The sequence below is a fragment of the Saccopteryx leptura genome, chromosome 6, assembly GCF_036850995.1.
Source record: "Saccopteryx leptura isolate mSacLep1 chromosome 6, mSacLep1_pri_phased_curated, whole genome shotgun sequence".
Classification (NCBI taxonomy): Eukaryota; Metazoa; Chordata; class Mammalia; order Chiroptera; family Emballonuridae; genus Saccopteryx; species Saccopteryx leptura.
In genome coordinates this window covers 63,972,360-64,033,307 of record NC_089508.1, presented here as the reverse complement: position 1 = coordinate 64,033,307, position 60,948 = coordinate 63,972,360, and the positions used below count along the sequence as shown (strand labels likewise).

General features: G+C 40.4%; 1 protein-coding gene across 1 annotated transcript; it reads right to left on the bottom strand.

The window, feature by feature from the left end:
* Window positions 1-933: 933 nt before the first annotated feature.
* Window positions 934-45,689, bottom strand: DNAAF4 (dynein axonemal assembly factor 4). The gene is made up of 9 exons (XM_066341603.1): window positions 45,529-45,689; window positions 45,007-45,151; window positions 38,712-38,845; window positions 27,100-27,331; window positions 20,218-20,363; window positions 17,555-17,664; window positions 6,443-6,596; window positions 5,247-5,352; window positions 934-2,991 (listed from the first exon to the last, which is right to left on the bottom strand). The coding sequence occupies exons 1-9, from the start codon at window positions 45,649-45,651 to the stop codon at window positions 2,879-2,881; spliced, it is 1,263 nt and encodes a 420-aa protein (XP_066197700.1). The 5' UTR covers window positions 45,652-45,689; the 3' UTR covers window positions 934-2,878.
* Window positions 45,690-60,948: the final 15,259 nt, after the last annotated feature.

Here is a 60,948-nt window from a genome sequence, read left to right as displayed (position 1 = left end):
TCCAGCTTCCTCCTCCCAATAGGTCACTCTCTCCTACCTTGCAATGCCCTTTCCAGTGTGCAAGCCAACCACAGGAATAAAGGGAAGGATTTTTTTTACACTCATTGTTGGTCATTTTTTCTGTTACTACACAGTACAGTAATTTATGCCCTTTTCCTTTTTCAGTGGCTTAGCTGTGTTTTTATGTTCTAGATTATGATTTTATAACTGTGTTAGGATAGGTAAGTGATTTAGGCTAGGGTGTGTTTTGACTTACACCAAAATTCAGGTTATGCCACTGTTGTAGGAACAGAACTGTAACATAACCCAAGGACTCCTGTATACCTCAACCCCCCTTTCTATATCTGAACCCCTCATGCATGTGGGGTCCTGACTCTCTTATGTATGAGGAATTCCCATACATATGTATGCATTAAATTTAGTTCTTTTCTCTTGCTGATCTGTCTCATATCTATTTGATTATTAGGCCAGCTAAAAGAACCATGAGGGTAGAATAAAGTTTCTTCTTTCCACACACTTGCTGGGGACAAGTGAACTTTCCTTCACCAAGCTCTAAACAAACTCCTTTGAGCTATCCACTACAACAGTAATCAAATTCTTCCTATTCCCTTAAAGCATCCATTGCAAAAACAAGCAAACTAGTGATCTTTCCTTTGCATGCAATATTTTTATATGGCTTTGGTATTTGTTCATAACCAAATTGATCACAAAGCTTTCTTTAATAAATGTGTACACCATGTACTTGTATATGGCTGTCACACAGTAGTGGGAGATTAAAAACCTTTCCAGATTACATTTATGTAAAAGATACATTTAGTTTATTATCCACTTGGTATTTTGAAGTTAATTTCAATTAAATAACTACACATGAAAAAAAAACCATAATAATTTTTTCTAATATTTTATTTATAGGCTTTAATGATAGTACTATTATTTGGGAGGAATGTTTTTAATCATAAAAGAAATGGAAATGTCTTTATCAATATTTTAGCTCTACCACATCCATGAAAGACAAAATTCCCTTGGAAACCATAGAAAACTGCTCAATAAAGGTCAGATATTTCAAGAGTACAAATGAGTAGCTGTTGCATTTAAATTAAGACTTTATTTAGAGTATAGGGTCAAATATATTAATAAATAACTATTGAAGACTTTCCCTTCTACCTCCTCCAAGCTAACAGGCAATCTTTTGTTTTCTAACTGGGATGATAATAGAAAAAGCCTAAGGAAACTAGGTTGGCTAACATGTTAACTGTCAAACTGATATTTGACACATAATACCTACTTTTATTTTTGCTTACATTTATTTTTAAAAATAAAACAAGCACACAAACAAACTGGGGTTGATTATAATAAAAAACAATCCTGCCACATCAGAAGTTCTGATAACTGAACAGGACAGCTATAGAAGTTAATTTAAAGATGCTTTATAGAAGTAAAAGTTTTGAGGCTGCTGAGCTAGAAAACTCTTTTTTTTTTATGAGCTAGGATACACATAAAAGTATTGCAGTAAAAAACAAACAAATAATGTCTGACCAGGCGGTGGTGCAGTGAATAGAGCATCAGACTGGGATGCATAGGACCCAGGTTCGAAACCCCAAGGTCGCCAACTTGAGCAGGGGCCCATCAGCTTGAGTGTGGGGTTGCTGGCTTGAGCTTGGGATCATAGACATGACCCCATGGTTGCTGGCTTGAGCCCAAAGGTCGCTGGCTTGAAGCCAAAGTTGCTGGCTTGAACCCAGGGTCACTGGCTTGAGCACTGGTCACTCGCTCTGCTGTAGCCCCCTGGTCAAGGCACACATGAGAAAGTAACCAATGAACAACTAAGGTGCTGCAACAAAGAATTTTGATGCTTCTTATCTCTCTTCTTCCTGTCTGTCTGTGCCCATTTGTCTCTGTCTCTCTCTTTCTCTCTCTCTCTCTCTCTGCCTCTCTTGCTAAAAAATAACTAACCAAATAAATAAAAATTAAAACTAAAAATAGAATAAGGCTGTTTTATAATTCATGTGATAATTTGACCACATGATCAAATACAGTAAAAACTTGCCCCAGTTTTGTTTTCCTAAATATCATCTAAATATGATCAGAGAATTGTGACAGCTACTATATGCAAAAGGGAAGCTGTACTGTTTTGCTCAATGCTTACATCATCACATTGATACAACACAAATGGTGGTGCAATCCATTGCCAATAGCATAACATTCTAAGTTAACATTTCACCTTTCACTGCCTTTGTTTTTTTCCTGGTATACTTGAAGGTATTAGAAAAGTTATCTTCACCAAACAGTGTTTAAGTTGAAAATAAGGTTTTCCAAATAGCTGTGTTACTAGGTTGAACTGATCTAATCTCAAACAACAGGTGGTGGATACATATTAAAGAACAAAATAAAGATCTGTGCCCTTGGAGACTACATGAAAATATCAGTACTGATTATACCAAGGTCAGCCATTCAGACAATTAAATAATATATTTAATTCAAACAAAAATACTTTCTAAACACAATCTTTTATTTTAAAATTCTACCTTGCTAGAAATGAATCAATAAGTGTCCTGGTAATCACCACACCAACAGATACTTTGTTAGTGATCAGGGCAAGCTGAATTCAGTAACAAAAATATATAATTATGAATTAATATAAAGAGGCAAAGAATTAAAATAGCTTATTCTTATTTTGATTTAATTATAAAACCATTCAACTCAAACATGTTATTTTCTATAGATTTACAATATTTTTCCCTCTACAGAACTGGGAAACTAAAATAAAGTGATTCTGCACAATCAGCCATAATATGTACAAAGATTCCCAATACCTCCATTCATTTTTTAAAAACTTTAAACAATACCCATTACAATACCTAGTTGCTTTTAGTAATCATTAAGATTTTTTAAGATCTGTTCCTTGAATTATATTCCGAATCTTCTCAGCATCACTTTGTACAATTTTGTTGGATGGATCAATCTTAAGTGCAGCTTCATAGTCCTGTAGGCCTATATTTATATAGCAATAATGAGCAATAAAATAATCCATAAATTCTTACTTGTGTTAGCTAGGAAATATTTTTTAAAAATAAAAATAACCACTAAGAACATGGATCAGGACCAGTACCAGGTTTTAAATCAGATTTCTATCTTCACAGAAGATAGTATCTCCAACAGACAGCAGAAATTTTTCAGTGGTTTTTGGAATAATTAATTATAATGCATTTATTAAGGATTTAGTAAGACACAGTTATTTTAAATTCAAAAATAAAAAACTAAGAGCTTAAACTCATTAAAGCATGAACAGAGTCAATAAAGCTCATATATCAATAACAAAAGGATATTTTTATCACCTCAATAAAAAAAATAAATGGCATCTTATTTAGAAATTCTAGATTTTTAAAAATAATTTTGGTAGACTCAATCCATACTTTATATAATGCATTAACTGTAGTTTGTGTGCTTGTGTGTGTGTGTATGGGGGGGGGTGTCTGTAGTTATTATATCTACAGAACTCCTTTAAAGAAAATTAGTTAAGAAGGAAAGCATTGTGGACATATTGGTAAAAATCTATAACTGAATCTAAATCTTTACCAATAAAGCAGTGGGAAGAATTTCTTTGGGAGGAAGGAAACTTGCCTTCTCAGTGCTACTGAGTTGCCATACCACTTCAGGATAATCACTTAACCTCTCCAACCCTTCATTTTATCATCTTTAGCTCAAAGGGTCTGATGCTATTATAATTTGTAAAGATAGTTTCACAGGGCGTCATTCCTATTTTGATATTTTTTGTCCTAATGTAGCTAGCTAGATAAAAACACTAAAAAAAAAATAAATAGGGCATACAAACCTAATTTTGATGCTTTGGTTAGAAAAGTCTCCTAAAAGTGGCAGAAACATGTTTACAAATAAAATCAGAAAGAATAAAACTTTTAAAGGCTAGCGCCCATTAGGCCTTGAATGAAGAGAAGCTAAATAGGCATCTGGGAGAGAGATGGGGGAAGAGGAATGTTGAAGATAAAACTCTGGCTACTACAAAATTTTGCTTTTGGGGCAACATAAGTAACTAACCACAATTAGTTCCTAAATGCATTAAAAATGTTAAACAATAACAAATAAGTGCTATGGCTTCTAAACAGTGAGGCTTACTTACAAATCTTAGTACAGTGTTACAAATATAAGCAACGATCATACATACATAGGTTACATCGGTTCTTTTTGAGCATGTGTTTGCGTGTGACCAAAGAAGCTCATTTTAAATTTTTAAATTTTCATTGGAGCTTTTTTTTTTTTTTGTATTTTTCCGAATTGAGAAGGGTGGGGAGGGCAGCAGACAGACAGACTCCCGCATGCGCCCGACTGGAATCCACCTGGCATGCCCACCAGGGGGTGATGCTCTGCCCATCTGAGGTGTTGCTCTGCTGCAATCAGAGCCATTCTAGTGCCTGAGGCAGAGGTCATGGAGCCATCCTCAGCACTTGGGCCAACTTTGCTCCAATGGAGCCTTGGCTACAGGAGGGGAAGAGAGTGATAGAGAGAAAAGAGAGGGGGAAGGGTGGAGAAACAGATGGGTGTTTCTCCTATGTGCCCTGGCCGGGAATTGAACCCAGGGCTTCTACACACTGGGCTGATGCTCTACCACTGAGCCAACTGGCCAGGGCTTCTCTTGTATCTTAAGTGATTCATTTATATCCTTTAGCACACATCTTCTCATGGAAAAGTTGATACACATCTTCTCATGGGAAAGTTGATACCACAGCACTGTCCTAGATCTAAACTTGTTCACATCTTGACCTAACCTCCTTCTACAATAACCAATTTTAACAATACTTCAAAATCTACTGGATGCCAAGTTTATATCTGTTTCTTCAGCTGTATCTTTTGATATTTAGAATTTTTCTTTTCCCATTTTATTGAATTTATTGGGGTTACACTGGTGTTTAGGATTTTAAATTTCTGTAACATGGACTTTGTAGAATGTAATACATTCACTGCCTTTGTGACATGGTACATAACTGTAAAATTTATATAAACTGAATGCCTGGGCTTTCAATACAGCATTTATATAAAGCAATAAATACTAATCTTATGAAAAATAAAATATTTCAAAATCATTGTTTGTCAGGTAAGTTACAAAGAATAAATTAAGTGCTAAAAATATAAAATAATGGAGTACTAAAATGTCATGGTCTTAGAAGACAATTCCAATGACATATTTTTCAGAGTATAATTTGGAACTTAAAACATTTCTATCAATTTCTTACCTTCGATATACAATTGTAGTTGACAAAAGGCTGTTCCACGTCGTACATGTGCCTTCATTCTTGCATTCGCATTGTCTGAAACAGGTGGTGTCAATAATTCTAAAGCCTTACAAAACAAAAATAAGGAAAAGACATAACTTTCAAATTTAAACTTGAACAAAAACATGGTGAACATCTTAACTTTAAAACAAGCCTCAAACCCTCACCCACATAGCTTTTGGCTTAGCCAGCACAGAAATTCATTAAATGCATATATTTGTGTTGAACAATTTCAGGAATTGTCCAGTTGTTCCTATATGAGATTTGTTCCCTCTCCCCTGAAGTTATGATTTGGTTTGTCATTTGAAACCTCTAAAGCTTTACTTTTATTAGAAGAATGATTAATAGTATTTGTGGGGTTTTATATATTCAAATTAGATGATTCAGTTTATTCACTTACTCATTAAATCTTTGTTATGCAGAAAATTGTAAAAGTAAAAGAAAATGAGATAAAAATATTGTCAGATATTCAGTGGTTTAATGAGATCAAAGTATAAGGACTTTGTTTTCACTATATTCTCAGCCTCAAGGAGCCACAGAAGGGATTTTGCATGTGATTTTCCTTTAAAACAAGTTACAGCACCTTGATATGAAAGGGGAAAAAAAAACTAGCAGTTGAAGATACTGACATATTACTAATGAAAATTAAGGTAAATTAAATTACTCTGAAAATGGGAAAACAACTATGAAGAAGACTTTTACTGCACGAGTGGTAGTGGTACCAAGTGTTCTTAGTTCTACTTTGCATTATATGTGCAGAATTTTAATAAGGATGAGCACAAAACTCACAACAATTTACTCATTTCTGTGTGAACTTGAACTGATATACCATAGCAATATAGTAGAAATTGATAGTGGATTCCTAATCTAACTTAAAGTCTCAAAAAACAATGTTGAAAGAAAGAAAGAAAGAAAGAAAGAAAGAAAGAAAGAAAGAAAGAAAGAAGAAAGAAAAACAGACACCATCCCTTGTCCATGCAAAAACAATCTTTTTTTTTTCAGAAAAAAAAATGTAATAAGCAAGATGATTCTGAAATTCTTCATTATTTAAATAATCCTCATTATTTAAATTTAACACACAAGGTAAGGTCATCATTTAAATAAATAGGAGGATAACAATCTTAAAGTATCACATATGAATAAATAGATATATATACCTTAGAAGAATCTTCGATGGCCTTGTGTAAGTTTTTTAATTTTAGGTGGCAAGCAGCCCGATTCAGATACAATAGTGGAATCTTATTATTTAGTCTTATGGCTAAATTGTAGGCATGAATAGCTGCCAGATAGTTTTCTGTTGCAAACAATTTGCTAACGGGACAAAAATAGGAAAAAACACAATATAACACTGAAACAAACACACAAATAATATCTAACATTATTTGGCAAAGGGGATAGCCTACCCCTTTTTTCTATTCCCTGTACAACAGAGAGTGTAGGCTGCATTGATTGACTCCACATACACCAGCATGTAATCAGCATGACCTCATCACTACTTTCAAGGGAACACATCCATAGTTTAAGCCCAATAGACACACTTCCAACCTCCTTGCTACAATGAGTGACCCAAGTATGGGCTTATGACTTAAACTGGTCTATTCAGAATGAAGCCTGTGACTTTGTTTCGAAAGTTAGAGGAAAAAAAAAATTTTTTAAAACTCCCCCTGCTGGATATTAATGAAGAAAGCACACAGCCCAGATTATTGCTGAGCATTATACACTATGGGAGGTGAAAGCTGATGCCATGGAATTATGAAAACAATAAAAAGGCAGAAGGAAACTGAGTCCTTGGTGATATGGTTAAGCTGTGGATCAAGCTTCACCTGAAATACAAGCCGCCTTTAGCATAAATTCCTTTTAATATAAATCCAGTTTTCATTGCGTTTTCTTGGTTACTTGTAAACAAAAGCATCCTAATAGACATACTCTTTCAATTCAAATCTTCTAAAATTTTCTTAAACCAGACATACATAATTAAAGATTTTATTTAAAATGTTAAGCTTTAGTTTTCAATGTATAATTCCCAGAATTTTGAAAAATGCATAAATACAAGAAAAATAGAAAACACTATGCCCAGTATAAAAGTATTATATAAATAACATTTTGAATTCATTTCTTGTCAATTATGCCACACTTTACAGTTTTAGAATATTACACATGATGACATCAAAAGCAGGCCCATAAAAGCAGCCAATAAATCCTGAGTAAAAGGTAAAATGACACCACTGTGATGTCTAACCTAAGCCTGACTCAAGTTTACATTAACTTGCACAAACTAAAAAAGCTAAGTGTGCGAGAACAGTGTACATTTCTGAAATGCCTCATATCAGCTAAGATGTTTTTGACCACAAGTAACATAACCCCAATTCAAACTGGCTTAGGCCAGTAAGGAAATAAATTATTTCACATTAAAAAAGTCCCGGCCCTGGCCGGTTGTCTCAGTGGTAGAGCGTCAGCCTGGCGTGCAGGAGTCACGGGTTCGATTCCCAGCCAGGGCACACAGGAGAAGCGCCCATCTGCTTGTCCACCCCTCCCCCTCTCCTTCCTCTCTGTCTCTCTCTTCCCCTCTTGCAGCTGAGGCTCCATTGGAGCAAAGATGGCCTGAGCACTGAGGATGGCTCCATGGCCTCTGCCTCAGGCGCTAGAATGGCTCTGGTTACAACAGAGCGATGCCCCAGATGGGCAGAACGTCGCCCCCTGGTGGGCATGCCGGGTGGATCCTGGTCGGGCACATGTGGGAGTCTGTCTGACAGCCTCCCCGTTTCCAGTTTCGGAAAAATGCAAAAAAAAAAAAAAAAAAAAAAAGTCCCGAGGGAAAGGCTCCATACTCAATATAACCAGCATGACAAGGAAGCTATCAAAGACCCAGGTTCCTTCCATTTCTCCATTCTACTGCACTATGCAACTACTTCATCTTAAGGCTGGTTTTCCTCATGGGTGCAAATGGCAGCATAATTCAAGGTGCCACATTCAGGCATAATATTCACTAAAGAAAATAAGGCAGTATCTTTTGGTATATGCTCCTTAAGAAAACCTTTCCCAGAAATCTCCCAGTTAACTTCTTTTCCCATCTTATTGACCACAAGTACCTACCCTTAAAAAAAGATTTCATCTTAAAAAACCTACCAGTTTCTCTCTTCAATCTCTCCCCACCTCAGTTGGTCTCCATCTCTTTCTCTATTTTCCCATTTTTACTCCTCAGTTCTATATGTTGCTGTCTTAGAACATATTTTTTAAATTTCAACAATGACTATCTTTCCATGTTAATAAATATAGGGATAGACTATCTTTTGCTGGTGAGTTGTAGAAGTTCTTTACATATATATATATATATATAAATATATTCTGGATATTTATCACCTATATGATTTGCAAATATTTTCCCTATTTCAGTTTTTTTTCTAATTATTGATTTTAGAGAGAGAAGAAGGGAGGGCGAGAGAGAGAGAGAGACAGGAACATTGATCTGTTCCCACATGTGCTCTGACCAGGAATCGAACCGGTAACCTCTGTGCTTTGGGGCAATGCTCTAACTAACCAAGCTATCCGGCCAGGGATCCAGGAGTTGTTTTTCACTCTGTTGATAGTGTCTTTGATGTACAAAAGTTTTTAATTTTTTTTTCCGAAATGAAAAGTGGTGGGGTCGGGGGAGCGTGAGGGGAGAGTCAGACAGACTCCTGCATGCACCTGAACCGGGATCCACCTGGCATGCCCACCAGGGGGTGATGATCAGCCCCTCTGAGGCATTGCTCCACTGCAATGGGAGCCATTCTAGTGCTTGAGATGGAGGCCATGGAGCCATCCTCAGTGCCCGGGCCTATTTTGCTCCAATGGAGCCTTGGCTGCAGGAGGGGAAGGGAGAGATAAAAAGAAAAGGAGGATGGGTGAAGAAGCAGATGGGCCCTGGCGGGGAATCAAACCCTGGACTTCCACACGCCAGGCTGATGCTCTACCGCTGAGCCAACTGGCCAAGGCCCAAAAGTTTTTAATTTTGATGTACTCCAACTTTGTTGCTGGTGCTTTTGATGTCACATCCAAGAAATATCACCAAATCCAATATCATAAAGCACCCTGTGTTTTCTTCTAAGAATTTTGTAGTTTTTAGCACTTATGTTTAGGTTTTTGACCCATTTTGAGTTAACTCCTGTGTATATATTAGTTAGGTAAGAATTGAACTTCATTCTTTTTACATGTGGATATCCAGTTTTTCTAACATCATTTGTTGAAAAAGCTGTCCCTTCTCCACTGAATAGTCTTAAAATGCTTTTTGAAAAGCATTTGACCATATACAGGGGTGGGATAAAATTTACAGTTGTCTGTAAAGTTTAATACAAATAACACAGATAAATAATACCATAACTTATAAACTATAATACAAGAATGAACTCTGTGTTTCGTATACTCACAACTATACACCTCCTTTTGCCAACCTCTGTATGTGAGTTACTTCTGGGTTATCTAGTCCATTGGTCGATATATCTGTACAGACCTTATATTAATATATGCACTTGGAAGACAGTTCCCTTTTCATCTTTAACATAAGTTTACAGTTTTATAATGCAACAGTATTATCAGAAAAATTCTCCCAGGTTCTAAAGGAAGAAGAGCTAAAATGAACAGCATTAAGAAAATCACTGTAGGATGCATAATAGCAAGAAATAAGAAATATTAAACTTTTTAAAATTTTATTGATTTGGGAGACAGAGAGAGAGAAAGAGAGATCAATTTGTTCTTCCACTTCTGTATGTATTCATTGGTTGACCTCTTGTATGTGCCCAGACCGAGGATCGAACCTGCACCCTTGGCATTTTGGAATGGTGCTCTAACCAACTGTGCTATCCAGGTGGGGATGAAGTATGGGGGTGTCCATGGGTTATTGTCTCAGCATATGATGTTTTGAGTTTACGATGCTCACTCCCATAAAAACTTCTAAAAATTGAGACGTGAGTGTTCGGCTCATGCCATTGGCGTTGTACTTACCGACGACGTGGGCGAACTAGATTGGTTGTGCGCGGTGGAAGAGTACATACACAGTAACGCGACACGCTTGTGTTTTTATGTTCTAGATTATGACTTTACAACTGTGTTAGGATAGGTAAGTGACGTAGGCGAGGGTGTGTTTCGACTTACACCAAAAATCGGGTGACCTCACTGTCGTAGGAATGGAAACGTGTGGTAATTGGAGGACCCCCTGTATTAAAATTTTAACGTTTATATATATATAGATATATAGATATAGATATTGATATATAGATAAAGATATAAATCCATGTGAACATTACATTCTTTTTTTCATTTTCTTTTTTTTAAGTGAGAGGAGGGGAGATAGAGAGACACACTCCTGCATGCACCGTGGGATCCACCATGGGGCCTGTCTGGAGACAATGCTTTAATCAGCCTAGCTGTTCTCAGCGCCCAGGGTGAATCAAGCCTCTGTGAGAGGGGAAGAGAGAGAAGAGGAGAGCAGGAGGGTAGAAGAAGCAGATGGTCGCTTCTCATGTGTGCCCTGACCGGGGATTGAATCCAGGACATTCACACGCCAGGCCAGTGCTCTACCCACTGAGCCAACTGGCCAGGGCCAACATTACATTATTTAAAGTTAAATACTACTACAAACAACCAAAAATGGTCTGAATTCAGAAATAGTCAAATTTCAAAAGAAAAATTAAAAAATTAAACCTCTGGCTAAAAGATAGTAATCTTTGAACACAAAATTTAAACAGAGAAGCTAATAACCATTAAGTCTACTCAGATGCTCCAACTAATGCATTGCTAGTGAAAAGAATTATGTAAAAGTACTCACTCATTTAACACATATTGAGTGCTTGTTGTACTTAAGAGACATGGACAATTGCAAACTCTTCTCATTTTTATGAGGACCGATTGCTTTGCCTTTGTAAAGGCAGAAACAGTCTTAACTGGCAATGGCCAAAGGGTCAAACATTTTGTATAAGAGCTGAGTGTGGGAGAAGCAACAAGAGGCAAGAAAGAGTAGTAAGAAGAAGCAAAGTTGAGAGAAGAAAAGAAAGGAGAAGAAAAAAGGAGAAATCAGAAGTACTGAGACTTAGAAACTGGAATGGGGTCATGGATAGCTCTATTTTGTGTCAGTAGGAACTGTACTACCCACCTGCCTCTTAAGAGATTTTGAAAGTCCTCGTTTCTCCCAGCATCCTGTCTGGGTATAAAACACTCTTAGGTATCTCTCAAGAGCTTCTAAAGCTGATATATGTGCTTTAGGCACATCAGCCACTACAATTTAGCGCTCATGATGGAAGGAGGAAAAGGATACTGCATATAAACAAAATGACAAGGCAGGCCATAATAGGTACACTGCAACAGAATATTATGGGCTATAATATGTGTACAAACAAGCAACTGCACAAAATTATAATTACATCAAAGAAGTCATAGAATGTGAAATCTAAACTTCCTTAAGTCGGGCAAAAGGTAGCAGCATTAAAAAACTGTCTCGTTTTCATAAACAGAGTTTTAAAAATACAGCAGCCCTCACTGCCAGGTACTCAGGAGCACTGTCCTGATATGCATAGGTTGTGGGTTCGATTCCCCAGTCAGGGCACACAAAAGAATCAACCAATGAATAAATAAGTGGAACAAAAAAAAATCTATTTTCCTCTCTCTCTCTCTCTCCTTCCCCCTTCCTCTCTCTAAATTAAAGAAGGGGAAAAAAATACAGCAGCCCTGGCTGTTTCTCTCTCTCAAATCAATCAATAAAAAAATAAAACAAAAATGCAGCAAAACAAGGTGGATTTGGCAGATCTGCACTAGGAGTGGTCAGGTACAAGGTGCTGCTGGGAGACAGTTCTCAGTGGGTCTCCTGCAAGTCTTATGTCAGATCCACTGACAGATTTTGTTTGGGACTATCTTTTCAAAGATGTTTGTATGGCACACAGTCATTATTTTTATTTATTCTTATATATTGATTTGAAAGAGAAAAGGAGAGAGACAGAGAAATACTGATTTGTTGTTTCACTTATTAATGCATTCTTGGTTGATTGTTGTATGTGCCCTGACAGGGGGTTAAACCTACAACTTTGGAGTATTGGGACAACACTCTAACCAACTGAGCTACCTGGCCAGGAATAGTACACAACTTGAAAGACAAAAATAGTGTTCCCACTGGTGCAAAGAGCAGATTTGTTTGCTGCTCAGTATAATAAAGACAATATCTCTCTGCAAGGCAAAGTTGGACAGGTTTGCTTGAAATCTTATAAAAAATTGTATTCCTTAAGGGTGGTCTTCTCAGCTATAGTGCAAACTTACTGTGTGCATAGCATCCATCTGGGCCCACCTCTGAATTGGCCATGTGAGACTTGAGGGGCAAAGGGAACCAACATGAATGAAGCTCACATTGCTTGCTCTGCCTTAAATAATAAAATCCTTTGTCTCTGACCCATGAGTCTCCTGTGTTCTGCCAGCATCCATTAAACTGTGGTAGTGAACCCATTATAGTTATTCCCAGGGCATGGACCCAAACCAAAGGATTACAGTGGTACCTTGAGATACAAACAGACCAACATATGAGTTTTTTAAGATATGAGCTGTGACTCGATCCATATTTTTGTTCAAGATCCAAGCAAAATTCCGAGATACAAGTCATGATTCGGGAAGCTGCCGCTAGTTGGCGCACAGGTCTAGTATCAGCAGTTTGATATATGAGTTGACTGACCTACGAGTTCGGTTACAGAACGAATTAAATTCGTATCTCAAGGTACCACTGTACAAAAATATTCAATTTGTCCCAGGCTGGGTAGCTCAGTTGGTTAGAGCATTGTCCCAATACACCAAGGTTGCAGTTTGATCCCCAGTTAGAGCACATGCAAGAATCAACCAATGCATACATAAATAAGTGGAAAAACAAATTAATGTTTCTCTCCCCCCCCCCCTTTTTCTCTCTAAAATCAATAAATAACATTTTTTAAATGCCAAAAGAAGCTCTGGCCACATAGCTCAGTTTGTTAGAGCATCATTTCGAAGCTCAGGGGTTTCTGGTTCAATCCCCAATCAGGGTCCATACAGGAACAACTCAATGTTCCTGTCTCACTCTCCCTTCCTCTCTCGCTGAAATCAATAAATAAAAAAATTTTAAAAATTAGCCCTGGTGGATGGCTCAGTGCTAGAGTGTTGGCTCAGCGTGTGGATGTCCTGGGTTCAATTCCCGGCCAGAGCACACAGAAGAAGTGCCCATCTGCTTCTCCACCCTTCCCCCTCTCCTTTCTCTCTATCTCTCTCTTCCCCTCCCGCAGCCAAGGCTCCACTGGAGCAAAGTTGGCCCAGGCGCTGAGGATGGCCTCTGGCTCAGGTGCTAGAATGGTTCCGGTTACAATGGAGCAACGCCCCAAATGGGGAGAGCATCGCCACTTAGTGGGCATGCCCGGGTGGATCCCAATCAGGTGTATATGGGAGTCTCTCTCTCTGTCTCACAGCTTCTCACTTAAAAAAAAATACAAGAAAAAATAAAAATAAAAACAAATTAAAAATTAAAAAATAGAAATTCAATTTGGCAAGTAGAATTGTATGCTGTATTGGGAGAAGATATTAACAGTTGGTCAACAATCAGCATCAGAAAGTCCAACATGAGAGAAACTAGACATGGATGGTAAGCAAGCAATAGAGTGTACAGATGTCAAATTATAATGTACACTTGAAAATTATATAATATTATTAATCAGTGTTACCCCAATAAATTTGGTTTTTAAAAAGTCCAACATGGCCCTGGCTGGTTAGCTCAGTTGGTTAAGAGTGTTGCCCCGAAATGACAAGGTTGTGGGTTCGATCCCCAGTCAGGGCACACATGGGAAGCAACCAATGAATGCAAGACTGAGTGAAACAACAAATGAATGCTTCCTTTCCCCCTTTCCTCTCTCTCCCTTATTCTCTCTGTCTCTAAAAAAGGAAAAAAAATTAAGCCCTAGACGGATAGCTCAGTTGGTTGAAGTGTTGTCCTAGAGTGTGGAGGTTGCTGGTTCAATTCCCCAGTTAGGGCACATACAATTACAGCCCCATGTTTCTGTCTCTCAAAAAAAAAAAAAAAAAAAAAAGAAAAGAAAAGAAAAGAAAAGTCTGACACAAAGTAAAAGGACATCCAGACAGGAAAACAGAATCCATCTAGAGAAAATTCAGAAACAGCAAGCATACGGATATTCAGACAAGCTGGCACTAGGTTAGTCTGTTAGCAAATGGCAGGGTGCTATACACAAAATTGGAGTTCAGAAGCAGAATTAACCTGAGGGGCAAGAGGAAAAGTAAAGCAGAGCCTCACTCTTAAAAGGACTGATGTATATGTCAGGTTATAAAATCTGGCACCTGGCCAAGAGAATAAAAAGAAAATTCAGACACTAGAACTAGGGTAGGTGATATTATGCAGCAACAGTACTACAGTGCTGGGTGCTACACTGTAGAGTTATGTACATCCTTAATTCCCTACCATCTAACATTAGAATTTGCTGTACAGGGTCAGGTATGCAGATGTGATTCTAGTGGTCCGAGTGTGAGGGAAGAAGGGACTTAAAGTCTGGGGTTAAGGTAGGGTTAGTTAAAAGAAATGCTAAAAATCTTGATTTTTTTGTCAGTGGGACAGAACAATGGTCCATCTACTTTATATGATTACAAGTGTCTGGAAGGGTAGCAATTAAAGTTATTTACAGATTCTGAGTCACATAAGGCTGTTAGATAACATCATACCCTGCACATGTCTAAATAAGAGCACCTAGACTCTGCTTTATGTGAGACGTTCTCAGTAAAAAGCTATCTGGTACATAGTGTCAATTGGAAAAGGTTAAATGCTTTTGTGAGCAAATAATATTTCTTAAGATTATGTATTTTCCCGCAAAGTAGATTTGACATTTAAAGCTTTTTCTAGGAGCTTCTTTTTGAATACATATAATCTTCTACATAATTTTTTCTGTGTCTACCTCCACCCTTTCCTGAAAGGGCAGCACAATGAGGACCACAGGACTGCTTTTCTTATGTAAATGTAGAAGGCTACCATAAAACAAAGCCTCTGGAGATTAAAGTATTTCATCCTCTGGCTTAAATGTAACACATTGCTCCTGTATCAGTTCTATTATATCTGTTTCTATCTTTTGTACTGCATTTCATTGCTAGAGAGGATACACTTCTCTCTAACAATTCTTACCTTACCTTTCATCTGTTTGTACTTGGCATTATGATTAACTGTACTTTACTCTGTTTTTCTGGGGGTCATTAGTTACTAAGTTTACTTCCATCTCTCCTCATTTTTAACTCTCTTATTTTGCTTCACTTTCTTTTTCTACCTAATTGAATACTGTAAGGCAAAATGGTACAAAAAGAAAAGACACTAAAGTAATTACAATGTACCAGTTATGGCTGCCTGCCACCAAGAACACTTTTGCAGTAGGCTGTACTTGGTTATTGTTTTCACTAGCAGTCAATTTTATATTTAGTCTCTCTCTCTCTCTCTCTCTCACACACACACACACACACACACACACACACACACACACACACACACACACACGTCTTTTGCTGTGCTTGTCAGTCAAAATTCCAACCTTGGCTCATTCATCTTATCTGTCTTTTTACTCTTAAATCCAAATCACATCACTAGTACATATTAGAAATAAGATCAGTCTGACACTGTAGAACCTTTTGCCAGTCCCAGCACCCTAACACCTTGCGCCAAAGAACTTTCTTACCATGTCCACAACGCTGTTGGCCACTGATCAAAAAACATGCTTCTCCTTTGTCCTCAACTTAAAGTCCCTATTTGCTGGCCTTTGCTACTCTCATCCCCTTCTCTTCCTTTCACTTTTTTTTCCTTTACACTTTCTTACTCCTGTTTCTGCTATATTGACTCCACCTTCCATCCCAAATCTTCCCTATACCCTCAAATTTTCCACCAAATGCTTTCTAAAACAAACCTGACTCTGCCTGGAGGGTGGAGCTATCTCTGTCACCCCCTCACCCAACACACACCTCCCTACATAAGGCACAAGGACCACAGGAACTGGCATTCTTCAGACTCATTTAGCAATAGCTCTCCCTATATGTAAAAATCATCATCCTCTGGGATTCCCGGTAAACCCGTCCGGTGCCGATGCTCAAATTAACCAAGCCATCCTCAGTGTCTGGGGCCAACACTTGAATCAATCAAGCCACAGGCTGCAGGCCGGCAGGGAAGAGAAAGATAAGAGGGAGCAGAAGGGGGAGAGAAGCAGATGGTCACTTCACTTCTCTTGTGTGCCCTGAGCAGAAATTGAACCCAGGAAGTCCATACAATGAGCTGACTCTATCCACGGAGCCAACCAGCCAGGGCCTTGCTGGCTTTTTCTTTCTTTCTTTTTTTTTTTCTTTTTGTATTTTTCTGAAGCTGGAAACAGGGAGGCAGTCAGACAGACTCCTGCATGCGCCCGACCGGGATCCACCCGGCACGCCCACCAGGGGGCGATGCTCTGCCCACCCGGGGGGTTGCTCTGTCGCGACTAGAGCCACTCTAGTGCCTGGGGCAGAGGCCAAGGAGCCATCCCCAGCGCCTGGGCCATCTTTGCTCCAATGGAGCCTCAGCTGCAGGAGAGGAAGAGAGAGACAGAGAGGAAGGAGAGGGGGAGGGGTGGAGAAGCAGATGGGTGCCTCTCCTGTGTGCCCTGGCCGGGAATCGAACCCGGGACTTCCACACGCCAGGCCGACGCTCTACCACTGAGCCAACTGGCCAAGGCCTTGCTGGCCTTTTAAAATCACTTTTTCTTTTTATTCATTGAGGGTTTTGAAACCTAGTTCCCAGGATTTGTCTCCATCCCAACTTCTGCCATAATTCCAGAAAATTCTAAGTTTTATCTATATAACACATTAATCAATTTAGTCTTGAAATACCTGGAACTCCTTCTTAACTCAACTCACCTTCCCTTCAACTTTACTTTCACTACCCACTCCCAGGGCCAAACCTTGGATTCTGTCATCACCTGAACTGTACTACCTCAGGACTATCAAATTCTGGAATCCCAGCTACTGACCAGAACTTTCTGTTCTGCCAACTTCCCCTCTATACTAAATCTTCAATCTTACATTGTCTTCTATTTTTAATTGCCATACTTACTTGCTATATGATCTAACTTTTTACTATAAAGGCCTTGTTACCTAATTTGCTTATTTGCATTACATCTCCCCTACAACCACACAAACATATATGTCAAAATATCTGGGAAATGTGAGAACACTAATGGATACATAAATTTATCATAAATCTCATGGACAGAGTTCAAACAACTTACTTCCCTTTATCCTTCAACCATTCTGGGTTTTTTTCTTCTTCCTTTAAATCATTAAGTTCAGGTATATCAGTATTCATGGCTCTTCTTGCCTCTGCTTGTTTGTGTAGCCACTGAAATGAGAATGAAGTCTAATGAAGGACACAAAGGTCCTACTGTATTGTAATTAAGTTACTTTTAGATTTTTCATCTTCCAATGTAAAACAGAATGCTAGTTTTTATGGACTGAATCTTTGTGTCTCCCAAAATTCATATGTTAAAGTCATAACCACCAATATGATGATATCTGGAGGTGGGGCCATTGGGAAACAATTAGATTCAGATGAGGTCATGAGGCTGCATGATAGCTGTCCTTATAAAAGGGGAAGAAACCAGAATGCATGTTCTTCCATCCACACCCCCACACCCAAGCACCCTGATCTTGGACTTTCCGCCTCCAGAACTGTGAAATAAATGTCTGCTGTTAAAGCCACCCAGTCTATGATATTTTATTATAGCAGCCTGAACAGACAAATATAGTACTTGAAGAAGTTGATTTTAGACCTCCAGTTTTTACTCATTAAAAAAAATTTTTTTGCACCGGCTGAGTAGTTCACTTGGTTAGAAAGTTATATCGTCCTGATACAACAAGGTTACAGGTTCAATCCCTGGTCAGGGCACATACAAAAATCAACCAATGAATGCAAAACAAAATTGATATTTCCCTCTCTCTCTGTTTCTCTCTCTCTCCCTTCCTTACTCTCTCTAAACTAAATAAATTAATTAAAGAAATGTTTTTTAACTTTACTATCTGCTTAAGATTAAATGTATAAAAATGTCTAGTCCAGGCCCTGGCCGGTTGGCTCAGCGGTAGAGCGTCGGCCTAGCGTGTGGAGGACCCAGGTTCAATTCCCGGCCAGGGCACAGAGGAGAAGCGCCCATTTGCTTCTCCACCCCTCCGCCGCGCTTTCCTCTCTGTCTCTCTCTTCCCCTCCCACAGCCAAGGCTCCATTGGAGCAAAGATGGCCCGGGCGCTGGGGATGGCTCTGTGGCCTCTGCCTCAGGCGCTAGAGTGGCTCTGGTCGCAACATGGCGACGCCCAGGATGGGCAGAGCATCGCCCCCTGGTGGGGAGAGTGTCACCCCTGGTGGGCGTGCCGGGTGGATCCCGGTCGGGCGTATGCGGGAGTCTGTCTGACTGTCTCTCCCTGTTTCCAGCTTCAGAAAAATGAAAAAAAAAAAAAAAAATGTCTAGTCCAGATTTTATCTAAATTTGGAAGTTCATGCATTTATTTTATTTTTATTGTTTATATTCTCCTATATTGAAATTTTTTTATAATTTTAATATTTTATAATATAAAATAAAATATTTAATAAAAAATTAATATTTATAAATTGTCTTACTGTAAAAAAATGTTTTTGTTAGTGCTTATATAACTAAAGCTATAATATTTAAAATCACAAAGCTCAGGAATTTATAAATGAATAAAATATATTAATTCCAAAGCATCAAACATTAGAATACCTGATATTAATAGTTAATTGTAATAATATGTTAATAATAAATTTCCAAATCTGTTCTTGTAACATAAACTGATTCAAAGTTTACAAATCTATTATATAAAATGATGTATTTGCCTGACCAGGCGGTGGGGCAGTGGATAGAGCATCAGACTGGGATGCTGAGGACCCAGGTTCGAGACCCTGAGGTCGCCAGCTTGAGCACGGGCTTATCTGGTTTGAGCAAAAGCTCACCAGCTTGGACCCAAGGTCACTGGCTAGAGCAAAGGGGTTACTCAGTCTGCTGAAGGCCCGTGGTCAAGGCACATTTGAGAAAGCAATCAATGAACAACTAAGGTGTCGCAATGTGCAACGAAAAACTAATGATCGATGCTTCTCATCTTTCCATTCCTGTCTGTCTGTCTATCCCTGTCTATCCCTCTCTCTGACTCTCTGTCTCTGGGGGAAAAATGATGTATTTGATGAAATAAATAGTAAATGAACAGTTTGTCTCCTGGAATAAGCAAGACTACCGCATATTAAATCAGTGTTCTCTCATCAGCATTCTGAAGTAAAAAACATAATCCTGCAGAATATATTTTTCTCATAAGAAAACACTAAAACACATTCATGAAGTAATACCTTTAGTTTAATAAACACTTAAAAACTCACATAACAGCCTGACCAGGCAGTGGTGCACTGGATAGAGGATTGGCCTGGGACACAGAAGGCCCAGGCTCGAAACCCCAAGGTCACCAGCTTGAACAGGGGCCCATCTGGCTTGAGCATGGGCTCACCAGCTTGAGCTCAGGGTCACTGGCTTGAGCGTGGGATTATAGACATGACCTCATTGTTGCTGGTTTAAGCCTATAGGTCACTGGCTTGAGCAAGGGGTCACTGGCTCTGCTGTAGCCTGCCCCCCCTCGGTCAAGGCACATATGAGAAAGCAATCATTGAACAACTAAGGTGCAGCAACAAAGAATGGATGGTTCTCATCTCTCTCCCTTCCTGTCTGTCTGTCCCTCTCTCTGTCTCTCTGGCTAAAAAACAACAATAATAACAAAAACAACTCACAAAACAACAACAAAAAACAAGGAAAAAAATTCAGACCCAGTATTTGTTTTCAATAGATGAAACAAAAAATATTTTCATTGTGGGCATTGTTGAACTAACAGCAAGTACACCTACCTCCTCTTCCTCTGCTACTAGTGACTCCCGGAGAGCAGTTGGGAATACTCGAGGTGTAAAGCTGATTTTAATACTGCCAACAGAGCGAGGAGCGGGAATGCTGTCTTCCTTTAACTTCTCAGAAAACATGTTTTCTGAGTTTCTCCCTTCAAAAACAATATGTTATTTATTTCTCATTTTCTAGTTAACAGTCAAACTGACTTTTTAAAAATTGATTGATTTTAGAGAGACAGAGGAAGGGAAAAGGCAGTGAGAAAGAGAGAAATGGACACATTCATTTGTTGATCCACTCAGCTGTGCATTCACTGAGCACTTCCTGTGTGTGCCTTGATGGAGGATCAAACCTGCAGTCTTGTCATTCTGGGACAATGCTCTAACTGAGCTAACCAGCCTGGGCCTCAAACTGACTTATTTTTATTGATTGATTTTTAAATGCTGGGGAAGGGGAGAAGTGGGAAGCATCTACTCCTAATAGTTGCTGCCTGTATGTGCCTCTTTGACTGGGCAAAGCCAGAGTTTCGAACTGACGACCTCAGCATTCCAGGTCAATGCTTTATCCACTGTGCCACCACAGGTCAGGCTTAAACTGACTTTTAAAGAAATTAGACATCAAAACTACTTCTATAATCCTACATAAATAAACCAATGATACTTTCTATAAGAAGGAATGTAAAATCCATCGCTGAAAATAAGGCAGCTAATTATCTGTTCTTTAATCAGTGACCCCAGCTACTTTTCTAGGGCTCTCTTTAATAAACCACACGATGTCTAATTTACATTCACTACAGGGCTAGGCACTCGAGGCAACTCTACATCAGCTCTAGAGAAAGGCACGTAGGCAAAGCTAATGAGAACATGCAAAGAGTAATACAGAAAAGCTATACATTTCTATAAAGGTAATGAGATATAATGACTGTTAAGCAGAGGTGATTAAGGTTCTCATTAGCTCTCTCTTGATGGCTGAAAGACTTTTATACCCTCCAATATTGCTATAGTTCAGGGGTTGGGAACCTATGGCTCGCGAGCCAGATGTGGCTCTTTTGATGGCTGCATCTGGCTCGCAGACAAATCTTTAATAAAAAAATAATAACGTTAAAAATATAAAACATTCTCATGTATTATAATCCATTCATTTCCTACCGCTCATGTACATGGTTGTGGGTGGCTGGAGCCAATCACAGCTGTCCTCTGGGACAACACCAAATTTTTATTGGATCATGCATAACGTACACAGGTTGTTGTATGGCTCTCACGGAATTACATTTTAAAATATGTGGTGTTCATGGCTCTCTCAGCCAAAAAAATTTCCGACCCCTGCTATAGTTTAAGGAAGTAGAGGTGGTGTGTTAGCTAATAGGACTGCTATCTTCCTAGCCATTCTTGCCTCTTTCTTTAAGTAACAGAATTTGAGTTCTGAGCTAGGCACATGACTATATTAAAGCTAGACTCTACATCATCCAGCCTCCCTTAAGATTACGTATGGTTATGTGTCAAACCTGAGACAAAAACGGGTTTGTTTTTTATTGCACATAAAGAGTTTATTTTCAATGTTTTAAGGATAGGAAAAAGTTACCATATTTCCCCATGTATAAGATGCACCCATTTTTGAAAAATTTGGGGACTATAAACTGGGTGTGTCTTATACAGTGGCTGTAGATTTTTTTACTTGCATTTCCCGCTTTTTCGCGCTTGTTTTTGAGCTTATTGTTGAAGAAAGTGATTTGTCATCACACAGATGAGGACAAGGTAATGGATGGGAGTTTTGACAGTGATGAGTTGTATGAATTTTTTTTCTTTAATTTTAATTTTTTTAATTTTATTTATTCATTTTAAATAGGAGAGAGAAAGGGAGAGAGAGAGAGACAGAGAGGGAGAGAGAGAGGAGAGAGAGACAGAGAAAGAGAAGGTGGGGAGGAGCTGGAAGCATTAACTCCCATATGTGCCTCTTGACCAGGCAAGCCCAGGGTTTCAAACCGGTGACCTCAGCATTTCCAGGTCGACGCTTTATCCACTGCGCCACCACAGGTCAGGCGAGTTGTATGAATGTATGTGTGTGTGTGTGTGTGTGTGTGTGTGTGAGAGAGAGAGAGACAGAGAGAGTCAGAGGGAGGGACAGATAGGGACAGATAGACAGGAAGGGAGAGAGATGAGAAACATCAATTCTTCATTGTGTCTCCTTAGTTGTTCATTGATTGATTTCTCATATGTGCCTTGACCAGGGGGCTACAGCAGACCAAGTTATCCCTTGCTCGAGCCAGCGACCTTGGGCTTAAGCTGGTGAGCGTTGCTCAAACCAGATGAGCCTGCACTCAAGCTGGCAACCTTGGGGTCTCGAACCTGGGTCCTCCACATCCCAGTCTGATGCTCTATCCACTGCGCCACCACCTGGTCAGGCGAGTTGTATGAATTTTATGATGAATAAAACTTGAGTTCAATAACTTTATGTAATACATTTTTTTCAAATTTTGAGCCCCCAAATTAAGGTGCATCTTACACATGGAAGCATCTTATATATGGGGAAATATGGTACATCATAATTATAAAAAATTATAAAATTGACAGTTATATTGTTTATACTTCTAAATGCAGAGAACAGGAAATTGTCTACACATTGTATAAAATAAAATAAAAATTAAATTCAAGCTTGCCTGGTCACTGGTGGCGCAGTGGATAGAGCATTGACCTGGGATACGCTGGTTCTAGATTCGAAACCCTTAGGTCGCCAGTTAGAGCATGGGCTCATTCAGCTTGAGCACAGACTCACCAACTTGAACATGGGGACACTGGCTTGAGGCCAAAGGTCACTGGCTTGAAGCCCAAGATCACTGTCATGAGCCCAAGATTGCTGGTGTGAGCCCAAGGTCGCTGGCTGAGCAAGGGGTCATTGGCTTAGCCTGAGCCCCCTGGTTAAGGCACATATGAGAAGCAATCAATGAACAACTAAGGTGCCACACTACAAGTTGATGATTCTCATCTCTCTCCTTTCCTGTCTGTCTCTCTCTCACTAAAATAAAATAAATTCCAGAAAGATGATCATTTGGATCATTATCTTACAGGTGAATCTAAAAAAAAAAAAAAAGCCAGATACAGCATTCATCTTGGACTCAAAGATGAAAACCAAATGAGTTTTAAAAAATAGTGAAGCCTGACCAGGCAGTGATGCAGTGGATAGAGCATCGGACTGGGATGTGGAAGACTCAGGTTTGAGACCCTGAGGACGCTAGCTTGAGCGTGGGCTCATCTGGTTTGAGCAAAGTTCACCAGCTTGGACTCAAGGTTGCTGGCTCGAGCAAGGGGTTGCTTGGTCTACTGAAGGCCTGTGGTCAAGGCACATATGAGAAAGCAATCAATGAACAACTAAGGTGTTGCAACGAAAAACTGATGATTGATGCTTCTCATCTCTCTCCATCCCTGTCTGTCTGTCCCTATCTATCCCTCTCTCTGACTCTCTCTCTGTCTCTGTAAAAAACAAAAACAAAAACCCCCAAAAAACCAGTAGTGAATGCACAAAGAAATGTTGCAAATAAGATTTTAAATGTTAATACAAGAGAAGGAAAATAAAATAAAATGTAAAAATTAAGTATATAACTTCAGACTACCATACTAATAATTCTATACATTAGGAAACTAAAAAAAAAAATTCTTTCAAATAATTCAAGGGCCAAAGAAAAAATCATAATGAGTTACAAAATATTTGCAACTAAATGACAACAAAACACAAGATTTCAAGACTTGGCGAATGTATTAACATAGTACCTAAGAGAAAAAATAACTTCATATGCATGTATTAAAAGATTAAGTAATTAATGAAAACAAGTTGAACAAAGAACAGAGAAAGCCCCAAAAGAAGAAGCAACATAAAATCAAAACCAGAAGTTAAGGGAATAGAAAAAAAGAAACAATAGAAAGGATCAATGAAACCAAAAACATTTTTTGAACAGACTAAGAAAATCTAAAAAATGTTATAATAGTTGGTCAAGGAAAAATAAAATAGCATTAGGGAAAAAGAAAAGATATAATTATAGAGACGAGATAAGGAAAAAAGAGAAACTTTACGCCAATAAATTTGAAAAGTGCCCTGGCCGGAGGCTCGGTTGTTTTGAGCTTCATCCCAAAGCGCAGAGGTTACCGGTTGATCTCCAATCAGGGCACACAGAGGAACAGATCTACTATATGTTCCTGTCTCTCCCCTCCTTCTTCTCTGTCTAAAATCAATCAATAAGAACATTAAAAAAAAAAAAACTTTGAAAAGCACAATTTCCTAAAAAACAAATGACCAAAATTGACTTGAAGAAATTGAAAATCTAAATAACCAGTAACTATTATAGAAACTAAATGTACTTCCATAAATAATCCATACCTAGACAGTGTTAGCAGTAGTTTTACTAAACCTTCAAGCAACAGGTATTGCATATAGTATAACCAAATTATTTCAAAGAACAGAAAAAGAAAGAAGCTTAATAATTTATAGGGTGTAATATGGTATCAAATCCAGATAAGGGTGGTATGAGGAAGGAAAAATGTAAGTGAATCTCAATATGAACATAAACATAAAAAATCATTTGTAAAATACTATTAAATTGGACTACGCTGTGTAAAAGTCAGCATGATCAAGATCTTGAGGATACTTCTTATCTATAAAAGTGGGTTTGGGTTCCAATAGTATTTGAAAACATTCAATTTGTTTAGCAGTATTTGAAATATGGAAGGAAATGTTTTCATATACTCTAGTTCAGTGATTTTCAACCTTTTCTTTTCATGGCACAAACACACACTAATTACTAAGGTCAGTGCCCCTGACTAAATACAACCATTTTCATCTCATGGCACAAATAAATTAGTTACTAAAGAAGAAGAGGTCAGGGCCCCTTTTTCTTTAGTAATTAGTTTATGAGTGCGTGAGAAACAAAGGTTGAAAATCACTGCTGGGGTATCAATATTTTGCTGAAATAATATTGAAGAAGGATGTATTATGGTAGTCAACTTGCATATCAATATTAAGTCACAATAAAATATATGGATTTAGGCCCTGGCCTGTTGGCTCAGTGGTAGAGCATCAACACAGTGGGTGGAAGTCCCAGGTTCAATTCCCAGTCAAGGCACACAGGAGAAGCAACCATCTACTTCTCCCCCCTTCTCTCTCTCTCTCCCCCTCCTGAAGCCATGGCTCAATTGATTCAAACACTTCGCCCCACGCACTGAGGATGGCTCTGTGGAGCTTCTGCCTCAGGTGCTAAAAATAGCTTGGTTGAGAGCATGGCCCAGGATGGGCAGAGCATCAGCCCCAGATGAGGTTGCCGGGTGGATCCTGGTTGGGGTGTATGTGGGAGTGTGTCTCTCTATCTTCCCTCTTCTGACTTAGAAAAATTTTACTGCTTAATATTCACTCTAAATGACTTTTCAATATACTAGACTTAACTGCTAAAGTAGTAATGACATGTAGCTGAGTAGAAAGAACATAGGTTTCAGATACAGAGAGATCTACATTCAAACCCCAAAGACTTAATTATTGGGTATTTGTCTAACATTTCTGAACAACTTTTTCCTTTAAAATAAAAATAGCAGATGCCTGACCAGATGGTGGCATAGTAGATAGAACATCAGCCTGGGATGCTGAGGACCCAGGGTCGAAACCCTGAGCTTGCTGGGTTCAGCACAGGCTCACCCAGCTTAAGTGCAGGGTCACTGGCTTGTGCATGGGACCAAAGACATGACCCCATGGTTGCTGGCTTGAAGCCTAAGGTCACTGGATTGAGCCCAAGACTGATGGCTCGAGCAAGGGGTCACTGGCTCATCTAGAGCCCCCTGGTCAAGGCACATATGAGAAAGCAATCAATGAACAACTAAGGTGGTGCAACTATGAGTTGATGCTTCTCATCTCTCTCCCTTCCTGTCCATCTGTCCCTGTCTGTCTCTCCCTCCCCATCTCTTTCACCAAAAAAAAAAAACCCACCTAAAATAAAACAAAACAAAAGAATAGCAGCACTTATCACAAAGTGTTGTGAAGATTGAGTGATCCAGTAATAGTCACCTGGCATAGAGTGATCACTAATAAATATTAATTATTATTACTATTACACAGTGTCTAGTAAAACATGTCCATTTGCTAAATATACACAAACCAAAGTTTCATAATCTAAGATGAGAAAAAATCAAATTCTTAGCTTTTAATAAAGAATTATGTTTTTGCCTTGGCTGGGTGGCTCAGTGGATAAAAGTGTTGACCCAGTACCCCAAGGTTGCGGGTTTGATCCCCAGTTAGGGCACATACAAGAAGCAACCAATGAGTGCACAGCTAAATGGAACAACTAAGTGGAACAATGAGTTGGTGCTTCTGCCTCTCTCTCTCACTTTCTCCCCTCCTCCCTTCCTCTCTCTCTCTCTTTCAGATCAATGAAAAACAAGTTAAATATGTTTTTTTAACTATTTTTGAACACATCAGGATCAAAGGCCAGAAGAACCCTTGTTTGCTTAAGACTGTTTGCTTAATAGTACTCATTTTCCTGAGTTGTGGGAGAAAAAAGTCCTTTAATAAAATTTCTAGTTTCGTATCATTAAAGAAATAAATGTGTGTTCCTGGCACTGGCAGTCCAAGTCTTTTGGGCATGAGTTAAATACATACTTAATAACACCCGCATAAATTTCCAAAGGAAGCATACAAGGAAAAACAACACTGAATACTTGCTCATTTTATTATAAAAGCACTTCTTCCTAAAGAAAAAAAAAATACGTCTTTCACCTTCGTCTTTCTATTGTAATATTAATACTTAATCTCAATATGCCAAAATAATGACCTAATACTGTAAACAGATGACAGTGACTACAACAAATGTGACCCATATACTTCACCACCAGGACTCAGTTTCCCAGGTATCATTATACCTTTTGTGGCAAGAATTCTAGATGTTGAATTTCTAGTAAGACTTTTATGTTTTAATTTTTTCCCCTCTTCTTCTATTTGCTTTTCTTGTTGATATAACTTCTCTTCTCTCTGAATTCTTTTTTGTTCTTCAGCTTTTTTTTGATGTTTTTTCCAGGCTTCTAATTCTTTAGTTGCTTTTATCCGTTCATTTTCTTTCATATTTTCTATTTTTTCCCTTTCTTCTTCTTCAATCTGTAAAAATTACAATTATCAAAACTTTAAAAATAGATAAAAAGTAACATTTTAAAAATAATAAGTTCATTATAATAACCTCTACACTCCTGTTATTGTATCTGCAGCAATAATTACTAGTGAATAAAGCATTAAATGGAATTGATAAATTTAGCAAAATGCCCAGTGATTTGGGTATCATGAAATACAGGTTTTAGTTCAGATTTACCATTAACTATTGATATACTCTTAGACAATCACTTTCTGTAGCCTCAGCTTAATCATATGTAAAATATGGGCAGGAATTCACATAGATCAGTGGTTTTCAACCTTTTTTACACTTGGGAACGATGAAAACAGAATTATTTCAGGGATTGCTAAGGTAGAAATCACCCTGAGCACAAGCAAATCTAAGATCATCAGGTCTGTAATCTTCATACAACATCAGGGTGGTTAACTCTTTCACAGAACAGCACAAAATTTCTGGTGGGTCATTCTATGGAAGGCAGCTGAAAAACACTGATTTAGATAATATCTAAGGTCTTGGTGAAAAAAAAAAATTTCCCAAAGTCAAGTCACTTTGCCCAAAACCTAAACACACACACACACACACATACACACACACACACACACACACACACACACACACACACAGAGATTTTCACCTTTTACTTGTGCCAGTCTTACCTTGTCTTTTTTTTTTTTCTTTTTTGAGAGAGAGAGAGAGAGAGAGAGAGAGAGAGAGAGAAACAGGAAGGGAGAGGGATGAGAAGCATCAACTCATAGTTGTGTCACTTTAGTTGTTCATTAATTGCTTCTCATACATGCCTTGACCTGGAGGCTCAAACCGAGCCAGTGACCCCTTGCTCAAGCCAGCAACCTTAGGCTCAATCCAGCCACCTTGGGCTTCAAGCCAGTGACCTTTGGGCTCAAGCCAGCGATCTTGGGATCATGTTGATAAGTCTATGCTCAAGCTGGCGACCTCAGGGTATTGAACCTGGGTCTGCAGCATCCCAGGTCAATGCTCTATCCACTGTATCATCACTGGTTAGGTAGTCTTACCTTGTCTTATGACTGAAATTGTGCCAACCTCACCTAAGGAATGAGGGAATATTAAGAAAATAGGGAGGACAAACTAAGGAATTTGTCTCTGGTAGGTGAAAATGTTTGAACTTTGAATCCCATTGCCAACTATGCTTGCCATAACTGTTACTTAAAACTTCCATGTGAAAAGCTAAACATTAGATAAGTTTGAAAGCAGTACATGGCCCTGGCCAGTGGGCTCAGCAGTAGAGTGTTGGCCCGGCGTGTGGAAGTCCCAAGTTCGATTGCCAGTCAGGGTGCACAGGAGAAGCGACCATCTGCTTCTCCACCCCTCTCCCTTCTCTCTCTCTCTCTCCTCTCTCTTCTCTCTCTCTTTCCTGCCTGTAGCCATGGCTCAAACAGTTTGGCCCCTGGGTGCTGAGAATGGCTCCGTGGCCTCACCTCAGGCACTAAAATAGCTTTATTGTAGAGCAACAAAGCAGGGGCCACAGATGGGCAGAGCATCACCTGGTAGGGGGCTTGCTGGCTGGATCCAGGTACGGGCACATGAGAGAATCTGTCTATGCCTCCCTGCCTCTTACTTAATAAAAGAAAAAAAATTAAAAGAGAGAAAGAAGTTTATGGCACAGGGTTATGCTAACTTTCTCCCTTTCACTAACTTCCTTCATATGGGCAAGAAATAAAACTAAGAAATAGAATAACTGGTTTGTGTATATGGTTGACTCTATGTATCTGACTTTCTTATGGTAATTAAAATATTCTCAGCTCTATCTTCTAGAGAACAAAAATTCTCACCTCTATCCTCTAGAGAAGCAGTATCTAATAAACTTTTATCTTTTTTTTATGAAATTACATTGCTTTAATGAAAAAATTTAAATAGCATTTTATACATGCCATGGTACCAATACACAAATTATCTCATTTCTTTTTATTTACTGATTTTGAGAGAGAGAATAAAAGAGAGAGAGAGACAGAGAAAGATGGGGAAGAAGCAGGACACATCAACTCAGAGCAGTTGCTTCCTGTATGTGCCTTTACCAGGCAAGCCCAGGGTTTCCTACCAGTGTCCTCAGCATTCCAGGTCGATGCTTTATCCGCTGTGCCATCACAGGCCTGACACAAATTATCTCACTTAATTATCATATCTACACTGAGAGAGATTATTAGACTCACTGATGATAAGGAATCTAAGGTACAGATATATAAAACAACTTGTCCAATGAAACTAGTTAAGTTATAGAATCAGGATGACTATGCAGCTTCTGTTTAAAACATTTTAAAAAAATGGCAGTTCCTCATACTTTTTTTTTTACCTGAGAGGAGAGAAGATAGAGACAGACTCTGGCATGTGCCCAGACCAGGATCCATCTAGCAACCCCCGTCTGGGGCTGATGCTCAGACCAACCAAGCCACTGGCTGCAAAGAGGGGAAAAGAAAGAGACAGGGGAGAGAGGAAAAGAGAAGATGGTGGCTTCTCATGTGGGCCCTGACCGGGGATCGAACCTGGGATGTTTGCACGTCAGGTCGATGCTCTATCCACTGACCAACCAAACAGGGCCTCACACATATTTTTGGAGCAAATATACAAGGAACTGGGAAATAAAAAGGACTGGTCTAAAGAAGTTAACTGGATTATTAAGAAAAATGCAATAATAGGCTGTGATTAAAAAACTCTTGGGTGTTTTCTGTGTTCTAGTGGTTGAGCTTTAGAAATTTGCTAATGTCACAGGTAGCTGAAAGTACATTTGCCATCTGCTGTAAGTGTCCATCTGGCTGTCATTTTTTTTATCAAGTAGAATCTGCAGGTTTCATTCTCAGTGATGTATGTTTAACAGAACTTTTTTCAATGATGGTAATGTTCTATATGCTATCCAAGTCGGTAGCTGCTACCACGTGTGGCTAATTAAGCACTTAAGATGTGGCTATTGTGACTGAGAAACTGATTTTTAATTTTACTTGTTTCATTAATTTAAATGTAAATTAATATACATTAAAATAATATATCTGACACAGCAATAGAATGACATGCTGGGACCAAGTTTCCTAGAGGCAGAATTTCTTTAGGATATATATAGAATTAACATTATCAGTATAAAAACTGTACTGAAGAAGTGCTCTGTAACAGCTGCATGATTCCTATTGAATTGCGTGTAAAAGAAATTTCACAGATTATTGAACAAGAGTTTCCTGTAGCCCCAGAATTATACCTAAGGCCTAAACTGTGCACAAAAGATGCTAATTACTACTATGTGTTCTAAGTTCAGAGAGCTGCCAATAGGCTGGGCCAGAAAGAATCTGCATGTAGCAGTGAGCCAGCTTTTAATGCCTGACAACAGGGCATGATGAAACAGTCAGTGTGAGCCAGAGGCAGCCACAACCTGAAAGGAGAAGACGACAACTTCACCCAGTTTAATCACAGGTTTGCCCCTTTTCCTTTCCTCCCTCTCTTTCCCAACACATGGAAGAAGTGAAAAGTATGCGAAAAGGCCCTGGCCGGTTGGCTCAGAGGTAGAGCATCGGCCTGGCGTGCGGGGGACCCGGGTTCGATTCCCGGCCAGGGCACATAGGAGAAGCGCCCATTTGTTTCTCCACCCCCCCTCCTTCCTCTCTGTCTCTCTCTTCCCCTCCCGCAGCCAAGGCTCCATTGGAGCAAAGATGGCCTCTGTCCCAGGCGCTAGAGGGGCTCTGGTCGCGGCAGAGCAACGCCCCGGAGGGGCAGAGCATCCCCTCCTGGTGGGCAGAGCATCGCCCCTGGTGGGCGTGCCGGGTGGATCCCGGTCGGGCGCATGCGGGAGTCTGTCTGACTGTCTCTCCCCATTTCCAGCTTCAGAAAAATACAAAAAAAAAAAAAACAACAAAAAAAGAAAAGTATGCGAAAAGTCAGACACCCCCACCCCGCATAATCCCTGCAAGGGGAATGAATTTTGTAAAGTTTTTAAAACTGCTAAGAGGCCCTGGCAGGTTGGCTCAGTGGTAGAGCTTCGGCCTGGTGTGCAGAAGTCCCGGGTTCGATTCCCGACCAGGGCACACAGGAGAAGCGCCCATCTGCTTCTCCACCCCTCCTCCCCTTCCCCTCTCCTTCCTCTCTGTCTCTCTCTTCCCCTCCCGCAGCCGAGGCTCCATTGGAGCAAAGATGGCCCGGGCGCTGGGGATGGCTCCTTGGCCTCTGCCCCAGGCGCTAGAGTGGCTCTGGTTGCAACAGAGCACCGCCTGGGAGGGGCAGAGCATCGCCCCCTGGTGGGCAAAGCATCGCCCCCTGGTGGGCAAAGCATCGCCCCTGGTGGGCGTGCCGGGTGGATTCTGGTCGGGCGCATGCGGAAGTCTGTCTGACTGTCTCTCCCCGTTTCCAACTTCAGAAAAATACAAAAAAAACAACAACAAAAAACTGCTAAGACAGTAGTCATTAACAAAAATGAGGCTATTGGTATAATCAAAAATAACAGGACAATTCTGTTTTATAAATATATATATATATATATGGTTTGTAATAAGCTTCTTAGAGACAAAAAAATAATAGTCTAACAGTTAGAGTTAGACTCTAACTCTAGGGAGTAATGTAGAAGGAGGAGGGACCAAGAAAGGCTTCAGTCTGACCTGTGGTGGCGCAGTGGATAATGCCTCAACCTGGAATGCTGAGGTGGCTGATTCAAATCCCTGGGCTTGCCTGGTCAAGGCACATATGGGAGTTCATGCTTCCTGCTACTCCCCCCATCTCTCTCTCTCTCTCTCTACTCTCTAAAATAAATAAATAAAATCTTAAAAAGAAATAAAAAAGTCTTCACAGAGCGTATGCCTGAAGGAACTAGAAAGAGAAAAACCCGAGGAAGGTAATTCCACAAAGCTTGTGATAAACGGAAAGAGAGACTATATAATATCAAAGAAAAACAGAGACAGACAAATGTTAAACAATCCTTCAAGTTCTTTTATTAAAAAAAAAAAGAAAAGTAATATGGGGAACATACCACATGAAAAAAGGAATGTTTAATAACAAAAACTCAGAAGGCCAGAAAAATAATCACCATGCATGAAGAAACTGCATTTTAAGTCCTTTGTACTATTCAAAAAAAGATGCTATAAAGTATAGGGTATTAGTGTACTATTGACAGAAACTTTAACAGGAGAGTAATGAGCAGCTTCTAAACCCAATTCCTGAAAAAGGTGATATCTATGTTTCTTTTAATTAATTAAAAATTTAAATATTTTTTAAAATTTAGAATGAAAGATTTATTGTTCTTTTTTCCCCCCACTGATTTGAGAGACGGGGAGGGAGAGAGGAAGGGGGAGTAACAACTTGTTGTTCCACTTAGTTGTGCATGCATTGATTACTCCTCATACGTGCCCTGAGAGGGAACAAACCCACACTGCGGCGTGCCGGGAGGACACTTCATCCACTGAGCAGCCCAGCCAGGGCTGGCACTGTCCTTTACTAACCGATCTCATAGTAAAAATCATAAATATTAGCATACTGAACTAAGGAAAATATTAAAATTATAATTCATCTTGATCAAATAGGGTGTTTCTCATGTATATTAAGAAATCAAAAGAGAAAAACAACATGACCTCAGTACATGCCAAAATATCAGTTGATACTGAAAATAACAAAAACTTGTAGCTTTCTAGAAGAACCCATACGATGTCTAATTTCATGGAGAAACATTAGAAATACTTCTAGCCATGTCACTAAGACCAGTATGCCTACTATTTCCCTCTTTTCCTAGAGATAACCTGTACAATAGAATTTTTAAAATAAGAAATATGAATATGGATTATAAGAAAATAGAACTTACATTATTTGCAAATAATATTGTAGATTACCTAAAACAACCAAAATAACAAACTGACGAACTATTATAACTAAAAAGTAAGTTCAGCAAGGCAGTCACTTACAAGATCAACTTATACAAACTCATTGCAAGCTCAAGCACCGCCGTCGTGTCCGTGCACATGCAGGTTCCCGCTAGATTCAGACAGATGGCAAAGAAACAGTGGAGCCAAAAAATGGTGGGCCATTCCTTTATTCAAGAACTTGTACTGGCTGACGAGCAAACACACAGGGCTCCCAAAGCCATTGACACATTCTCTGGTTCCACAACCAGGAGAATCTTCTCTGGTTTTTCCTAGAATCAAAGGCCCACCAGTCTCAAAGCCCCTCACCTCTGGTTCCCCATCTGCCAACATGGCTTCTTACTCAGCACCCTCTCTGCACAAAACTAGCTTCTTTCCCTCTTCCTCCCATCTTGGCTTCTCTCTCTCCTTCTCTTTCTTCTCCTTTTAAAACTTTCTGGCATGAAAACCCCTCCTCCAGCCAATATTAGCATAACAATGGTCCTTCCCAATCAGGAAGGTAATTAGCAATTTCACAGATCACATACCTGGCGCTGCCTGGTGCCATTTTTAACAATAAAAGTGAGCAAACTCAAAAAACACAAATTTTACAAACTCATTTGCTCAACACTCATAAAAAAGAAATTCACTTACCCACAAACTGCCAATGAACAACGAGAAACATACAGTGGAAAAAAAATCGTTCATTAGTAACTGCCAGAAAAATCTTTAAAAGGCTAGAACAGGGGTCGGGAACATATGGCTCACGAGCCAGATGTGGCTCTTTTGATGGCTGCATCTGGCTCGCAGACAAATCTTTAATAAAAAATAATAATAACGTTAAAAATATAAAACATTCTCATGTATTACAATCCATTCATTTCCTACCGCTCATGTTCATGGTTGCAGGTGGCTGGAGCCAATCACAGCTGTCCTCTGGGACAACACCAAATTTTTATTGGATAATGCATAATATACACGGGTCGTTGTATGGCTCTCATGGAATTACATTTTAAAATATGTGGCGTTCATGGCTCTCTCAGCCACAAAGCTTCCTGATCCCTGAGCTAGAATAAGCTTAACAAAATATAAGCAAGTCCTATGCATGTTAAGTAATTTTGCTGGGGATATAAAGTAGTCTGAAGAAATGGAGATAAATGCCGTGTTCCTGGAGAAAAATCTCAATATTGCAAGTATGTTGATGTTTTGCAAACAAATGTCTAGTGAGTGTAAATCTAATCAGAATAACAAGAGAACATCTTAGGGAGCCTGATAAATAAGTGTAAAATTCATCTGCAAAAGAAATGTGCAGGTTTTGTAGAGGCATAAAGAGGTTGGCAATTCCAATCCACAAATATCATGTATAAAACTGGACAAATCTATCAAAAACAACCATTTCAAGGCACTGGAAATTAACCAAAGACAGTCTGTAAATTGAGAAGTGTTTGTTCTAGAAAAACTGCTGAAGTTACAGGTAAGAACAGTGGGAGGCTGTGCCTGCCTGCCTGAGGTTGCTCTCAACCACCCACTTCCAGGCAGAACAAGACTGGCAGTTTTACCAACATAAAGCTAACAACAGCAACAACAAACCAGCAGCTCTGTTGGCAGAAAGGGTAGACACATTTTAGGGCGGGGCAGCAAAAAGCCAGGGCTTTGGTGGATAAAAGCGGTAAAGTTGGTGGGCAGTGAACAGGGAAAATTTGCAGTTGAGGTCTGAGGTTGAGGTCCTGGCTAGGGTGAGTGCCTGACTAGCTAGAAAATTAATTTTAAGACCATATAATGAGGCGCAGGCAGGGTGGCTCAGGGGACAGAATGTTGTTCCTACATGCTGAGGTCACAGGTTCAATCCCCAGTAAGTGCACATACAAGAAGCAATCAATGAGTGCACACCTAGATGGAACAACTATATGAAACAACGAGTTGATGTTTCTCTCTCTCTCCTTCTCCCCCCCTTGCTCTCTCCGAAATGGAAAAAAAAATTTTTTTTTTTTTTTTCATTTTTTCTGAAGCTGGAAACAGGGAGAGACAGTCAGACAGACTCCCGCATGCGCCTGACCGGGATCTACCCGGCACGCCCACCAGGGGCGGTGCTCTGCCCCCCAGGGGGCAATGCTCTGCCCATCCTGGGCGTCGCCATATTGCAACCAGAGCCCCTCTAGCGCCTGAGGCAGAGGCCACAGAGCCATGCCCAGCGCCCGGGCCATCTTTGCTCCAATGGAGCCTTGGCTGCGGGAGGGGAAGAGAGAGACAGAGAGGAAAGCGCGGCGGAGGGGTGGAGAAGCAAATGGGCGCTTCTCCTATGTGCCCTGGCCGGGAATCGAACCCGGGTCCTCCGCACGCTAGGCCGATGCTCTACCGCTGAGCCAACCGGCCAGGGCAAAAATTTTTTTAAAGATCATATAAATGAAAGAGCTATAGAAAATCTACGATAAGCTCACCATACAATCCTAACTCCACAGAAAGCCCATGTGTTTGTGGGGGAGACCTGAGGAAGCCTGGCATAAAATGAAGCTAAGGGAGGCATGAGAATTAGTTCCAATTTTGAAGGTATTTTCAAACCTACTCATAGATCAATTGGAAAAGGATGGAGGCCTTTAGCACCTCTGCCCAAGTCACTAGCTAACAGTTAAGCTGTACAGACGCAGAGAAGACCCCTAAGAAAGCCAGTCTAAAGAACATCAAATAAAAACATAGTAGAGACATCACCAGCTATATACCCAAGGGAGACTAGACTGATTCCACAATTAAACTCTTGGGTGGGTTTCAAAGACACATTTAAAATTAAAATGGCATTGAGGAGCAAATCAAAACCACAATGAGATACCATTTACACCATTAAAATGACTATCAAAGAAAGAGAAAATAACAAATGTTGGTAAGAATGTGGAGGAAAAAACTGAAAGCACTGTTAATGGGAATATAAAAAGGTGCAGCTGTTATGAAGAACAGTATGGCAGTTCCTCAAAAAAGTAAAAGTAGACTTATCACTAACATATAATCCAGCAATTTCACTTCTGGGTACAGATATACCAGAAAGAATTGAAAGCAAGGTCTGGAAAAGGTATCTGTATAGCCATGTTCATAGTAGCATTATTCATAATAGCCAAAAGGTGGAAGGAATCCAAATGTCCATCAATGTTTTAATTAGACCAGTGGTTGGCAAACCATGGCTTGCGAGCCACATGTGGCTCTTTGGTCCCTTGAGTGTGGCTCTTCCAGAAAATAGCAGTGCGAACGCAAAGACCAGCTTAGGAGTACCCTAATTAAGTTAATAACAATGTACGTACTTATATAGTTTAAGTTTAAAAATTTTGGCTCTCAAAAGAAATTTCAGTCGTTGTACTGTTGATATTTGGCTCTGTTGACTAATGAGTTTGCCGACCACTGATTAGACTAAGGAAAAAGGAGAAGACTGAAATAAAAATCAGAAATTGCCTGACTGGTGGTTGTGCAGTGGATCGAGCATCAACCTGGGATACTGAGGACCTAAGTTGGAGACCCCGAGGTCGCTGGCTTGAGTTCAGGTTTATTCTACTTGAACACCAGATTGCCAGCTTGAGTGTGGGATCATTGACATGATCCCAAGGTCACTAGTTGGAGCCCAAAGGTTGCTGGGTTGAAGTCCAAGGTTGCTGGCTTGAGCAGGGGGTCACGGGCTCAGCTTGAGCACACTCCCCACCCTGCCTCTGTCAGGGCATGTATGAGAAGCAATCATTGATGAACAACTAAAATGATGCAACTATGAGTTGATGCTTCTCATCTCTCTCCCTTCCTGTCTCTCTCTCTTTCAAAAAAAAAATCAGGAATGAAAAAGAAGACATTACAATTGATAACACAGAAATACTAAGGATTACAAGAAACTACCATGAACAATTGTACAATAACAAATTGAACAACCTAAAAGAAATTAATAATTTGCTAGAAACATACAATCTACCAAATCTGAATCACAAAGAAATAAAAAATCTAAGCAGACAATTACAAGAAAGGAGATTAAATCAGTCTTCAAGAACCTAAGAAAGAAAGGTCAGGACCAGATGACTTCACTGGTAAATTCTACCAAACATTTAAAGAGTACTAATAGTTTTAAAACTCTTTCAAAAAATTGAAGAGGAGGGCCCTGGCCGGTTGGCTCAGCGGTAGAGCGTCGGCCTGGTGTGCAGGGGACCCAGGTTCAATTTCCGGCCAGGGCACATAGGAGAGGCGCCCATTTGCTTCTCCACCCCCCCCTCCTTCCTCTCTGTCTCTCTCTTCCCCTCCTGCAGCCAAGGCTCCATTGGAGCAAAGATGGCCCGGGCGCTGGGGATGGCTCCTTGGCCTCTGCCCCAGGCGCTAGAGTGGCTCTGGTCGTGGCAGAGCGACGCCCCGGAGGGGCAGAGCATCGCCCCCTGGTGGGCAGAGCGTTGCCCCTGGTGGGCGTGCCGGGTGGATCCCGGTCGGGCGCATGGCGGGAGTCTGTCTGACTGTCTCTCCCCATTTCTAGCTGCAGAAAAATACAAAAAAAAAAAAATTTGAAGAAATGCCTCTAAACTCATTTTACAAGGCCAGCACTTGTATTATTTTTCTTGTTTTAAATAATTGTGTCTATTATTCCAAGATTAAGAAAGAGGTAAAATACACCATAAAATCTTATCATTTCTGTCTGACCAGATGGTGGCACAGTGGATAGAGCATTGGACTGGGACGTCAGAGGACCCAGGTTTGAAAACCCAAAGTCACCAGCTTGAGTGTGGGCTCACTAGCTTGAGTGCGGGGTCACTGGCTTGAGTGTGGGATCATAGACATGACCTCATGGTCACTGGCTTGAGCCCAAAGGTCGCTGGCTTGAGCAAGGGGTCACTCACTCTTCTCTAGCGCCCCGCTATAGCCCCCCAGGTCAAGGCATGTATGCGAAAGCAATCAATAAACAAGTAAGGTGCTGCAACAAAGAATTGACGCTTCTCATCTCTCTCCCTTCCTGTCTGTCTGTCCCTATCTGTTCCTCTCTCTGACTCTCTCTTGATCTTTGTCAAAAAAACAAACACCCCCCCCCATCATTTATGACTCCTCTAGAAATAGAAAATTGTCACTGCAAATAAATATTTTCAGGAACACATATATGTGATAGGTAGCCTATATAACTTAGTAAGTCCTATAACCAAAGTATGAACAAAAAAGTGAGGAAGTATAGTGGTTGGAACTGATTATCTTTACATTGTTTATTATCACCTCTCTCTTTTCTTTTAAATTGAGAGAGACAGAAAGACAAGAAAGATAGACAGGAAGGGAGAGATATGAAAAGCATCAACTCATAATTGCGGCACTGTAATTGTTCATTGATTGCTTTCTCATGTGTGCTTTGATGGAGGAGGTGGCTCCAGCCGAGCCAGTGACCCCTTGCTCAAGCCAGTGACCTTAGGCTCAAGCTGGTGACTTCGGGTTTCAAACCTGGGTCCTCAGCAAACCAGGTCGACGTTCTATCCACTACGTCATCACCTGGTCAGGCTATTATCATCTCTTTAATTAGAGGACTTTCCTATTAATCCGTACTTACCTTCATCATGACATTTAATGCATATTTTTTATCTTCCCTCCTTGCTATAGCTTTTGCTTCTGTAGCTTCTTTTGCTCTTTCTTGTGCTTGTAAAATAGATTTCTCTCTTATGCTTTGCATCATTTCTTTGTCAACTAAAACATAAGGAATATCACTAAGTTAGGATTATGATAAATTTGTTTTACTTAGGTGAAAACTGCTTAACAGTATGATCCAGGATGAGATTTTTTTGGACCTAACTTCACATGGAGAAGTGAAAATATTTCTCAATATTAAACTGGCCAACAAACTAACATTAAAAGGTAAGCAAGTAACTGTACAGTAACTAATTACAACAGAATGCGAGAGAAAGAGAATATGAATGAGAAAGAGGAGGAGTAAAACAGAGGGGGAATAAGAGGGAAAATGAAAGGTTGGGAGAGAGGGAGAACAGAGAGGCACAAGAGGGAGAGAGGACAGTGAAATGAGAGGAGAGAGAGGGGGAGGAGAGGTGGAGGGAGGACATAAGATGAAGGGAAAGACAACACACATATCTTCCTCTCTGTTGAGAAACCAGAGCTATTTGCTTATATACCTGGTCACAATAAATCATCACTATGGGGTCTAGAAGAGAAAATGGGTTGAGACTATCTGATATGTTCAATCACTGACATAAACATAAAAGGTAATTTATACATTTGAAGAGTACAGGGCCAGCCCTAGGAAAAATTATAAACTAATACAACTTGTTATATATATATAATTTTATCATTCAAAATTATTTTTATATTTAGAAACTCAATGTTTTACACATAGGATATGATCCATTAGGGAGGTGGTAAATTATTTTAGGGGAAGTGGGATCAGGAAGAAATCTATACTTTGAGAGGAAACAAAACAGGACAAGAGAGAAAATTCAGGGGGAGAGGGTGACATGGGGCAGAGGGCAGGGATGAATCAGGTCCTAGGGTAGGGGGTCTAAATTTTTGGTGCAGCAGACTCCTTGGCAGGATAGTTAAAGCCTTATAGACCTCTTCATAATATTTTTATTTTTTATTTTTACTCAGCAAGAGAAGGAGAGGCAGAGACAGACTCCCACATACACCCGACCAGAATCCATCTGGCAAGCCCACTACAGGGTCTGCCCATTTGGTGCATTACTCTGTTGCTCAGCAACTGAGCTCTTCTTAGTGCCTGAGGTGGAGGCCATAGAGTCATCCTTAGCGCCTGGTGCCACCTCACTCCAATTGAGCCATGGTTGCAGGAGGGGAAGAAAGAGAGAAAGAGAAATAAAAGGGGGAGAGGCAGAGAAGCATATGGGCACTTCTCCTTTGTGCCCTGACCGGGAATCAAACCCGGGACATCCACACACCAGGCTGATGCTCTACCACTAAGCCAATTGGTTAGGGACCATAATGTTTTTAAATGCACAAAATAAAATACACAGGATTACAAAGAAAAATAACTATATTAAAACACAAATATTTTAAAAATAAATCTAATATACTAACACATGCTTCTTTATTAATGCATTAAATAATATATAGCAATAAGTCTAATACTGTAACTTCAAAGTAGTGAGTATAGAAGACAGGCACCTGTAATATGAACATCTTTATGATTTTTATGGATACTATTGTTGTTTGTTGTCTACACTCACAATTAAAGGGAATGTTAAATTGCAGTTAGAGGTAAGAAAAAAGTACAGAATTTTTATTCATCCAAGATCTTGGCTGGGAATTGGGACTGGAATTAGGTCTGAAGCCTCTCTTCAACTCTCCTCCTGTTTAGTGTCAGGATGGCAGACAATTAGACCAGCTATAAGGGCAGAAATAATTAAAGAACATTAACTTTTCAAATAAAGTGCTTCACATCTAAAAGAAATGAAAAGTGTATCAAGAAGGAAAAAATGAAGCAAATGTATTTTGAATAATGAGGGAGAGAGGCTTGGAGTATTGCCTGGAGTTCTACAATACTTTATGTGAAAAAAAAGGTTGTAAAAAAAATAATGTCACTAAATTGCAACCTGATTTCTGAAGTAAAATCAATGTTCATTACATGTTATGTAAGTTATTTTTAAGACTATGTTGACTAGCTTAAATTAGAGGTTGGCAAACTATGACTTAATCCAACCTACTGCCTGTTTTTCTTTCTTTAATTTTTTTAGTGAGAGAGAGAGAGAGAAGGAGGAATAGACAGGGACAGACAGACAGAAAGGGAGAGAGATGAGATTCATCAACTCATAGTTGTAGCACCTTAGTTGTTCATTCATTGCTTCTCATATGTGCCTTCATGAAGGTGGAGGGCCCTCCAACTAATCCAGTGACCTCTTGCTCATGCCAGCAACCTGGGTATTCAAGCAACAATCTTTGGACTCAAACCAGTGACCACAGGGTCATTTCTATAATTCCACACTCTAGCCGGCGACCCTGTGCTCAAGCTAGTGAGCCTGTGCTCAAACTGGTGACCTCAGGGTTTCTAACCTGGATCCTTGGTGTCCCAAACTGATGCTTCTATCCACTGCACCACCACCTAGTCAGGCCTGCCTGTTTTTCTACAGCATACAAAGAATAACTTTTACATTTTTAAGTAGTTGAAAAAAATAAACTATTATTTAATAATATTTTGTGACATAAATTAGATCAAATTCAAATTTCAATGTTAATAAATATGTATTATCATACATTTGAAACCAATATAAAATTGAACATAAATAGTAAAAAATTTTTTTTTTGTTTATGGCTGCTTTTGTGCTACAATAGCAGAACTGGGTAATTGTGACAGAGACCATCTAACCCCCAAATCCAAAATATTATCTGGTCCTTTACAGAAAAAGGTTGCAAACCATGGGTTATATAGTTAAAATTTGGAATAGTTGGCTGTATAAGCATGAAAAAGAAGAATCAAGCAGCTATGCAATGAAAGCAGATCCATGAATAGGAAAGAAAATCCCCTCCCACTCCTGGATGAGATGGCCAACCAGGTTTAAAGAGAATTTGACACAGAAGAAAATGTCGTGTCAGAAATCAGGGAAAGTAACAGGTTTTCTGATATGACCCTTCTTGATAGCCTAAAAAGTAGGTGGAGAAATATGCTGGCCAAAGAAGACATATACACACACACACACACAACTCAGTGGTTCTCAAACCTGGCCAGTCATCAGCATCATCTGGGGAGTCCCACCTCACCCCTCATCTGTTTATTCATTTTATTGATGTCAGAGAGAGAGAGAAACACTGATTTGTTGTACCACTTATTTATGCATTCATTGGTTGATTCTTGTATGTGCCCTGACCAGGGATCAAACATGCAGCCTTGGCAGATTAGGACAGTGTTCTAACCAACTGAGCTACCTGGCCAGGGCCCATCTGTTTATTAAAATATTTATAGATGATGGTTCTGCAAAGTTAAGATTATCAAGAAGAGTTGAAACAAATGGAAATGTTTACATTTAATCTTAGATGAGAAGCTGGAACACACTGGGTGTGTTTCACATGTTCTCAGGTCCCATCTCAGATTTAGCGAGTCACAGAGAAAGGCTGGGTTAGGAGAGCCGGAATCTGGTTTTTAAAAAACTCCTCAGTTAGTCTGGGACTCACTAAAGTAATTTAGCTATGGTAACCTACCTTAATCAGTTTATTCTGAGCTAGACACCAGATTTAGGAGAAAAATTCTACTGGTCGTAAAGATTAAAAAAATTAAATTCCACTGCAAGATACCAAGAAAACATTAATATAAAGAATAATTGCAACCTTTTCATTCTTAGTAGTCCCTACTGCCAGAGAACTAAGAGAAATTTCAGGCAGCAGATATAAAGCACTATAAAATATAAAAACCAGAAGAGAAAGAAAACAAAACTAAAGCAATAGAGGGTAACTACTGACATACAAAGCTGTTCTCGACAGAGAATAGGGTACTGGTTAAGAGTACAGAGAAAAAGGGGTACACTCTCCCTTCCAGTAGCAGGCCTGCGCCTTTCTCTTCCCCCTTCCCCTCTTCTGCCCCCACAGGCATGCATCTCACAGTCTCTAAGGCAGGGGTCCCCAAACTTTTTACACAAGGGGCCAGTTCACTGTCCCTCAGACGGTTGGAGGGCCGCCACATACAGTGCTCCTCTCACTGACCACCAATGAAACAGGTGCCCCTTCTGGAAGTGCGGTGGGGGGGGGGGCAGATAAATGGCCTCAGGGGGGCACATGCAGCCTGTGGGCTGTAGTTTGGGGATGCCTGCTCTAAGGATTCCTACTAGACTTGCAACCCGGGGAGCAATGGGCAGCAGCTCTTCCAAGGCTAACTAACTCCCTGAACCAGTCTCCAAGGCTCACTTTTCTCTGACTTCCCAGTGTAGGCTCATTTCTTTCCCATAAGTTTTCTAGACAGCTAAGGCAGCCCTGCCTAGCTCTCCTGTTGTTTCTTCTATTCTAGGCCCTTCCTTGTTTCACTGTCCCCAGCTTCAATAAACTTACTCTTAAATAAATAAATAAATACAGAGAATAGGGAATCTTAATTTTTACACCCTGGAAAGCTTTTTAAAACTACCAGCACCAGCCTGACCTGTGGTGGCGCAGTGGATAAAGTGTCGACCTGGAAATGCTGAGGTCACCGGTTTGAAACCCTGGGCTTGCCTGGTCAAGGCACATATGGGAGTTGATGCTTCCAGCTCCTCCCCCCTTCTCTCTCTCTGTCTCTCTCTCCCTTTCTCTCTCCTCTCTAAAATGAATAAATAAAATTAAAAATAAAATAAAATAAAACTACCAGCACCAGGGACCCACTCCTAGAAATTGGTTTGATTGGTCTACTGGGGCAAATTTCAGACACCTGCAAATGTAGGTGATTCAAATATATAGCCAGGGTTGAGAACCACCATTCTACAGTCAAACTGCTAAGGGTCCAGTTTCAATCTGCCATTTACTAGTTGAGTGACCTTTGTCAATACTAAACTCTGTGTCTCAGTAGCCTCACCTTTAAAAAGAAGGGGTGGTATATAAAGACCCTATTAGAAGGCCTTATCTATTGAAGATACAAGCCCACATCATCTGCCTAAGAGTTATTATTAATATAGTCTAACTTTATTTGTGTGTGTGTGTGTGTGTGTGTGTGTGTGTGTGTGTGTGGCAGTCAGAGAAAGGGACTGATAGGGACAGACAGGCAGGAAGGGAGAGAGATGAGAAACATCAGTTCTTTGTTGCGGTTCCTCAGTTGTTCGTTGATTGATTTCTCATATGTGCCTTGATGGGGGGGGTTGGGAGGGGGTACAGCAGACCCAGTGACCCCTTGTTCCAGCCAGTGACCTTGGGCTCAAGCTGGTGACCTTGGGGTCTCAAACCTGGGTTCTCTGCATCCCAGTCCAACGCTCTATCCACTGCGCCACCGCCTGGTCAGGTATATGGTCTAACTTTTGAGTAATTCAATCTTTAGGTTATTTAAGTGGCAGCTGAAGCACTATCTCATTTAAAGCATACTCATGTACCTATTTTTATTTTTATTTTTTACAGAGCCAGAGAGAGGGATAGATAGGGACAGACAGACAGGAACGGAGAGAGACGAGAAGCATCAATCATCTGTTTTTTTCATTGCAACACCTTAGTTGTTCATTGATTGCTTTCTCATATGTGCCTTGACCGTGGGCCTTCAGCAGACCGAGTAACCAGCAATCTTGGGTCCAAGCTGGTGAGCTTTGCTCACACCAAATGAGCCTGCGCTCAAGCTGGCAACCTCAGGGTCTTGAACCTGGGTCCTCTGCATCCTAGTTCGACGCTCTATCCACTACGTCACTGCCTGGTCAGGCCCTATTTTTTTTTTTCAAGAAGAGCAACATAATTGTTTCAAAAGAGAATTTTTGAAAAATATATAAAGTATAAAAAGCATAATCAGCCCTGGCCGGTTAGGTCAGTGGTAGAGCGTCCGCCCAGCGTGTGGAAGTCCCTGGTTCGAATCCCAGTCAGGGCACACAGGAGAAGCACCCATCTGCTTCTCCACCCCTCCCCCTTTCCTTCCTCTCTATCTCTCTCTTCCCCTCCTGCAGCCAAGGCTCCACTGGAGCAAAGTTGGCCGGGGTGCTGGGGATGGCTCCATGGCCTCCACTTTAGGAGAGCTAGAATGGCTCGGGTTGCAAGGGAGCAACGCCCCAGATGGGCAGAGATCATCGCCCTCTATTGGGCACGCTGGGTGGATCCTGGTCAGGTGCATGCAGGAGTCTGTCTCTCTGCCTCCCTGCTTCTCACTTCAGAAAACAAACAAACAAACAAACAAACCAAAAAAACAAAACAAAACAAAACACAATCAGATGAACATTTTTTAATACAGAATTTACCACCTGACACAGAAAGAGTCTCCCACATGACCGCTTCTTTCTTATATAAGGTGAAAACAATGGTGTCATTCCCAATCTTGGCTTTGCTGCTCTCATCGTCTATGGGAGCATAGAGAAACACCTCAAATAAAAATGGAGCAAAGTTGACCTATTCAGAAAGGGGGAAACGAAAGTTAATTTAGTTACACAAATTAAAAGCACAGCCATTAAGAAATACGTAATAGAGGCCAAATCATTTTCTCAGATGCCTGCTAAAAATTTATTCCAGGTCGCGAACGATTAGCAAGGCATATGTAGGAAGCCCTGGATAAAAATAATCTCTGACTTGATAACATCTGCTTACAGATGAGGCGTCACCTGTATGGGGTTCTGTTGTTGTTTCCAATAGCACTACAATTTTAGGAGGCTTCTGTGCAAAAAGATAAGCCCGAAGCGCGCACACACCAGCGCCTTCGCAGAAGCTTCGGACCGCATCTCCCCCGCCCCCCAACCCGGGGAGTCCGGAGGCACAACTCGCGTTCCCACCTTCAGATAGTTTTCAGTGCAGAACACGTCCGCATCTCTGACGCTGACGCCCCGGAGGGGCACGGAGATAAAGACCGCAATCTCCGTTTGCTGCCAGCTGTAATCGCTAACCTGCAGGGGCATCCCGGGAGGCAGACCAAGCAGCTGATGCCGCGGGTTAGGACTCGCGCTTGCTCGGTTGCTAGGGAAGCCGGGGTTGCCATGTGCCAGCCCTTCCGGGTCAGGCGGCCCGGAGGCCCCGCGTTCCCGACGCCCGCCGGCGGACTTCCCTACTGCCTTCCTAGGCATCCTGGCGGAGTTCTGAGACCATTTCTAGGGTCTTGTTCCTTCCACAAAGTCGGAGTGAATCACCTTAGAACTAGGCCCGCGGAGGCAAGGAAAGAGCTTGCTGCCTGAGAACGCAGCAAACGGAATGTGGGTTTACGGGGTAGGAAAGCGTGAACCGCAGGCCGGTGCGACGCCCACGCGCCAGGGCGACTCCGGCCTTCAGTTTGCTCTGGTGGAGGCTGTAAGAGTTGGCACCCATTGGTGTTCCTGTTTGGGACATTCCTGTGCTATTGTCGTCTTTCAAATCCTATCAACTGTAAGGGCACCAAAAGCAGATAAGTAGAGTCGCTTACTGGTTTCAGAACGGGGGCGAAATCCTGTGAGTCCCCTGGCAGATGCTTGTGTGCAACTCAATTGTAGAATAATTTGAATATATAAGGATACGTTTTACTATTGTTTAACGAGGGGGATTTAGAACTTAAGCGCTGGAAGGAGACTTAAGGGTCATATAGTCAGTCATCTGACATCTTTAAGGTATCTTAGATCTATGCAACATTCAACCCCACTGCCCCATAGATTAGTGGCAGAACCTCTTATCAACATCCTGATCTTCTGCCCTGGCTGGCCAGTTGGCTCAGTGGTAGAGCTTGCTCCGTGTGTGTGTGTGTGTGTGTGTGTGTGTGTGTGTCCAGGGTTCAATTCCTGGTCAGGGCACACAGGAGAAGCAACCATCTGCTTCTATACCCCTCCCCTCCCCTCCCCCCTTTCTCTCTCTCTCTCTTTCTCTCTTCTCCCACAGCCATAGCTCAATTGGTCCAAGCACGTAGGGGCAAAGGGGGAGTAGGGGGGGCGGGGGGGGGCGACTGAGGGTGGCTCTATGCTGCTCCTTTGTGAGCATGGCTCCAGATGGGCAGAGTGTTAGATTCAGGGAGTACTAGGGCTGCCAAAGAGTGTAACTATTGAAGGAACAGTAAGTGCTGATATGGCTCCTGTGAGGCTGGGAACAAAGAAGGTCAGAGACCCTTATCAGAAGTTTAGGTTTGAAATTCGCCACTAAGCTAAAACCGGCCCCTGTTGCTATGCTGCGTGTGACCTCCCTAGCCAATAGCTAAACTGCCACATCTGCTTCTGTAGTATGCTTGCTCACTTAGGATATATAAGGGCTTGGCTGTAAGCTCCAGGCACGGCTCCCATTTGCAGCTCCTTGTGGGCACTGTGTCTCCAGACATCTCGGGAGTTCGCCCCTGCGCAGGTTAAACTGGCCAATAAAGTAACATCTTAACTCCTGAAAGTCTCCGATGTTTGTTCTCATACCCGGTGGATGCTACACAGAGCATGGGCCCAAATGGTGTGGGGAGCAGGGAGGGGCACATGCTGGAGTCTAGGCCTCTATCTCCCCTCTTCTCACTTAGAAAAAAGGAAAAAATATCCTCATCTCCTAACTCCCATTCCAATGTTCTTTCTCTAGGCTGCTTTCTGTAGATCTGGTTTATAAATTACTGGAATCTGGTGTTCAGAACAGTGCATTTACATGTAGGCATGTGTTACCTAATTAACAAAAATTAAGTAACCATCTAGGTAGTGGTGGGATTCAGCCAGTTTGCATTGTTTCAGCAGAACCAATAATTTCTTGTTGAGTTTAGTGAACAAGTTGTTGAAATGGCACTTGTAATTGGGGTTCTCTCTAAGGTGGGCGCCTGGGCAGCTGCCCATTGTGGAAATTACAAGTTTACATTCCTTACTCTTTATGTTCATCTGCACAACAGCATATTTGTGTGTGTGTGTGTGTGTGTGTGTGTGTGTGTGTGTGTGTGTGTGTGTGTGTGACAGAGACAAAGAGAGGACAGACAGACAGGAAGGGAGAGAGAGATAAGAAGCATCAGTTCTCCATTGTGGCACCTTAGTTGTACATTCATTGCTTTGGGGGGAACTACAGGAGAGTGAGTGACCCCTTGCTCAAGCCAGTGACCTTGGGCACAAGCCAGCAACCATGGGGTCATGTCTATGATCCCATGCTCAAGCCAGTGACCCCGCACTCAAGCCGGCAACTTCAGGTTCCGAACCTGGATCCTCTGCATCCCAGTCCAGCGTGCTATCCACTGTGCCACCACCTGGTCAGGCCACAACAGCATATTTTAAGCATCCGTAGTAATGTCCATTCGGCCCATAGGTGAAAAAAATTGCAAGTGAGGATGCCAATCAAGAAGCAATATGGAAATATCTTAACAGTTTTATTGTTTATTGTCAGGTATTATTTAATATTTTTCATTAATATTTTAAAACTCTTATAACCTCTAGTTTTGTATACTTTTATTGTTCTTAAGTATTAAATGCATGAAAAAATACCTTTTGGTATTGTTTTTTTATATAAATACTTAAAACAATCATTAGGGCAGAGAAACGATTGTTAAATTATTTGAATCCCACCACTATGTCTAGGGCTTTGGATTTTAAACTTTTTACTTTTGGAAGCCATTAAAACAAATTTTCAAAGCTACTGAGAAATTTCTTTTCTTTTTTTTACAGAGACAGAGAGTCAGAGAGAGGGATAGATAGGGACAGACAGGAATGGAGAGAGATGAGAAGCATCAATCATCAGTTTTTCATTGCGACACCTTAGTTGTTCATTGATTGCTTTCTCATAAGTGCCTTGACCGCAGGCCTTCAGCAGACTGAGCAAGTAACCCCTTGCTCAAGCCAGCGACCTTCGGTCCAAGCTGGTGAACTTTGCTCAAACCAGATGAGCCCATGCTCAAGCTGGCGACCTTGGGGTCTCAAACCTGGGTCCACCGCATCCCAGTCTGATGCTCTATCCACTGCGCCACTGCCTGGTCAGGCCTGAGAAATTTCTTGAAGAAAGTTTAGAAGCAACAAACTTGGGAGAGAAGAAAAAAATCATCTTTCCTCCCAAACAGACCACTCCCTCACTACCTTACCCAAATTTGTCAGTGGTTCATCATCTCAAGGTTCTGTAACTTTCACTACTGGGGCTACCTTGAACTTTTTCTTTGTCCTCTTAAGTGCAGAAACTTATGAATCAATACGTAAAAATTTTTTTTATTAAGTGAGAGGCAGGGAGGCAAACAGGCGCCTGCATGTGCACTGACCTAGATCCACCCAGTGAGACCCCTACCAGGTAATGCTCTGCCCATTTGTGGCTACTGCTCTGTTGCTTGGCAACTGAGCTATTTTAGCAACTGAGGCAGGCCATGGAGCTATTCTCAATGCTTGAGGCTAAATTGCTCAAACCATTGGAGCCATGGCTGCTGGAGAGGGAGACAGAGTGAGAGAGAGAGAAGGAAGAGGGCTGGTGAAGCAGATCGTCCCTTCTCCTGTGTGCCCTGACTGGGATCGAACTTGGGAATGCCACATGCTGGGCTGATGCTCTACCACTGAGCAAACTAGCCAGGGCGCCATGGATTCTTTAAAAAATTTTTTTAAATAAAGAAAATTTATTTAGAAAGTCACAGAGGTAGAAAAAGTGAGCCATATAAAAAATGAGTTCAGGGAACGTGTTACAGAGGCAAAAAAGGGGGTGGTGGTGGAGGTGCAGTGTAGGAGATTAGGAGAAAGAGAGAGACAACAGAGAAAATGGCCCTGGGGAAAGATGGGGTAGGGAGAGGAGCCAGCCTGGTCCTTAGAGAGAGCCACTCATGCTTTTTGGCATTCCCTCCCACCCTTTGGTTCTGTTACTACATTTACCATTTTTTTTAAATCTTTTTATTTTTATTTTATTTATTCATTTTAGAAAGGAGAGAGAGAGGGAGAGAGAGAAGAGAGAGAAAGACAGAGAGAGACAGAGAGAGAGAAGGGGGGAGGAGTAGGAAGCATCAACTCCCATATGTGCCTTGACCAGGCAAGCCCAGGGTTTCGAACCAGCAACCTCAGCATTTACAGGTCAACACTTTATCTACTGTGCCACCACAGGTCAGGCAACTTTTACAATTTTATTTCAAACTTTCCTGTGTCTTTGAAAGACAGGGTTAATATATTTATTTTATATAAAATTATAAAGTCTAGATTCTGCAATTATATAAAAACACAAGTGAGATGATGTATTTATAAGAGATCATGAAAAGGATATTTTGTGCCATTTGGGAGTTTCAGGAAAATCCATTGACAATCACTTTGTTAAGTACATATACACCTCTGAAATAAAATTTTGCTTGTGACTACTGTAGTTTTACTAAAATTTTTACATTCTGAATTAATTTTATCTTTAAAAAAGAATTTGAGCAGTTTTATTACTGAATCATTACATCAACTGCTACCAATTTAAACATCATTAATTTTTATACATTGTTTCATGACTTACGCACTAATCTAAAAAGTATTTCACAAGCCTTAAAACTAATTAAATCTTGAAGTCTTAATCTGTATTAGCTTCTTTTTTTAATTATTTATTTATTCATTTTAGAAAGGACAGAGAGAGGGAGAGGGAGAGAGAGAGAGAGGAGAGAGACAGAGAGAGAAGGGGGGAGGAGCAGGAAGCATCAACTCCCATATGTGCCTTGACCAGGCAAGCCCACGGTTTTGAACCAGTGACCTCAGCATTTCCAGGTTAGCTTCTTTTTTTAAAATTTTATTTATTTATTTATTTTTTACCAAGACAGAGAGAGAGTCAGAGAGAGGGATAGACAGGGACAGACAGATAGGAACAGAGAGAGATGAGAAGCATCAATCATTAGTTTTTCATTGCGCATTGCGACACCTTAGTTGTTCATTGATTGCTTTCTCATATGTGCCTTGACCGCAGGCCTTCAGCAGACCAAGTAACCCCTTGCTGGAGTCAGCGACCTTGGGTTCAAGCTGGTGGGTTTTTGCTCAAACCAGATGAGCCCGCGCTCAAGCTGGTGACCTCGGGTCTCGAACCTGGGTCTTCCACATTCCAGTCCGATGCTATATCCACTGCGCCACCACCTGGTCAGGCAGCTTCTTTTTTTTTTTAAGATGTACTCTAACCATGAATAGATAGACATTTAATACATGGCAAGGGGGTTTTGTAGATAAGTGGGGAAAAGCAAAGAAAGGAATTACTATTGAATACATTGGTGCTCAATGAAATGGTTACTATATGGGAAAAAATGAGATTGGATCTCTAGCTGCATATGGTGTCACACACAAAAATGAATTTCAGATAAACTAGAGACACAAGTTTGAAACTCAAAAAATAATAACTGTGGCCCTGGCCGTTTGGCTCAGTGGTAGAGCGTCGGCCTGGTGTGCAGAAGTCCAGGGTTTGATTCCCGGCCAGGGCACACAGGAGAGGCGCCCATCTGCTTCTCCACCCCTCCCCCTCTCCTTCCTCTCTGTCTCTCTCTTCCCCTCCCGCAGCGAGGCTCCATTGGAGCAAAGATGGCCCGGGCGCTGGGAATGGCTCCTTGGTCTCTGCCCCAGGCGCTAGAGTGGCTCTGGTCACGACAGAGCGACGCCCCCTGGTGGGCAGAGCGTCGCCCCCTGGTGGGCATGCCGGGTGGATCCTGGTCGGGCGCATGCGGGAGTCTGTCTGACTGTCTATCCCCATTTCCAGCTTCAGAAAAATACAAAAAAAAAAAAAAAAAAAAGAAAGAAAGAAAGAAAAAAGAAAAAGTAATAACTGTATGATCCTGGAATAAATATTCCTTAAATATGACATGAAAAGCATTAATCATAAAGGAAAAGATTGAACACTTGAACTAAAATTAAGAACAAGTGTTCACAAAAGGCACAATAAAGAATGTTAAGATACTTTAACTTTATATTAACTAGAAATTTATATATTTTATATATATAATTTTTTTCAATGCCCTTCAGCTGAAGACCACAGGGACACTTGCAGTGAAACAAGTTGAGTTTATTACCCATTGAACAAGGGAGCACACACACCACTGGGTGTCTCAGTGAGAAAGTGTTAGGATTTGGGGGATGGTCAAGAGGGTTCCCTAGACTGAGTGTTTTCATAAAGAGAGGATAATTCTATGATGGGATAAAGAAGTAGCGACTCATATAATCTTCCTAGCAAAAACCTAATAAGCTGAATATCTATCAATAGGTATATTCACACAAAAGAATAGTATACAACAGTAAAACTGAATTAATTATAGCTATACACTAAATGATGAGTGGAAAGAAAAAAAAGCAAGTCATATAAGGAATATGCCATTAAGGAATAATGCCATTTTCATAATATTTGAAAATAAAAACCAAACCTATTGGTTAAAGACTCCTACTTATATGGTAAAAATAAAGAAAAATAGGACGGGATAGTGGTTAACTCCTAAGGTCACGCAAGTCGGACTCTTTCCGGTAGCCAACAGAGCTGATTTCTACCACAGACACACTGCATGAATTAAGACAGTGTGGTCCCCTGAGCACAATATCAGCCCCATCTGGGGACTTGCTAGAAATGCAGTTTCCCAGACTCTATTCCAGACCTACTGAATCAGAAATTCTGGAAGTGGGGCCCAGAAATCTGTTTTTAACAATCCTATTAAGCAATTATGAGACACCACTAGTTTGAGAACCACTAGGTTAAGGGATAGGTTTTCTTGGGGGGAAAGGAAAACTTATAAAGCCAAGAAAATATGCAGGTTGCCTCATCCTCCCATCATCCCGAGGAGAAGCACACTGGGGCCCGAACATGATCTGTAGTGTATGCTGGCGTTACGGGAGAGGAATTCCACCCCTCTGCTGTCTCCCGTCTTACAGGGCACGCAGGAAAAGAACCTTGTCAGTAGGGAAACTACTGGAGAACCAAGAAGTCTTGGTGTAAGTGCAAAATATTTAAAAGACCTTACTGAGAAAGCCAGCTACCTGGGTATTTTGACTCCCATTGAATGTTTTGGTTGGAACAAAGCACCATGACAAGCTGAGTTCAGGTGTAGGCTCTCCCCTGGGGACACAGGAGGTCCAGGTCCTTCAGCGGCTTCCCTAGAAAAACCCAGAGGGAACACCTAAAGTTACTTTGTTTAATCTTGTTCATGCGTATTACCTCTTTTTTTTTCAACACAGCAGTCAGAATGATCCTTCTCCCCTGAAAATCTTCCAGTCTCTTCCTATCTCACGCAGAGTACGAACCAAGAATTTACAATGACCCACAAAATTGTACTAATCTGGTTTTGTGATAATTTTCTAATTCTATCTCCTTTTACCCTACCTCTCATTCATTACAGTCATACCAAACTCCTTGAAATATCTGAAATGTGCCAAGCATGCTTCTGCCACAGGGTCACTATACCTGCTGTTACCTTGGTTTGGAAGTCTCTTCCCCGGTTATCTGCATGACTGTCATTCTTTACTCTTCAAGCCATTATTTAAATATCGTTTTAAAAATTTTTTATTTATTCATTTTAGAGAGGAGAGAGAAAAGGGGGAGGAGCAGGAAGCATCAACTCCCATATGTGCCTTGACCAGACAAGTGCAGGATTTTGAACCAGCAACCTCAGTGTTCCAGGTCGACGCTTTATCCACTGTGCCACCACAGGTCAGGCTATTTAAATATCTTTTCATTGAACTATTAAAAAAATATGAGCTGCTTTGCATCTCTTGCCCTACCAGCCCCACATTCCCTATTCCCATTCCTTTTAAAAAATTACTTCATAGTATTCGTTCCCTAACATACTTTAGAGTTTTCTTATTTTGTCTCTTTAGAATAAAAACCTGAGAGTGGTGATTGTTAATTGTTGTCTGGGTTTTTTTTGTGTGTGTTTTTTTTTAATTTATTTATTTTTACAGTGAGAGAGAGAGACAGACAGACAGGAACGGAGAGAGATGAGAAACATCAATCATCAGTCTTTCCCTGCGACACCTTAGTTGTTCATTGATTGCTCTCTCATATGTGCCTCGACCGGGGGCCTTCAGCAGACTGAGTAACCCTTGCTTGAGGTGAGCCTTGCTCAAACCAGATGAGCCCGCGCCCAAGCTGGCGACCTCGGGTCTCGAACCTGGGTCCGCCGCATCCCAGTCCGATGCTCTATCCACTGCGCCACCGCCTGGTCAGGCAATTGTTGTCTGTTTTTTGTAGTTGTTTTTTAGCAGAGAGAGATAAGAAGGGAGAGATGAGAAGCATCAACTAGTAGTTGCGGTACTTTAGTTGTTCATTGCTTGCTTCTCATACGTGCCTTGACTGGGGGACTCCAGCTGAGCCAGTGACCCCTTGCTCAAGCCAGCAACTTTGGGCTCAAGCCAGTGACCATGGGATCATGTCGATGATCCACACTCAAGCTGGTGAGCTTCAGGTTTTGAACCTTGGACCTCAGCCTCCCAGGTCGAAGCTCTATCCACTGTGCAACCATCAGTCAGGTGATTGTTGTCTGTTTTATTTACTGCTATAGTCATCATCTAGAACAGTGCCTGATAATATAAAAATTTCAATAAATGTTAAATGCAGTGATGAGATTCAGCAGGTTCACACTGGTTTGGCAGAACCGATACCTAATTTTTTGTTGAGTTTGGTGAACTGGTTATTAAAATGACACTTGTAATCAGGGTTCTCTCTAAGGTGGGTGCCTGAGAAGCCATCCAATTTGGAAATCACAAATTTACATTCCTTACTCTTTTTTTTTTTTTTTCCTCTGTATTTTTCTGAAGCCGGAAACGGGGAGAGACAGTCAGACAGACTCCCGCATGCACCCAACCGGGATCCACCCGGCATGCCCACCAGGGGCGATGCTCTGCCCCTCCGGGGCGTTGCTCTGTTGCGACCAGAGCCACTCTAGCGCCTGGGGCAGAGGCCGAGGAGCCATCCCCAGCGCCCGGGCCATCTTTGCTCCAGTGGAGCCTCAGCTGCGGGAGGGGAAGAGAGAGACAGAGAGGAAGGAGGGGGGGAGGGGGGGAGAAGCAGATGGGCGCTTCTCCTGTGTGCCCTGGCCGGGAATTGAACCTGGGCTTCTGCACGCCAGGCCGACGCTCTACCACTGAGCCAACCGGCCAGGGCCATTCCTTACTCTTTTTTAACATTCATCTGCATAACAGCTTATTCTAAGCACCCATAATGTTCATTCTGTCCATAGTTGAAAAAAATGTGATGGAACTATGCTTGTAATATTTATTTATTCATTTCATAAAACTCATTATACTTTTGATGAAATACTACATTTTAATTCTCTTGTGTTTGTTACTTCAGTAAACAAACATATAACATAGGAGAAAAAGTGACAACCAGGGGGTGACAACCTGTCACTGGAAAGCTCTTAAGTTTTATGTTTTTTTGTCAGGTATTATTTAATAGTTTTTCATTAATATTTTAAAACTTTCTTATAACATAATCTAGTTTTGTGTACCTCTTTTATTGTTCTATGTATTAAATGCATGAAATAATAAAATACCGTTTGGTATATAATTTTTTAACTTAAAATGGTCATCAGGGCAGAAAACTGGTTGTTAAATTATTTGAACCCCACCACTGGTTAAATGAGTAAATTAATGTCTACTTATTGGGTTTCATAATGTTTATTTTTACTTTTATTTTAATTAAAAAAATTTTTTTGACAGAGTCAGAGAGAGGGACAGATAAGGACAGACAGGAAGTGAGGGAGATGAGAGGCAGCATCTTAGCTGTTCGTTGATTGGTTGTTCATTGATTGCTTTCTCATACGTGCCTTGCCCTGTGGGCTACAGCAGAGCCAGTGACCTTGGGCTCAAACCAGCAACCATGGGGTCATGTCTATGATCCCATACCCAAGCCGAGGACCTCGGGTTTTGAACCTCAGTCTTCTGCGTCCCAGTTCAACGCTCTATCCACTGTGCCACTGCCTCGTCAGGCTATTTTTACTCTTTACTTTACCTTTCAGGATTCTGAAACATAGTTAAAGTCTTTTCTGCATCCCAGTTGGATGCTCTATCCACTGTGCCACTGCCCTGTCAGACTACTTTACTCTTTACTTTACCTTTCAGGATTCTGAAACATAGTTAAAGTCTTTTCTAAGGCTTTTTTTCTTTTTGAGAGTGAGAAGCATTAACTCGTTCCACTTAATGTGCACCCATTAATTGCTTCTCATACGTGTCCTGACTGGGGCTTGAACTGGAGACCTTGGGGTTGAGCTGGTGCCCTTAGGATCAATCTGGGGACCTGAGGATCAAACCAACGACCTTGACACTCCAGGATGATGTTCTATCCACTGTGCCACTGGTGCTGGGCTATTTGCTTTTATTAAAATTGAATTTATTGCCTGATTTGTGGTAGCGCAGTGGATAGAACATTGATCTAGAATGCAAAGATAACCAATTCAAAACTCCGGACTTGCCCAGTTGACACATATGAGAAGCAACTACTACTCTCCTCTCCCTAAAATCAGTAAATAAAATCTTTTTTTTTTTTTTGTATTTTTCTGAAGCTGGAAACAGGGAGAGACAGTCAGACAGACTCCCTCATGCGCCCGACCTGGATCCACCCGGCACGCCCACCACGGGCGATGCTCTGCCCACCAGGGGGCGATGCTCTGCCCCTCCAGGGCGTCGCTCTGCCGCGACCAGAGCCACTCTAGCGCCTGGGGCAGAGGCCAAGGAGCCATCCCCAGCGCCCGGGCCATCTTTGCTCCAATGGAGCCTTGGCTGCGGGAGGGGAAGAGAGAGACAGAGAGGAAGGAGGGGGGGTGGAGAAGCAAATGGGCGCTTCTCCTATCTGCCCTGGTCGGGAATCGAACCCGGGTCCCCCGCACGCCAGGCCGACGCTCTACCGCTGAGCCAACCAGTCAGGGCCAAAATCTTTTTAAAAAATTAAATTTATTGGGATGACATTGGTTAATAAAATTATATAAGTTTTGGCCTGACCCATAGTGGCGCAGTGCATAGAGTGTGGACCTGGAACGCTGAAGTCCCAGGTTCAAAACCTCAAGGTCACCAGCTTGAACATGGAATCATCAGCATCATTCCATGGTTCCTGGCTTGAGTCCAGAGGTCACTGGTTTGAGCCCAAGGTTGCTGCCTTGAGCAAGGGGTCACCTGCTTCTCTGTAGTAGCCCTGTCCTACTCCTCCCCCGGAAGGGCACGTATGAGAAAAAATCAATGAACTAAAATGCCGCAACTACAGGTTAATACTTCTCATCTCTCTTCTTTTCTCTCACTAAAAAAATTACACATATACACACACACGTTTCAGGTATACAACCATATAATACATCAATTGTATATTGCACTGTGTATTCATCACCCCAAGTCTCCTTCCATCACCATGTATCCCCCCATACCCTCTTTTACCTCCCTCCAGCCCTTTCCTCTTATTCTTGTTATTTTCATCTTAAGTGAATTGAAATTTCAAAAGGTGTTAGCTGGCTGTTTTTCTTATCATCAGGTTTCTTCATGTTTTGAAATTTTTATTTAAAGTGGGTTTTTGTCTCTCATTTTAGTTTTCTTTCTTTCCTCTAGGTTTATCGTCTCCTTTCTAGCAGTGTTAAGTTGCCTCCAACTTGTGTCCTAGAGACCCCAATTCAGCCAAATGTGATATGCTAATTCAGTTTCAATTCTTGGATGATAATGTATATGTTACCAACTGAGCAAATGACAAAACTAGGCACCTTAGGCCTACATCTTCCTATGAGCTAGAGCCCTAAGTATCAGCTGGAGGTGGCTGTTGCTGTGTAGCCTCCTTTCACTAGTGCGGCAGTGGAGAGGAATCCCAGATCAGCCCTTAGCTTAAGGCAGTGCTATCTTTTGCCCACATTTCATTCCTGTTATTTGTCTACCACTTTTTTTTTAAATTATTTTCACCAGAGGCTTCTTAATTTTATTAATCTTTTAAACAGCCTACTTATGGCTTTATTACTCCTCCCCAATGTTTGCTTTCTATTTTATTTCTATCCTTTTACTTCCTCTAGGATCTTTTATATTTTTGTTATTCTCTTGAGATCAATACATAGCTCATTATATTTTGGGCTTAAAAACTGTCTAAAGCTATGCATTTCCTTTTTAGTACTACAATATTGCATCTCATAAGTTTTGTACTGTAGTAGCACTTTTAAGACCTCATTATCCTGCCAGATTAGAACTTGTGACTGCAAATTTCTACTCTGGACCCAACGACCGGACGCCTTCTTGTCCTTGGATATATTTATGTTGGTTCCGAACCCAGTTTCACTTTTTATGACTTATCACTGCTGTATGTTTGGAACAGAGTGGGAGCCTTGGAGCATCAATTCATAATGCTATTTGATCAGACGTCTCAGACGTCTCTGTACATTTTTTCTCTCTCCTACAGCAGATAAAATACACATATTTTTAAAATTTTTTCCTTCCGTATGTTTAAATAGAACTTTCTTGCATTCCAACCTTATCTTGATGTAATTTTATCTTATTGTCTCTTCTATTGCCTCTAAATCCAAGTTGTATCAACTGACACTTTCACATTTTATGCAGCTTTTCATATGAGATTTAAGGTACCTGATGGTTGCTTCAAATAAACTTTGAAGGTCTTATGAAAACCTAATCTTGTCATTCAAACAAGTTTATTCTTAATATTGCTATAATGATGTCTCTGTTCCAGGGACAGTTAGGCTGCTGAAGTTGTAGAACTCCACTCCAATTAATTTTCTATTATCAAAACTGAAGTCCTAATTTGTTAAAATCAAAATAGAAACATGTTATGTTCACATTTTCTTAAGGCATTTCATGATTCAGTGTTATGTATAAACTTCACAGGGGGAAATGTGCATATACAAAGGTCTGTCCAAAAATATTGTTTTGCCACTCAGTATAAAATTAAATTCCTGGTAGCTTGTAGGCTATTGTCTTGCTTAATGTTTCCTGGGACATCTCCTACCCAAAGCAAAAATTGTTGCACTTACTTGTCTGATGAAAGTTAAGCACTTAAAAACCAGTTATTTTTCTCTAAAAACTAGCTTTATTTAAAGACTCTGAAGCATAACACTATAAGAAACAAACTTACAATACATATTATTCAAGAAAGCCTGCCAGACATAATTTCTACAATAGGTCTATATACTGATAAATAACATTCTTTATACAATGCACAGATGACAGCATGATCCCTGAAAAGAATGACCAACAATAATGTGGGCTGATTTGATAATGGAACCCCTACTTATGTTACTAGTCTAAAAAAACAAACAAACCACAATGTGGAAGATGAATTATACTCCTCCAATTTTAAATTCTAGCACGGCGTTTAAAAAAAGAAGAAAAAGGGATCAGAAGGAGGAAATTGTGAGTTAAATTATCTTTAAAAGAAAAAGGAGAATTGGTTTACTATTTATAGTAATTATTAAAAGTAACTTTTCAGATTTGAGAATTATTTTGTTTAATATTTGGAAGCCCTTAGACACTCAAACTATCCATTATCTACTATATTCTATCAGTTATCAAGCCAATTTTATTTATTTGAAAACTGTGACCTGTACATTAACCATATAAAGAAAAAAAACAATTTGGGGGTAATCTACTTATTTCATAGTTTATATTTTTCCACAAAGCAATTCATGAATCATTTAATACTAATACTTCTTTAAACTTCTGATTTAAATAGAAACAGACCCAGTTCTAAAAGATTGTATGTGAAAACACCAGAATATATTCCTAACACATAATACTATATTTTTAACACAAAAAAACAGACCCTTGAAATCATTGGGTATTCAAGTAAAATATAATGGAATAATGACACAATATGGTATCTAGCATTTTTAAAAAATATTAATAACTGAATCAGACTTATTGCTATGTCAATCCTAGCAATAGTCAACAAATGTACAAAATATACCACAGTAACCATGCCAAAAATTGATGTTGTATAGAGATATCATTAACATAGCATAGGTAGACATTTATCTTGTAATACACATCACTGACATAGTAAAACATTAATTCAGCAAAGTTTGAATTGATACGTCTAAAATTTTAAATATTTTAAAAAGATATGCAGTTTAAGCACTCACAAGCATTTTTTTTCTTTCGAGTATATAATTTCAAATATACATATTTGCATTGCCCAGTATTACTTATTATAATTATTTTGGGTACTTGTTTTAATGCCAAGAGAATACTTTTAAACTAGTATTCTTAGATGCTTCTAGAAAGCTTAAAATTTTTTCAAGAGTAAACATTGTTCTTTAAAATCTTGATTGGCTTTTACTAACAAATCTTTTCATTAGACAATACAAAGTAAACACTATTCAAGTCCTTGTATCAATGGATACAAATTCTAAGTAAATCAGAGGAGTTTAATGGTATTGTAATACAGGCATACGTCATTTTATTGTGCTTTGTTTTATTGTTTTATAGATATTGACTTTTTTACAAATTGAAGGTTTGCGGCAACTCAGTGTCAAGCAAATCTATTGGCACCATTTTCCTCATAGGCTCAGATGATAGCATTTTTAGCAATTCAGTATTTTTAAATTTAAATATGTACATTCTTTTTTAAATGTGTTACTGCGTACTTAATAGACTACAGCATAGTTTGAACATAACTTTTATGTGCACTGGGACACCAAAAGATTTACATGGCTCACTTTAAAGTGATATTCACTTTATTGCATGGTTTGAAAAAGAATCGACTATATCTCTGAGGTATGCCTGTAGTTTCTTAATAAATAAAGATTAGTATTACTATTTATTTTAGTTGTGGTAGAGTGAATGATACCTCTTTTGGTTGAAAGATATCAGATTAAGTTCAAAGTCTAGTATATAATTTCAAAGGTATGGACTAAAATATCTTAATATGTACTATCAAGTTAATGTTTTAGTAAGTTATAATATAAGAGGAAGATCATAATTTTAAGAAGTATTTATTGTATTGAGTGTTATGAACTGCTAATACCAAAATTTACCCCTCTCTCCTATTTCAAAGACATTAGGCCATCTACTAATCCATAAATATTGATGTTTCACATACTTCATAGAGTAGCTTAAACATACCAGCATAAGAAATAATTAGTATTACATAGTAATTTTCTTTGCCATAGGAATAAATGTTGGACAAAGTCTGGAAACATTTTATTTTCCAATTTGAATTACAGTAATTTTGCTACAGACCACAGCACTAGTGCATGTGTTACTTTAGACATGCTCTATGAACAAAACAAAAAAATTACTGCAAAAATACATGTCACCAATGTGGAACACACTCAGATTTGTATAAAAGTACTGAACTAATATCCCAAAAAGAGGTATATGTAAACAGTACATAAGGAAGAAATAGTTTTAATATGAAACAGTTATTTA

Bases quoted from the DNA above. Each gene is read 5' to 3' on its own strand.
- DNAAF4 (XM_066341603.1), bottom strand. From the start codon at position 45,651: ATGCCCCTGCAGGTTAGCGATTACAGCTGGCAGCAAACGGAGATTGCG. The intron at 45,152-45,528 runs GTGGGAACGCGA...CTTTCTGAATAG, and splicing joins GCACTGAAAACTATCTGAAG to GTCAACTTTGCTCCATTTTT. The intron at 20,364-27,099 runs GTATAATGATAC...TTGTTTTTGAAG, and splicing joins TAGAATTCTTGCCACAAAAG to GGAGAAACTCAGAAAACATG.